The sequence below is a fragment of the Drosophila willistoni genome, unplaced genomic scaffold (assembly GCF_018902025.1).
Source record: "Drosophila willistoni isolate 14030-0811.24 unplaced genomic scaffold, UCI_dwil_1.1 Seg164, whole genome shotgun sequence".
NCBI lineage: Eukaryota > Metazoa > Arthropoda > Insecta > Diptera > Drosophilidae > Drosophila > Drosophila willistoni.
The window spans coordinates 136,641-208,729 of record NW_025814124.1 but is presented as its reverse complement, the minus strand read 5'-3'; the positions used below and the strand labels follow the sequence as shown (position 1 = coordinate 208,729).

Sequence of the window (72,089 nt, the reverse complement as noted above, 5' to 3'; positions counted from 1 at the left end):
TGATATTGTGGAGCTTGCTGCGATCAGAAAGCTTTATGTGTGCTTGCAAGCTTTGTGAAATTTTCTTGAGCTTTTTTTTTTTTTTAGAAGCTCGCTTTGATCGTGGCGAGCTTTACAACTGTGCTTATGTTGTTTGTGCAATTTTGAGTGCACATGGTTGACATGTGCTCTTGTTAGGGTATGTTGGGGTATATACGGCTGATTGGAATTTTATATTTAATTGTATATGTATATATTTGTTTTTTTTTCGTTTTTGTGTAGTTTTCATTTTAGTGTATATTTGAAAATATGTGATTTTTTGTTTTTGTTTTCTCTTTTCTAGGGTATTTTTTTTTTTGCAATGATAGACTTATTGAAAAAAAAATTGTATAGACAATATATTAAATTTATTTAGATATATATGTATTTTTTTTTCGTTAATATTTACACATATGTATATTTAAATTGATTTATGATGGCAGCGCAAAGATCGCCTCTTGCCACAAAGGTGCCTAGATATATTAGCACACTTTTTTATTAAATTGATTTTTTTTGATTTATTTTTCTTCTGTTGTTGCTGGTCGGTTCTGCTGCTGTTGGTTGTGCCGCTTTGCATCTTTTTGTTGTTGCTGCTGTTCCTCAAGTCGGCATATCCTAATCCAAATTTGCCATGCCTCTGCCCATGGTGGTGGTGGGTCGCTGTTTACTTGGGCCAGCAGGGCCGCTCGCTGCCTTCTAAGTCTGACGAGAAGGCCACCTCGCCGCTTTATTTGGGTAATGGTCCTGGTCATCGGTATGTGAGTCCTTTATCACTTTGCCTATGTATGGCAAGGTTTTTTTTTTTCTTATTGCCTTTTTGTTTGTTGCCAATGTTAGGCAGGATCGCCATGAAACAGGCGAAGGCAAGGTTTGACTTGAAGTGATTTATTGGGGCCGCAAGCCCGGTATTTATAGGAGAACGTTTACATTGGTCTTATGGCTAGTGTCCTTAACGGTACTTAAAGCTAGACATTATGCTTAAGTTCTAATTACTTATAATCTATCCCTAAAAGTATGTGCCCTAATCTTATCCCTAAAAGTATACTACAAAGCTCCTACGTTCGGTGGTAACGAACGGCCACCACGAACGAATCTAACGGCATCGCTTTCCAAACGTCATTTTATTGTTAAGTCTCAATTAGTTAATAAACTTATATTAATTATCTACCTAAACGTACGTGTCTGGCATTTCTATTGTTCCTATATGCCGCACTCCCCGCCGAAGCCTTCCTGACAGCTTCTCCATCTACAATCTAGGTGTGGCAATTTTCAGACGTGGGATGGTGTCCAATTTAGAATTTGGATAGTGTGCAAAAAGGAACTGATATTTCTCATAAGTGGAAGTGTGTGAAGACAAAGGTAACCCGCAATTTTCCGCGGTAGAATAGCGTGGCATGAGAAACTCGCAAAGTGTAATAGTGTGTGTTCTGCGCATAAACGAACTCGTGGAAACGAGAACGAAAGACGAATAAGCAAAACGAAAAATCAACGAACATACAAGTGTGAAAGAGACAACAATAATGCCGCAGAAAAAGTACGTTTCAAAGAAAGCTTTGCAGCAAAAATGTAGACAAGCTGGATTGTCAACGTCAGGAAATCGAGAACAATTACAGAGAAAACTAACCGCGATCTGACGACGAAAACGCCAGTGCGGAAAATCAATCAATGGCTAAAAAGATAAACGAATTAGAAAAAACGATTAGAGTATTGCAGGAGCGTTCATTCCAACCTGCAATGATTTCGTCACCAATTGTGCTTAGTGACGTAAACGTATAAGAAGAAACGTGCTTGTGACAAACGAACAAACAGACGTAACGTATTTGCCAAACGAAAACACTGCTACGTCTCAGCAGTACGGTAATGTTGCTACGTTTCAGCAACTCGGTAACACTGCTACGTCTCAGCAGTATGATAATGTTGCTACGTTTCAGCAACTCGGTAACACTGCTACGTCTCAGCAGTATGATAATGTTGCTACGTTTCCGCAACTCGGTAACACTGCTACGTCTCAGCAGTATGGTAATGTAGCTACGTTTCAGCAACTCGGTAACACTGCTACGTCTCAGCAGTATGGTAAGGTTGCTACGTTTCAGCAACTCGGTAACACTGCTAGGTCTCAGCAGTACGGTAATGTTGCTACGTTTCAGCAACTCAGCAACACTGCTACGTCTCAGCAGTACGATCATGTCGATACTTCGTAACAACTCGGTTATGCAGCTGCGTCTCAGCAGCACGCTTACTTTTCTACGTCTCAGCAACCCAATTACATTGTTACATCGCAACACGGCTATATGGTTACGCCTCGCCAACACGTACCCTTCGCTCCGACTCATCAAAGTGGTAACATTGCTACGATCCAGCACTACAATAACGTTGTTACATCACAGCAAGATAATTATGTTCCAACGTCACGGAATTACGTAAGCAAAAGTAGGTCAAATGTAAATGTAGGTCAGTATTCGGAAAGTTCTCAAGATTTCAAGCTCGTTACTGGGTGGATGCAACGGATGAAATATTTCAAACATGGCCAGAATTTGTTTCAAATTTCTATACGACTTCCCATGTATCAGCAACGCAGCTGATGTTCATTTAAAAATGCTAAAAATCAAACGGGAAACAACGGAATCACCACAAGATTATTTTTATAAAATGCTAGCTATTGGTAAAAAGGGTGAGTTAGCTGATTCAGCAATTGTAACACATATTATAAACGGCATCAACGATTACGATCTTAAGAGAAAGATATCTAACCATTATACCTCATGTAACGAACTTTTACGAGATATACATGCCTATGCGGCTCATAACGAAATCAAATATAATCCACATAGCTTTCAAAATAAACGTGAGCCCAACGGTAATACGCAGAAGTCAAGTCAATCCGTAATAAAACGGATATCCAAAGAAAAGATAGAGTCGTCAATCAAATGCTTTAATTGTCAAAAGATGGGACATTATTCCTCAGATTGTCCTATTCCACAGCGTAAGCCTCGATGTACTCATTGTAATCGTACTAATCACGACTCTACCAACTGCCGTGAAAAATTTCAAAACGTTTCGAAAGTAAATAAAATTGACTCAAACATCAACTCAGATATTTGTAAATTTATTTCAGTTGACGGAAACGAAACAAACGCATTCGTCGATCCAGGTAGTACACGTACTCTGATTCGAAAATCATTTGCCGAAAACGTAGGCGTTTTGCAACGATGTGCAACACACTGAACGGATTTGGAGGAGGAAAATTCTTCTGTAACCAAAAACTAAATGCGAAAATCGTTGTCGACAAAATAGGTCACGAAGTCAAAATCCTTATAGTGGAAAATGACTTAATATCTGGATGGCAACCAACTAATTATTCACGGAAACAAATGTTTTATCGAAAACATACGCCAAATAGAAACGGCTCGAAATCGAGAAGATACCTAAAACGAAGAATTGGAAAAGGCCTTAATAGATAATGCTGCTTGTTTCGCGCAGAAAACCAACGAATTAGGTAAAGGCTCAATATCGAAAATGGAAATCACTTTAACATCAAACGTCCCATGTTATACAAAACCATACCGAACACCGTTTGCGCTCAGACCTATTGTTACGAATACCATATCTGAGCTACTGGAAAACGATATAATTCGTCCTTCGGATTCGCCGTACGCCTCGGGAATCGTCATCGTAGATAAAAAGAATGGAGAACATCGTCTTTGCGTCAACTATCGTCGCCTTAACAGTATTACGGTCAAAATTCCATTTCCTTTGCCAAACATGGAAGATCAGTTCGCTCAACTAGCTGGAAACGTCTATTTTACGCAACTTGATCTACGTATGGGATACCATCAAATCGAGATAAGTGAATCTTCCAAACAGTACACGGCGTTTGTTACAGCTGACGGGCATTACGAATACAACAGAATGTCTTTTGGACTCATTAACGCTCCGGCAGTCTTTCAGTCGGTAATGAACCAAATCATAAAACGTATGGAATCAGGTGAGGTCCTCGCATATTTAGATGACGTAATAATCCCAAGTAAGACCTTCGAATCTGGTATGCAACGAATTAAGAAGTTTTTCTCAATCTTACAAGACAGTGGCTTAACCCTACGATACGACAAATGCAAGTTTCTGCAATCCGAAATTACGTTCTTGGGCCACATAGTCAATAAAGATGGAATAAAACCTGGCGAATGTAAAGTAAGCGCAATTAAAAATTTTAAAGTACCTACAAACGTAAGAGAAGTAAGAAGATTCCTTGGTCTCACAGGTTTCTTCAGAAAATTTATTGAAAATTATTCATTAATATCACGTCCTTTAACAGAACTGCTACGCAAAACGGAGGCGAATACATTTAGTTGGGGAGAAGCCCTGCAACATGCATTTATTGAACTAATCGAAAAACTATGAAGCGAACCTGTTCTCAATCTATACGATTTTTCGGCTAAACACGAAGTACACACCGATGCTTGTGCTTTAGGCCTAGCAGGAGTTTTACTGCAGTTACATAATGACAAAGATTGGATTATTTTAGTCGACACTGTACCAACGCTAAGAGTTAATACCACAGTTACGCATTGGAAACACTTGCAGTAGTAGAAACACTCCAAAGGTTCAGAGTCTACCTTTTGGGAAAATCATTCCGTCTGGTGACCGATTGCTCAGCTATTGCCAAGGTTAGAACGAATAAAGAACTCATTCCACAGGTGGCGCGCTGTTGGATTAAAATAATGGATTACGACTGTGAATTTATTCACCTAGATGGTAGCAAAATGGCTCATGTAGATGCGTTGAGCCGTGCTCCAAATTTACCCCCGGAAGGATCACTAGATGAATTTGTTAGAACCATAATTTCAGAAATCGACGACTGGTTGTTAACAACGCAACTACAGGACAAAATACTTGCCGAAATAATCGCAGTACTGAAGGGAAAGCGTCATAGTGATCAACTGATTGATTATGTCAATTGGAAAACACTATTCTCTTCGTTGTGCCAAAGGCAGTAAGATGGCGCATTGTTAAAAGTTGCCATGATGATGTCGGACACTTCGGTCTTGATAAAACCATTGAGAGGAGTCAAAAACGATTTTGGTTTCGAAAGATGAGGAAATACGTGAAGGACTATATATTTCCACATGCGTCCAATGCTGCTACTATAAGTCTAAAGGAGGAAAGCCTGAAGGTTGCATGCATTACAACGATTTTGAACCGGTTCCTTTTCGTCGACTTCACGCGGATCATTTGTGTCCTTTTATTCGAAGCAAACGAGGAAATACTCATATACTGGCTATATCTGATTCATTCAGTAAATTTCTAACCGTAAAAGCAGTTAAAAGTACAAAATCATTACCTGTTCTATCAACGCTAAACGAAATTTCTAGTTACTATGGCTTGCCAAACTTTATTATAACAGACCGTGGAACAGCGCTTACGTCAAAATTATTTGAAGATTACTCTAAGCAAAACCATATCCAACACGTTAAGAATGCTGTACGAACACCCCGTGCAAATGGTCAAGTGGAACGCGTTAATCAAACAATTCTCAACTATATACGAACGATGAACGAAAATCCAAAGGATTGGGATCTGACTCTTCATAACCTTCAATGGACCGTCAACTCGCAGAAAAACAGCACCACTGGATTCAGTCCAATGGATCTCGTATTTAATTTCAACGCTATTGATGTCGTGCAGAACAACCTTACTGCAGCGATACACGCAGACCTGGATAAGCCATATTTCAACGAAACCGTCACCGAAATTCGAAGTCAAGCCGCAGCCAATATCGCATCAGAAAGAGCTAAATGGAAGAAACGTTTTGACGCCAAACACGCTAACCCCTTTGTTTATTCCACAGGTGATCTTGTAGTAGTGGAAAACGAACCAGCCGCGATAGGTGAATCGCGTAAACTAGAACCACGATACCGAGGTCCTTACCAAGTGGCCAAAATCCTTGGAAACGATCGTTATTTAATCAAAGATGTCCCCGGCATACAGGTTACAGGACGTAAATACTGTTCTGTATATTCCTCGGATAAGATGAAACCCTGGTGTTCAAATATTCCCGAATTGGATGTATCTGACGACGCAGATACTCGAATCGAGGGCGATTCGAATGCAGGATTGGCCGAGCTGTCACCAGACAGTTCATTAACATACTGATTTAGCCCTGGGCAAGCGACGTTATGCTCTACCCCTGGTGTTATCGATAAGTATCAAAGAGTTGGTAACGAAACGTTGACGAGAAAGGGTGCGAACGAATAAGCTCCTACGATCGGTGGTAACGAACGGCCACCACGAACGAATCCAACGGCATCGCTTTCCAAACGTCATTTTATTGTTAAGTCTCAATTAGTTAATAAACTTATATTAATTATCTACCTAAACGTACGTGTCTGGCATTTCTATTGTTCCTATATGCCGCACTCCCCGCCGAAGCCTTTCTGACAGCTTCTCCATCTACAATCTTCTATTGGGTAAAGTGATTTGCAACCGACATTCTCAGAAGTGGGTTTTAGGTGTGACACATGTGTATATGCATCCATGTATATACATATTCCTCTTTTTTTTTTTTTTTCTGGAAATATTGTAAGTTAAATTATGATTTTTTTTTTTTTTTTTTGCGGCGATTATCAACATATGATTTCAGCCTACACTTTTTAACTTTTTCACTAAGATAATTTTAATTTCACTTATGATTGACGTTTAGTTATCAACAATTGATTCTGTAGGCCAATCTTCATGTGTGTAACATGTACCTGTATGTATATATGTATGTAAATACTGTAAGGTAAATATTTTTTTTTTTTTTTTTTTTTTTTGATGTGTGATTGGTTTTGCCATGTAAACGATTATCAACAATTGATTCCGTTCCAATTACCAATGCACTTAAGACATAGTCCTCAATGTGAACATAAGTAGGTCTATTCCTGACCCGGCTGCGCCAATTACCATCGGGAGCTAGATGGTTTGAATGAGGGTGTGTGAGATGTGTGTGTATTTAGTTTTTCCCCGAGTAACTCAAACGTCTGTTCGATTCAGATGTTAAAACAGAAGTGTCTTTTTATTCATAATGTTTTTGGATTCTCTACCTTTTGTCTATCTTTGTGTGTCTGTTACAATCGAATTAATGAATGTGTGTATGTATGTTTTATGTATCATATGTATGTATGTTTTATGTATGTATGTTTTATGTATCATATGTATGTATGTTTTATGTATGTATGTTTTATGTATCAAATGTACATATGCTTTATGTATGTATGTTTTATGTATGTATGTTTTATGTATCATATGTATGTATGTTTTATGTATGTATGTTTTATGTATTTATGTTTTATGTATGTTTTGTGTATGTATGTTTTGTGTATGTATGATCATCATATATAAATTATCAATCGTTCTGGGAACAGAAACGAGTCGATGCCACGTCTTCTTTCCTGGGTCTCGTTCCCCAGGACCAGGGTGTTGGGTTGGTAACTCGAGCATCTCCGCTGCCATCCTCGAACCTATATATGTCGCCAAAAGAACCGAAAGCACTAGCCGAACTGTTTAAATAATTTGGATGTAGATAAATTTGGTTTTGATGAATTACGAAAAAATTTTGCGTGTAAAAGGGGTTGGCATACATTATATTAACCGGGAAGTCCATAATGTGTAAAAGCCGTAGAAAATAAAAAAAAAAAAATGTATGCCTTTTTTGAATCTGTGTTTTTTTGTACAACTAGTGAAACCTACACGAACTGAATCCTATTGAATACTAAAAACGAATTGACTAACTACCCTGAACGCAGGTACTACATTGAAAAATCTGAGTGACTTTTAAAATCTTTGATATTGTGATACACTAGAAAAATATGAAATTTAAAAATAAAGTAAAAGGGTGTTTGCCTTTAAACATTACAACAAAATGTATTAATATATCAATTTGAAAAGTTCTTTTGGTAAGCAATAAATATATTTGTTCACTTTCATCCATTTTGCATGAATTATGTAAACTTTCCTTTACATAAATTGACTATATTTTCTCTGTACTTAAAAACTAAAAAACAACAAAAACCAAAATCCTCTCTTATTTGCCATTTTGCGCGTTAGTGCCTACTTATGCAAGTTCGCTTTAGCGCAAAGTGGAAAAGTTGAGTGGAAAATTGATTCATAATTTTTGTGCATTTTCCCTGTAATCAGCAAAGTTTTCAGTATAAAATGAGCTGAATATAAATAATCGATAAGGTTAATAATTTCATAAGTAGAGATAAGACTGCTTGCAAAAAGCATCAGAAAATTTAACAAAAGGAATCACTTTTCACAACAAAACAGAAATTGTATGGAGTAATCACAAAAGTTGGTTATATATATCGAATTTAAGTCATATCTATATAATTTACAACAAAAGTGAATGTTTGGAAGTAATTTTAACTCAGCTTCTTTCTTTAGTCCCTGATATAATGAAATTTTTGAAAAAGCTTTTTTAAGTGATATGTAGTATACTTTTAGGGATAAGATTAGGGCACATACTTTTAGGGATAGATTATAAGTAATTAGAACTTAAGCATAATGTCTAGCTTTAAGTACCGTTAAGGACACTAGCCATAAGACCAATGTAAACGTTCCCCTATAAATACCGGGCTTGCGGCCCCAATAAATCACTTCAAGTCAAACCTTGCCTTCGCCTGTTTCATGGCGATCCTGCCTAACATTGGCAACAAACAAAAAGGCAATAAAAAAAAAAAAAAAAATCCTTGCCATACATAGGCAAAGTGATAAAAGGACTCACATACCGATGACCAGGACCATTACCCAAATAAAGCGGCGAGGTGGCCTTCTCGTCAGACTTAGAAGGCAGCGAGCGGCCCTGCTGGCCCAAGTAAACAGCGACCCACCACCACCATGGGCAGAGGCATGCCAAATTTGGATTAGGATATGCCGACTTGAGGAACAGCAGCAACAACAAAAAGAGGCAAAGCAGCACAACCAACAGCAGCAGAACCGACCAGCAACAACAGCAGAAAAATAAATCAAAAAAATCAATTTAATAAAAAAGTGTGCTAATATATCTAGGCACCTTTGTGGCAAGAGGCGATCTTTGCGCTGCCATCATAAATCAATTTAAATATACATATGTGTAAATATTAACGAAAAAAAAAAATACATATATATCTAAATAAATTTAATATATTGTCTATACAATTTTTTTTTCAATAAGTCTATCATTGCCAAAAAAAAAAAAAAAAAAAAATACCCTAGAAAAGAGAAAACAAAAACAAAAAATCACATATTTTCAAATATACACTAAAATGAAAACTACACAAAAACGAAAAAAAACAAATATATACATAAATAATAAATTCCAATCAGCCGTATATACCCCAACATACCCTAACAAAGAGCACATGTCAACCATGTGCACTCAAAATTGCACAAACAACATAAGCACAGTTGTAAAGCTCGCCACGATCAAAGCGAGCTTCTAAAAAAAAAAAAAAAAGCTCAAGAAAAATTTCACAAAGCTTGCAAGCACACATAAAGCTTTCTGATCGCAGCAAGCTCCACAATATCAAAACTGCCCAATAACGAAGTCTAAATACCCTATAAGAAAAATTACAAAAATTTTTTGGAAATAATTAAATATTAGAAAATAGAATTATAAACAATTTGAAAAAAAAAAAACAATAACAAAAAAAATATAGGAGAATCAGAAAATGAAATAATTAAAAGAACAAAATTATTTTAACGTAATTTCAATGGACCAGAACATAGAAATATTGAAAGAAAAATTTCAGAAAGCATACAAGTGCCTAAATAAAACAATTTATATACACCCTCAAACCATAAACAAGCACCTTGAAACTATCTTTGACAGTTATAATAGAATAAAGAGTAGCAGTACAGACATATGCAATGAATCTAGCAGTAAAAGCTTTACTGAGCTAATATATAGTTTAAATAAACAACTAATAAGTATAGCAACAAAACATAATATAAAATTCACAATACCGGTAGATTCGAATCTAGAAGCAACTTTTGAACCTCTAATAGCAAAAGACACAGAAGAACCAGCTGTAAAAGATAACCCAGGAGACATTCAAGATACATCAGGTGTAAAAGATAACCCAGAAAACATTCAAGATAATACAAAACCAAAGATGGTGCAAACAAAGATTGAATTTCTTAATACAGCCTCTAAGCTGATTCAAGAGTATGATGGTGGAGTAGAAACAATTCAAAGTTTCATAGATTCACTGGAATTAATCAACGAAATAAAAGCAGAAAATGAAGAAACAGCTATTAAAGTCATAAAAACAAAACTAAAAGGGGACGTTAGATTACTAGTTACTAATGAAAACACTATAAATGGTATAATCCAAACATTAAAGAAAGAAATTAAGGGTGAAACAGTTCAGGTAGCAGAGGCAAGATTAATGAATTTAAAACAAAATGGCAAGAACGCAAATTCATTTATGTCAGAAATAGAAAATCTTACTAAATCATTGAAACGCGCATTCATAACAGACAACGTAAACCCTGAAACAGCAAAGAAATATGCCACTCAAACAGCAGTGAAATCAATCATAAAGAACTGCGATAACGAAAAGGTCAGAACAATAATAGAAGCAGGCAATTTTACTGAAATGAATGATGTTATAGCTAAATTTGTAAATACATCTACAAATATAGAACAAGATCACAGCGTGTTTTATACTAAAAGAAACAATTACACAAATAAGAACTCGTACAATAATAATAGAAATTATAATAATAATTACCAAAATAGAAACCCAAATGATAATACTAACTATAACAATACTAGGAATTACAATAACTATAGTAATAATTATAATCGAAGAAATTATAACAATAGATATACCAAAACTAATTATCCTCCTAAAACACAACAAAATAATAATGTTAGATTTACAAATATAGAAGAAAATTCGGAAAACTCCGAAAGTCCTCTGGTGTAAAAAATCGAACAAATAAAATATATAATTTAAATTGCAACCTTAATAGCTACATAACTTTAAACTTTGACGATGTAGGGACAATAAAATTACTATTAGACACAGGAGCTGATGTATCACTAATAAAACAAGAAATATTAAGAAAAGACAATACAGTTAACATACAAAAACGGACAAAACTTAGTGGAATAGGCAAAGACGTCCTATTTACAATAGGCGAAACCAAACTAAAGGTCAGCAACCTCTCAACGGTACACACCTTCCAAGTAATAGAAAATGATTTCCCCATCCCATGTGACGGAATCTTGGGGCTTGACTTTATAAAAAAATTCAATTGCACACTCAATTATTCCACCAACAAATTGATAATAGATCCATATAAATCAAGATATAAAATTATAATCAATATAGGGATCAGTCAAAACACACATGTATTCCATATCCCATCTAGAACAGAAAAAATTGTACGCATTACAATATCCTCAAACGACAATAACATCTTTATCCCTAATCAAGAATTACACCCGGGGGTATTCGTCGCAAACACTATTGCTTCCAAGACTAACCCATATGTCCGCATATTAAATACTAACAACACAGACGTGCAAATTGCAAATATAAACCTATTAAATGAAAAACTGTCCGATTATGAAATCTTAAAAATAGACAAACAACATGATTCAAAACATAAATCCACAATAATGAACAAACTAGCACCCCATTTTCCCGATTTCGTAAAAGAACCTCTACATAAATTATGCTCAGAATTTAATGATGTATTCGCAATAGAATCTGAACAAATATCGTCCAACAATTTCTATAAACAAAAATTAAGACTCAAAGACACAACACCAGTCTACACCAAAAACTACAGGATAGCACACAGTCAAAAAACCGAAATCAATAAACAAGTGGACAAATTGATCAATGATGATATTATTGAACCATCAATGTCTGAGTTCAATAGTCCGATTTTATTGGTTCCTAAAAAAGCGCTACCTGGCAGTAAAGAAAAACGGTGGAGATTGGTAGTTGACTATAGAAAAATTAACAAACAACTAGTAGCGGATACATTCCCACTACCCAGAATGGACGATATCCTTGACCAGCTAGGACGCGCTAAATACTTCTCTTGTTTAGACTTAATGTCAGGATTTCATCAAGTAGAATTAGAAGAAAAATCTCGGGACATAACATCATTTTCCACAGATAAGGGCTCATTCAGATTCAAGCGATTACCATACGGATTAAAAATTGCACCAAACTCTTTTCAAAGAATGATGTCCCTTGCATTCACGGGTCTATCACCATCTCAAACATTCCTTTATATGGATGATCTAATTGTAATTGGTTGCTCTGAAAGTCACATGATCAGAAACTTAAGGGATGTTTTTGAAACTTGCCGAAAATATAACCTAAAATTGCACCCAGACAAATGCTCCTTTTTCAGACATGAAGTTACTTTTCTAGGACACAAATGCACAAATAAAGGAATTTTACCAGACGAAAGCAAGTTCAAAACGATTCAAGATTACCCGACTCCCAAAAATGGCGACGAAGCCAAAAGATTTGTAGCATTCTGTAATTACTACCGTAGATTCATTCCAAACTTTGCATACCATGCACAATTTATCAATAGATTATCTAGGAAAAATGTAGAATTTATCTGGGATGCAAACTGTCAAGCAGCTTTTGAATACTTAAGAAACAAATTATTAAGCCCACAAATACTTCAATATCCAGATTTTAATAAAAAATTCTGTATCACAACTGATGCAAGCAAGATCGCATGTGGAGCCGTCCTCAGCCAAGAATTTGATGGACTCCAATTACCCATATCATATGCATCTAAAGCATTTACAAAAGGCGAAAGCAATAAGTCAACAATAGAGCAAGAATTAACAGCAATACATTGGGCAATTCAATATTTCAAACCATACATATACGGGAAAAAATTCCTAATCAGAACTGACCATCAGCCATTAACATACCTATTTTCTCTAAAAAACCCATCGTCAAAGCTTACTAGAATAAGGCTAGATTTAGAAGAGTTCGATTTTACTATAGAATACATCAGGGGACAAGAAAATTTCGCAGCGGATGCTCTCTCCAGAATTGAATTTGAAAATATAAAAAACATAGAAACTAATAAAATACTTAAAGTAGCAACAAGATCAGAAACAAAAAAATTAGTACATAAGGAAAACAAAATTAACAATAGCAGAATAGAAACACCAAGAATATATGAAATAATAAATCCTAGCGAAGCCAAAAAATACGCGCAAATTAAATTCAAAAAGAGCAAATGTTTTATTACCAAAAATAAAGAAAAATTACTCTCCTTCAACATAGGCGATTTGATCATTAGTGGAAGAATAGATCTAGATCGATTCCTTCCAAGGCTTGAAAAAGAAGCCGGTGCTCAAAAAATCTATAAACTGAAGATAGACATGTCAGAAAAACTATTAAGGTCACTTACACCTAATGAACTAAAACAAAAAGGAAAAGACACATTAAAACATTTAGAAATAGCAGTTCTACCCCAAGTAAAAGTTATAACAAATAAAGAAGAAATAAGAAATACATTAAATAAATATCATAATGACCCAATAGAGGGAGGTCACTGCGGGGTAAACAGAACACTAGGAAAAATAAAAAGAGATTTCTTTTGGAAAAATATGTCTCGGGATGTTGCAACATACATCAAAAATTGCGAAAAGTGCAAACTAGCCAAAGTAACCAGACACAACCACTCCCCATTGGTCATAACACCAACCCCTGCAACCACTTTTGACACAATAATAATAGATACAATTGGACCATTACCAAAAACAATGAACGGTAATGAATACGCAGTTACTATTATCTGCGATCTGTCCAAATATCTCATATCAATACCAATACCAAACAAAAGTGCAAAAGTGGTTGCAAAGGCAATATTCGAAAAATTCATTTTAATTTACGGTTCAGTGAAAACAATTCTAACAGACATGGGAACAGAATATATGAATTCAATACTAATAGAACTTTGCAAAAATTTTAACATAACTAAAATTAATTCCACGGCGCACCATCATCAAACTCTTGGAACAGTAGAAAGAAGCCATAGAACTTTCAATGAATACATCAGGTCATATATATCCATAAAAAAAGACGATTGGGATGAATATCTAGCATACTTCACATATTGCTTTAACACCACTCCATCCACCGTACATGGTTATGCACCTTTTGAACTAGTCTTTGCAAAACATCCTAAAACTGTCCCATTCTCGTCTGAAACGGTAGAACCCATTTACAACATTGATGATTTCAATAAAGAAATAAAATTTAAATTACAAATAGCACAAAATAGAGCGAAACTGCTTATCGAAAAATTTAAAGCATTACAAAAAGAAACATATGATAAAAACACAAAAAAAGTATCGCTAACTGAAGGACAAGAAATACTTTTAAAAAATGATACAGGACATAAATTAGATAACAAATACACAGGCAAATATACAATACAGAGCATAGGTCCTAACAATAATATAGTAATAGCGGATGATAAAAACAAAAAGCAAACAGTACATTTAGATAGAATAAAAATAACATAAAAAGGATGTTAGAAAAATATAAATTTTTCTTTTTAAAAAAAGGAGGTGTAGTATACTTTTAGGGATAAGATTAGGGCACATACTTTTAGGGATAGATTATAAGTAATTAGAACTTAAGCATAATGTCTAGCTTTAAGTACCGTTAAGGACACTAGCCATAAGACCAATGTAAACGTTCCCCTATAAATACCGGGCTTGCGGCCCCAATAAATCACTTCAAGTCAAACCTTGCCTTCGCCTGTTTCAGATATAAACAAAATTGTGAGGGGTTTTACTTAGATTCATTCAACACTCTGTAAATAAGAGCTGTCAGCATATTTCTCTTTTTCTTTTTATACCCTTGCAAAAAGGGTATATTAATTTTGGTCAAAAGTGTGCAACGCATAGAAGGAAGCATCTCCGACCATATAAAGTATATATATTCTTGATCAGCACGACGAGACGAGTTCAAATAAGCCATGGCCGTCCGTCCGTCCGTCCGTCTGGATCAACGCAAACTCCTCCTAGACCGTTGAAGCAACAGAGCTGAAATTTTGCATGTGGGCTTGTATATACTGCAGGCGTTGTATATCTCGGATTCAGTCGGATCGGATCACTATATCGTATAGCTCCCATACAAACGTTAAAGTCACGAACCGTGATTTTTCTTAATAACTTCCTTATTTTCTGAGCTATTGTCATGATTGGTGAGTTAATTACACATATAAACGACTATGCCAAATTTGATTAAGATAGAGTGACTATATCATATAGCTCCCATAGGAACGAACTTTCGAAAACAGTGACTTTTGTCAATAACTTCGTTACTTTTGACGCGATTGCTTTCAAATTAAACATTTGTTAGTTTAATATATCTGTTAATGGCTGTGCCGAATTTGATACAGATCGGGTTACTATATCACATAGCTCCCATAGGAACGATCGGTGGAAAACAGTGACTTTGATCAATATTAGTTTTTTCCTATGCTAAGACTATAGGCCGTTCTTTCTCAAAGTTTAGACTTTTTAGATAAAACGTTTGTCCACTTTGATGGCTATAGGTAAGAAAAGAGTTACCAAAAATGTTGCAAGGGTATACAAACCTTGACGCGGTCGAAGTTAGCCCCGGCCCTCTGGTTTTAAATTTAATCATATTATGAAGATGACCATGGTTGATGGAAAAGTGTGTAACTATGCATAAAATTCTATTACATGGAGCTAGCATAATTGAAAATGCATTGTTGCCAATTGGACAACTATCCGAAGAAGCAGCAGAAGCGCGCAACAAACATTTCCGATCATACCGTCTAAACTTTGCAAGAAAGTTTAAAAGGGAAGAATGCAATCGCGACATCTATCAAAGGTTGTTATTAACTTCCGACCCACTCATAAGCTGTATGAAATCAACAAAAAAATATAAAAGAAGCTAACATCGAATATGCCGAAGTTTATATACCCTTGCAGTCCTAGGTAATAATAATTTTACATGTTTGTTTTCTGCAACTCAATTCATCAATATACAAACAAAACAATTTTACTCTCTATTTTACAATTTGTTCTTCTTCCCTCATTCCCAAAGCAAAGCAACGCACGCATACACATACACTTTATGTAGCGTTGCGTCTTTGTGTGTATGCATGCATACATGCATGTACTCTGTTGATGACGAAAGACGTAGTAGACAGCAAGCAGCGCTGCCGGCAGAGCTGGGAGCAGAGCCGATTATTATATTGACTGTAACATGTGTTACATTTATCCGATCACATTCAAATTTTGGGATCTGGGGTTTTATATTTAATATTATCACATATGTAAATTTCATAGCATACTCCAATTTTTATAAAAATGTTTCTTCGAGTACTTCTAGAGCTATATGATATAGTGGTCCGATCCTGATGGTTTTCATACTTTATTTTTCCCGGGTAATAAAAAACCCCGAAAACAAATTTCAGCCCGATAGCTCTTAAGACGGCTGAGTAAAACGCATACGCACAGACGGACGGACGGACGGACGGACGGACGGACGGACATGGCTATATCAACTCAGCTTCTCATGCTGATCAAGAATATATATACTTTATGGGGTCGGAAACGTCTCCTTCTGTGCGTTACAAACATCTGACCAATTTTATACTAACCTCAGCAAGGGTATAAAAAATCACATGAACCATTTTTAAGGGAAACCATAAATATGCTCATTCCTGCTGAGCCAAATGATAGTGCTGAGCATCACGATTTGGACTCGGAAGCAGAATAAACATATTCGTTTTTTTTAAATAATATTATGTAACTCTGAATTTAAAAATAATAATATCTAATAGATAAAGCCAACTTTTGTAATGTTTCATTTAAAGTTAACCCATATTCAATAGAAAACCTTGCTATTTTAGTATTAAGGTAAAAAAAATTAATGTATTTTAATAGGAAACTAATGTATTTTTATAGGAAATAATAATATTTAATTATTATTTCCATTTAAAGTGTATTTTATTGAAAAAATGTTTTTGGCCGCCTAATTTTGCAAAATCTACCTATGTGCGACGTCTGTGGCTCGGACAATTAGGCGACATTGTCAACGGCGACAATTTGGTACTGAAGGGATATTATAACATCAATTTAATAACGACTAAATTGAAATCCAATACAAAATGTGTTTAAATGGAAATCATAAACTAATTAAACATGATAAGTCGTTTTATTTCCTATCAATATGGATTTCACATAAATTTTATATAACTACGCATACATACATACATATGTCTGTACCCTTCAGTACCAAATTGTCGCCGTTGACAATGTCGCCCAATTGTCCGAGCCACAGACGTCGGCAGAGAAAAATTCTGCCAGCGTTTTAGTTAGCCGACGGCAGTGAAGAAATATTAGTAATTTCTAATTCTGCCAGCGTTTTAGTTAGCCGACGGCAGTGAAGAAATATTAGTGATTTCTAATTGATTTTTGATATAAATAAAGGTAAGTGCTATTTAAATATTAACTATATTATACACAAATAGTGAATAGTAATTTTGTTGGCAAAGTATTAAATTAAATTAGAAATAATTGACTTCAAGAACAGCATTACGTCCAAAATTCATTAAAGCTAGTAAGTACACAGCTGTTGTATGAAAAGCACAAAATTTTAATTCTTTTTTATATTTGCAGACCTCTCAAGTAGCTGGAGACAACTCCCTCTTGTGAAGAGCCACAACCTGGATAAGAAACACAAAAAGTTGAGCCCTGGAACCTATCTAAAGGCTTTGAACATTTTTTCGGTAAGTACATTAATTACTGAATAACGTTAGTTTTGATAAAATTCATTTCATTTCTAATATCTTAAATTTTTTTATTCCAGAAGCAGTTTAAAACACTTTCCCGGGGCAGACTCCGGAAGTTGGGCTTCAGAATGCAATGGCCTGAGCTTAAAATATGGACAACAAAACAAAAAATTGAAAATTGAAGCAGCAGCTATTAAATAAGCTTAATAAAAAATAAGTAAAATAAAATAAGTTCAATTATTTTATGTTTTTTTATGTATTTTGAATTGTCCTTCTAGTCCATAGCACAAAATGGCGATACACTCTAGCGATAATGTCGCTTTCGTCCCTAGGATAATCTAGCGATATTGTCGTTCTCGTCTCTAGGACAAACATTGGAAAATGTCCCTCTGGTCCCTCTGACAAACTAGCGATAGTGTCCCTCCAGTCGCCGGCGACCAGAGCGAAAAATTTCACAGTACCGCCGACTAGAGGGACAAAAGTGACAAAGCGGCGACACAATGCTTGTTTGTCCCGGCGTTCGGCAAGACATTTGGACATTTGTCTTGGCGACTGGAGCGACAACTGTCGCTAGGTTGTCGTTCCGGTCTTTAAAGCAAGGACATGCAACGTTAAATGTCGCCGCATTTTTAATGGGAGTGTCGCCAGTTTGTCCCCGGGGACAAGCGGCATGTCCCCGGGGAATCCCCGGCGATTCCCCGGCGACCGGTACTGAAGGGATACACATGTATGTGCATTTTAAAAGAAAATATAATTAATAGGCATATATTCTGAGTATTACTGATTTATATATAAACTAATGAATAAGTTTGCTTTGTTTGCTCAGATGTTTTGTATATTATATATATTCCTGATCAGCGTAAGAAGCTGAGACGATAAAATTATGACAGCCAACTATTAGTAGTGAAATGAAATGAAATATGTTATTTTAGTTTTTTATTTTTTTGGTGTTTATAATTTGTTTAAAGGGAGTAAAAATATCTCCTTTCTCTCATTATACCCTTGCAGAGGGTATTATAAAATTGGTCAGATGTTTGTAACGCACAGAAGGAGACGTTTCCGACCCCATAAAGTATATATATTCTTGATCAGCATGAGAAGCTGAGTCGATATAGCCATGTCCGTCCGTCCGTCAGGTCGTCCGTCTGTGCGTATGCGTTTTACTCAGCCGTCTTAAGAGCTATCGAGCTGAAAATTTTTTTCGGGGTTTTTTATTACCCGGGAAAAATAAAGTATGAAATTCATAAGGATCGGAACACTATATCATATAGCTCTAGAAGAACTAGAAGAAACATTTTCATAAAAATCGGAGTATGCTATGAAATTTACATATGTGATAATATTGGATATAAAACCCCAGATCCCAAAATTTGAATGTGATCGGATAAATATAACACACACGAGGATCCGGGTTCGAATCCACGGCTAGTGTATGGATGTAGTTTTCGTCTAAGCCGAAGGCCTTAGTTGCCAGTGCTTGTATAATATAGTTAGGTTGATAGTTTACAACTATATCCTATACTTTAATACAGTACAATACAATAACAATAACTGTATGTGTATGCGTGCGTTGCTTTGGTTTGGGAATAAGGGAAGAAGAAGAACAAATTGTAAAATAGAGAGTAAAATTGTTTTGTTTGTATATTGATGAATTGAGTTTCAGAAAACAAATTTTGAACATGTAAAATTATTATTACCAAGCACTGCAAGGGTATATAAACTTCGGCATAGCCGATGTAAGCTTCTTTGATATTTTTATACCATACACCCATTGGGTGAAATGGTATATTAAAGTCGCCAAAATGTATGTAGTCTCGTGTAGTATGTATAGTGATCAGTTTATTTCAAATTTTTGCCACGCCCCTTTCCGCCCCCGCAATTTAAAAAAAGTGTTTATCTCAAAAACTTTTCCAGCTAGAGCCACCATATTTGGTATGTATATTCGCTTAGTAAATGCACACATTTTGTATGTATGAAAACTTTGCCACGCCCTTTTCCGCCCCCGTAATTTCAAAAACTTGATTATCTCCCGTATGTATTACCTTATGCAACCAAATTTGGCACACTTAAATTTAATACTAGTATCTAGCAAAATACCAAATTTGAAATCGGACAGAAAACAGTCGAGTTATGCATATAAACGTTTTTCCATAAGGCCGGAGTTGGACGTTGGCTGGTGGGGGCGCTAGGGTGCTCGTATGATTGAGTGAGCGAGATACTAAGATATGCTTGTAAGAAGCATGTGAAAATGCATTTGTTTAATAAAGTTGAAATATTTGCTTTACTGGTGTATGGTATACCTAAGTCGGCGAGACGACTTACTTACTTCATTTCAAATGCTTTTGATCGAATTGGCTGTAATTCAGATATTTGCTTCTTGAAATATAGTTAGTAACTTTTCAAATGTTTTTAGTCATATTGCTAATATTGTCATTTTCCAAACACTTTTCCCCAACCTTAAAAAAATTCCTTCTATAATTTTCATTTTGAATATATGTATGTATGTATGTGCTTACCTTTTTAGTAGTTGGCAATTTCCACTCACCTTTCACTATTTACTTGGAGACTTGAAGAATAACCTCAAGAATCGTATTATTTTTATGTTGGATCGTTTCAGCTCATTAAAGTTGATATACCCGAATTATCGCTTAATATTAAAGAAAAAACAAATAAATGTATATATGTGACATAAACCCAAAATCTGATATTTAAGCAAACTATTAGAACAATTTTATAATCTTCTTCTCCGCTCTAATAGCGCTAATGACGCTTCTTTATTTGCTGTAGGTTGCCGTACCACAAATTTTCAGCGTTGCCCATAATTTCTCATAAGCTGCCACTGATGGGCAGCACTTACACTTTAGACTTGCACTTTGCACATTATTAAGGAATTAAACAAGTTTTTTTTTTACAAGTTTAATTTTTGTTTTTATAAATTTACAATATCTAATAACTAATTTGTATATATTTCCTAATTGAAATGAATAAAACAGGTGGTATGTCCTTTATTTAATAAACTTTTTTAACATTTAAGTGAATACATATGTGTATACAGTAAATGTATGTTTACATATGTATGTATGTATGTGAATGTATTTGTCTGGCGTGGCAGACAGCGTGGCGTCGCTCAGCAACTTAACACATGTTTTGCGATTTCTTCTTTTTTATACCATACACCCATAGGGTGAAATGGTATATTAAAGTCGCCAAAATGTATGTAACAGGCAGAAGGAAGCATCTCCGACCCCACAAAGTATATATATTCTTGATCAGGATCAAAAACCGAGTCGATCTAGCCATGTCCGCCTGTCCGTCCGTCCGTCCGTATGAACACCTAGATCTCGGAGACTATAAGAGCTAGAGCCACCAAATTTGGTATGCAGTCTCGTGTAGTATGTACGCTTATCGAGTTTGTTTCAAATTTTTGCCACGCCCCCTTCCGCCCCCAGAATTTACATAAAACTGTTTTTCTTAAAAAGTATAGCAGATAGAAACATCAAATTTGGTTTATATACTCGATTAGTTAGCGCGCAGAAAATAATTGTTCCAACTTTTTGCCACGCCCCCTTCCGCCCCCGGAATTTACATAACTCTGATTTTCTTAAAAATATGAAAGCTACCGACATTAAATTTGGTATGTAAGTTAGCTTAATAGACGCGCAGATATTGACTATTTAAAAATTTTGCCACGCCCATTTCCGCCCCCGAAAATTAATCAAAACTGATTTTCTCGAAAACTAACAAAGCTAAACTCACCAAATTTAGTATGTATATTGGCTTAGTATGCGCGCAGAATACATATATTTTAATATGTTGCCACGCCCACCTCCGCCTCCATAATTTAGAAAAAACCGATTAGCTTTGCAATTTTTTGACCATTGCGATCAAATTTGGCAGACTAATAAATCTTATCTATTTCTATCAAACTACCAAATTTGAACGTATTTTGCTACTCGATCCATAAGGGCAGAATTGGCCGTTGGCTAGTGGCGGCGCTAGAGTGCTTGTGTGTTTGTAGAGTGAGCGAGATAGCAAATGGTATGAGGCATGTTAAAACAATTTAGTAGACATACATTTGGTTTTCGAAATTTTAAATATTTGTTTCACCTGGTGTATGGTATACCCAAGTCGGCGAGACGACTTACTTACTTCATTTTTTATTACAGCTCAACCCAAGGTAATGTAAAATATGTATGTAAGTATTTAGCCACATTTAAAATTCACACATTAACTTCTTACAGCAAAGACGTCAAACTGGGACACTTCAGAATGGAAAAGCTGCCGGTAAGTAAAACTTACCTTGAGGTGTCTTAAATAAATGTATTTATTCCTTTATTTATTTTAGCAGATTTAGTTCCCCAACCACCACAAACGTCTGAATCAACTCCAAACTTGACACCACAAGGAAAAAATGTATGTAACTAAATTGTCCAATTAAAAGACTTCAAATTCTTTAAATTGTTTTTTCAGATTTCTTCAACGGCTCGCAGTGCTTGGGGTAAATGTTTCTTAATCTTGAAATAAATTTGTTGTACACAAAATAATCCGATATAATTATGTTTTGTAGAAATGAATTTTGACGTATTTGGTCCAATAGTCGAAAAAAATGGATTTACTCGCAACCTTAAGGCGGATAGGATTATATGTGGTTTTCCACGTAATCGACAATTGGTATTTCTTGTTCAATTTGGCGAAATCGAGGAAGTTGTGACCCAACCTGATATGAAAAAATATGCACCAGAGCAATCCCTCCGCCCCTTTCCACAACTACAATATGTATTTGATATTGAGAAGCTTACAACGGTTTTGTATTTCCTCCAGTAGAGCACATCCATCGAATAAAGGAATCAAGTTGAAGTAGGGGATGAGAGGAACAGTATACCTTCCAATTGGCTACCATGTTGATATCGTATCGATTTCGTGGCAGTAGTAAACAAGCTGCCACAATTTCCCTCTATTGAAAATGGCAACGAATTGCGGTTCTGTCTGCCACAACTGATAAATAAAAATAGAAATATGCTGATAGCTCTTATTTACAGAGTGTTGAATGAATCTAAGTAAAACCCCTCACAATTTTTTTTATATCACTTAAAAAAGCTTTTTCAAAAATTTCATTATTTTAGGGACTAAAGAAAGAAGCTGAGTTAAAATTACTTCCATACATTCACTTTTATTGTAAATTATATAGATATGACTTAAATTCGATATATATAACCAACTTTTGTGATTACTCCATACAATTTCTGTTTTGTTGTGAAAAGTGATTCCTTTTGTTAAATTTTCTGATGCTTTTTGCAAGCAGTCTTATCTCTACTTATGAAATTATTAACCGTATCGATTATTTATATTCAGCTCATTTTATACTGAAAACTTTGCTGATTACAGGGAAAATGCACAAAAATTATGAATCAATTTTCCTCTCAACTTTTCCACTTTGCGCTAAAGCGAACTTGCATAAGTAGCCACTAACGCGCAAAATGGCAAATAAGAGAGGATTTTTGTTTTTGTTGTTTTTTAGTTTTTAAGTACAGAGAAAATATAGTCAATTTATGTAAAGGAAAGTTTACATAATTCATGCAAAATGGATGAAAGTGAACAAATATATATATTGCTTACCAAAAGAACTTTTCAAATTGATATATTAATACATTTTGTTGTAAATTTTTAAAGGCAAACATCCTTTTACTTTATTTTTAAATTTCATATTTTTCTAGTGTATCACAATATCTAAGATTTTAAATGTCACTCAGATTTTTCAATGTAGTACCTGCATTCAGGGTAGTTAGTCAATTCGTTTTTAGTATTCAATAGGATTCAGTTCGTGTAGGTTTCACTAGTTGTACAAAAAAACACAGATTTAAAAAAGGCATACATTTTTTTTTTTTTTTTTATTTTCTACGTCTTTTACACATCATGGACTTCCCGGTTAATATAATGTATGCTAACCCCTTTTACACGCAAAATTTTTTCGTTATTCATCAAAACCAAATTTATCTACATCGAAATTGTTTAAACAGTTCGGCTAGTGCTTTTGGTTCTTTTGGCGACATATATAGGTTCAAGGATGGCAGCGGAGATGCGCGTGGTCCATTGTTATTGGGCAGAAGCAGCTACTGTGGATTCCGCAGAGTTCAAGGTCAAGGGCTAGACCAGAACGAAACTGAAGAAGGTGGCGTTGGTGGACATCGTGACGTGGGTAGACGCCACAGTGTGACCACAATGGCAACGGCCACAACCATGTCGGCATCTTCAACCATGATATTGAGCTCGAGGTCAAGTCGTTTCGGGTTAGCCGAAATGAACAGAAATGTGGTTCAGCCATCGATGGATATTGGTGAACAGCAACAACAACAATATCATCGACAACAGACTGGCATATCCATGAGCTTCAGTATGTTATTGGCTAGGAGTTTGACAGCGCAACCGACACGTATGAATCCAAATATATTACCGTCCGTTGATGGTGTCCCGTTCATCAGCAGGGCATCGCCCCATGCCATAAAGCCCAGATGATAACCAACTTCTTGAAGGATCTGGATGTTCCAACGCTAAACTGGCCCCCCCAAAGTCCAGATCTAAATATTATAGAAAACGTCTGGTCTCTTTTGAAGCGCAAGAGAAAAGAAGCGTTAAACAAAACCAGAGAAGAAACGATTTCTGAGCTCTCTTCCTTATGGGAAGAGATATCTCCAGAAATCCTTCAAAATTAATTGAAGCTATACATTTTACTAAATATAAGCTAGTTAAATTAATTTTGTTAAGCCTAAAATATGTTTTTTAAGTATGACAGAGCTTGTCAAAATACTTATGCCATACTCTAAAATATTAAATGAATTATAATTTTGTTAAGTTTGTTTCAAAAAAATTTTGTTTTTTTTAAGTTTGTATTAACCATACACAATACGGAAAATTAAAAATTAAAAGTTAAACAACAAAATGCGCAACTTTAGTTTACACAAAAAAAAAACTGAATACAACCACAACACGACAACAAAATATACAATTTTTATAAAATAAAATAAAATATAAAAAAACCAGAGGGCCGGGGCTAACTTCCACCGCGTCAAAGTTTGTATACCCTTGCAACTTTTTTGGTTACTCTTTCCTTACCTATAGCCATCAAAATGGAAAAACCTTATTTCTAAAAATGCTTAAGTTTGCAAAAGAACGGCCTACAATCTTAGCATAGGAAATAACGAAGATATTGATCAAAGTCACTGTTTTCCACCGATCGTTCCTATGGGAGCTATATGATATAGTCACCCGATCTTTATCAAATTCGGCACAGTCATTAACAGATATATTAAACTAACAAATGTGTAATTTGAAAGCAATCGCGTTAAAAGAAACGAAGTTATTCACAAAAGTCACTGTTTTCGAAAGATCGTTCCTATGGGAGCTATATGATATAGTCACTTGATCTTGATCAAATTTGGCATAGTCGTTTATATGTATAACTAACTCACCAATATTAAATTTCATGACAATAGCTCGGAAAATAACGAAGTTATTAAGAAAAGTCACTGTTTGTGACTTTGCCATTTGTATGGGAGCTATATCATATAGTGATCCGATCCGGCTGAATCCGAGATATACTGCAGTATATACAAGCCTACATGCAAAATTTCAGCTCTTTAGCTCTTACGGTCTAGGAGGAGTTTGCGTTGATCCAGACGGACGGACGGACGGACGGACGGACCGACGGACGTACATGGCTATTTGAACTCGTCTAGTCGTGCTGATCAAGAATATATATACTTTATATGGTCGGAGATGCTTCCCTCTATGCGTTGCACACTTTTGACCAAAATTAATATACCCTTTTTGCAAGGGTATAAAAAACTATATATGTATATATATATATGGAATCGACCAAAAAAACAATGTCTATTCTAACGGTTAGTACAACCAATAATAAGCAGAGGAAGGTTAAGCAAATGTTTCCAAAACGTTTCTTGCGGAGCAGTGTTGCGATTAGAAACCGATTGACAGCATTTCGAACCTATGGATTTATGAAAACCAGCCATACCGGAACTCCATATCCAAGATGTGCCGATCCCCTTGATTCCGGAATATTGGCGGCACGTCTGGCAGTTGCCAGCAAATTATAATCAAAAGTAAAATCATCGGATGATGACGGTGAAGAAATTGAATCGATATCTGATACGAACAATGAATGCAGTAATTATTTGATTTGGCAGAATTCACAATTTGCAAGGGTCGCAAATTAGGCGATTCTTTTCATCATTCCGATGTTGATATCGATGTCTTGTTGGCAAATAGCCGTCAACGTTTGGGCGGCTCAGCTGGTAATTATTCCAACTTTACCCTTACCTCAAATAAATCGCAATCGTTACGTCATTTTAAAGAGATGGAAACCTTTTGTTTGGCTCGAAATATTCGCCTTAACCAAGGCCTTAAATTTGGTATGGCCAAAAAGTTTAAACAATCCAAGTTTGACTTGGTCGAGTTTCATTTATAAATATATATACACATCAATACATAACTTCATACACACAAGAAACAAGTTAATGTAAACGAAAAAGTATACAAAAAAAAGAAACAAAATAAAATATTGCTTTAAAAATTGATGATTGAGCATGACTTCTTTATTCCCTAGACTTTGCATGTGTGTCCCAAGTATGAGATGGACTTTTTTTCTAGAATTTCTGTGTCAAAAAGTACTTATTCTATATCCCTTTACTCCCTCCTTTTGTTTGTATAACATCTGTGGTCGAAATATGTAAGGAAAAAAACAATAACATCAACATAAACGCCTTTTCGTTTTTCCGCCTTTTTGTCCTTTTTTTAGCCAGGACAATTCGCAGACATTTCTTTTTCTAATATCTACTCAACTTCACTCATATACACACACACACCCAAGCATATATATACGCATACAAACATATACACACATAGACGAAGTATTCTGCGACAGTTCATTGTACTCTTCTGTTTTTATACTCTTGCAAAAGAGAGTTTATTAATTTTGGGGTGGAAGAATCTTCATCTTTATATAGTTTTCTTATTTTTCATAACTCTCTTCTGGTCTATACAGTTTTAATGACTCTAATATATATAGCCCATAGAGAGGTGCCGGATTTAATGAATGCCGCTTTGTTTGTTATATATTTAAGCTACATATGTGTGCATTTAGTTCTAGTGTTACAAAAATAAAGGAACGATATAAGTTTCTAATTTTAATCAAATAAGCAGGTAATAATTTACAAATTTATTGGTCACTGCCAAAATCTGATGTCCTGTTCTTTTGCTTTAAGTAATATTGAATTTCGTTTGAAAATAGTTTTAGGTAAATATCATAAGCAACACTAAAACGCCTAACTTGATTCTCAAGATCTTTATACTTTATTATAATGACTTCAAGAAGTTGGCTTTAATTTTAGTCATCAGATGGAAATTAAATCGTGTGGTTACTTATACTCTTAACTTTTGATAATTTATTCACTAATGCATTTATATGTCCCTAATTTTTAGCATAACCCAGTTCAACTTTAAACCAAGCCCAGTGATATACCTACAACTGATCTGAGCTAAGCCTTGTAGACAATCTTCTAGTTTACATTTATAATTGACATTCTGCAGAAATTTCAATCGGTATTGTTCCTGAATGGAAAACCACCATGATCATTTGGCGCTTTACCTCTTGGACGATAGTCAACACTTCAGGCGAGAAAATGAGTCATGCTCTTAACCAACTTTTTAGGCCTAAACCTTTTGGTAAAGCAATAAAAAGTTTAGAATAACTATAAAATGGCCTGATGGCAACTTATTTTGTTATTTAAACGAATCATAAAAAAAAAACAATATAAGTATTGTGAAAATAGTTAAAATATAGTTTAGTCGGTGCCTTTTAATTTTACCATTTCTAGTTAAGGAAACTCGCGACTTTTGCTTTTTGTTGTATGCACTTTTCCACACACATTGAAACAATAGTTTTGAGGGAGCCCTGTGAAATGTTGAAATGTTTGGCCATAAATTATATGACTATATGGCCCAGCAATGGTGTTAGTGGAGAGTTAAGATATGAGGCTTAGATTTCCATCACATGATGACTAGCCGGCGAGGCTGTAAATGTGTGTGTATATATGTGTGTTGTTATTCTGCATAAAACTGTCATATTGCAAATGACACGCCAGAGAGTTGTCCCTCCATTTCTCTATTTCGCTGCATTAGAACCGAAAAATGTTTCGCCACAAACCACCACCGCTGCTGCTGCACTGACAGCTGCTCGTGTTTTTTGGTCATCACACTAGCGCCATTTTCAGCTTTTGTGTGGTCATAATTCACCAGAATTAATTGTCGCATTCGAGTTGAATCTGTTTGTGTGTGTGTATCCATTTTAATAGAGAGCACAATAAAAAGTGCCAATCCCTTCAGTCTCTGGGGTGCTATCTTAATATTGAATGTGTTGGCAGTTTTCACAAAAGTCCTTAAAGCAGAGATTTGGCTAGAAGAACTTCAAATAGCAAATTATGCAAAACATAATAATAAAATTTCATAAAAAATGTCCAACTTGAGGGTAGGGGGAAGAGAATTTCCTTGATTGTCTCAATGTGAAAACATTTTATGCTAATTTCGAGTTAAAAGGGAGAGAGAGAGTGAGAGTCTTGTAGCGATTTGGTTCTAGGGTCTGCAGCAATTGTTTTGGGTTAGGCAACAAGAAATTAGTTTGGCATATCAAAAAAGGTTCTTTCACAATCTTTATCAGGTATTTGCTTATACAGCTGCATTCTTTTTTAGTTGAGGACTAATTTTATCACATTTTGCCTTTTCTTTAAGCCAACGGCAGTGTCAGTTCTTTTCGGGCCCTCTTTCACTTTTGGATTGTTGTTGCTATTTATAGGAAATGACTTTTAAAATAGGCAAATAAGTACTTTGTAAGTAAATTATTTTTTTTTTTTTTGTTTAAGGGAGGCGCCAGCCTGTTGGGTGCTGATAAGTAGGCAAATAAGTACTTTGTAAGTAAATTCTTTTTTTTTTTTTTGGTTTAAGGGAGGCGCCAGCCTGTGGTGGGCGTAACTGACTTGCCGCCCATTTGGCAGACACTCGTAAAAATAAGACAAGAGACTAGCGAATTTGGTCTCTTTTACTCAATATTCTTCTATCTCTCTCCCACTCTCATTCTGTCTCTGTGATAACGATGCCATTCAAATGCAAAACATAAAAGGCGGCAAAAAGTTGAAAAACTTTTGTTTTGTTTTATTTATTATACGGATATGGTTGCTGTTGTTGTTGTTGTTGCAGTTGTTTTGGGTTATAAAATGAAACGAGACAAAACTTTGGCCCCATTTTGAAAGTTGCACAAGCTATGCAGACAAAGACACGCCCTCAACGATTCCGACAATTGGTTTAGAAATGGGCAAGAAACGGGAGTTAAATATGTACAGTGGTAAATGTGTAATATAATTAGGCATAACAGTTTAGCCACTTTGCATAGTGAAATCTTGGGTATAAGCCGGTTCATGTTTATTTTTAGTTCCATATCATATCTTCAACGATAAAACTAGTTGCGAATTACAACTAAATGAAGCCAAAAACAGATTGGCAAAGCTTACAACTATTTTTGTTTTCATTTTGTAACTACAGTCGTAATTTTTGACTGGCTAATACTTAGGGTTTAATGAAAATTTAAATAACATAGAAATAATTTGTATAATGGAAAGCGCCTATGGAATGCGGACGGAAACAATAAAAAACTCCGTCTCACACACACACACAGTCACATACAAACACACACACACACAGTGTGCCCTGCATAAAAAACTGCTTATTACGTCGTATAGTGAGTAGAGATTACGGTCTTTGTTGGTGGCAACGGCAACGGCGGCATCTGTGGCAGCCCATGGGGCGGATGCTTCAACAACAATTGAAATAAATGAATTTACTAAAGCAAAAAAAAAACGTATATAAAAAGGATTGTGGCATAAAATTCAATGATAAAGGTTTTTATATATTCTTAAATATTGTATACATATTCATTTAAGATTCAGTCGTAAATTGCAATTCGAAAATGCCAACTGAAGCGATTTCTTCAACATTTATGATGCCACAAAATGTTAACTGAGAATCAATAACAAATTCATTTGCTTAACCACCCGAAGCGAGGCTTGCGACTGAGCTTTAATTAAGTTTCTGTCTGGGCCAGCAAAATGTCAGAAAAGTGCGTAAAAACGGAACCTTGGACACACTCATTCACACACACACACACACACACACCCTCAGCGGGGTGGCATACACTTAAAACTAAGCCAATTTTGTTTGGCCTCACACAAACTAGGCGGGAGAATGGCGGGAGGGGAGAAAAAAAAACTGGCAGCTATTTAAAACTCAATTAAACACGGTAAAGCCAAGTTAAGGGTACCTTTCATAGCCCTAGTATCCTTTCCGTTCTCTTGGACACAGCTGTTCTTTATGTACCCCACACCCATACATCTACACACAAACAAACACACACACACTCTCCTCAATGGGGGATACATTGGTGTATTTTAAATATTTTAATACTGCCGGCAGTTTCTTTTCGGTTTTGTTTGGTCTTTTAGTTTGATCTCATTTGGAAAAGGTCGAAAGGCCTAACATTATTTGATTGCCACTTCAATCCACTTTCACTCTTTGTCTCTTTGGCTCACAATTGTCAATTCCCTTCCACACACACGCACACACACACTCCGGATACGCACGTGTGTTTCAACTGAACCTTTTTGTTCTTTCCTCTGTATTCTTTATGTTTTCATTTTTGCATATAAGGCTTTTGTTTATTTGAACTTTCGGCAAAAGTGATCCGCATAGTGACCATGCATAATTAGATTGAAATTTTTGGGTCAAATTGTTTGTACTTTGTAAATTGATTTCACTTATTTGTTTTGGACACAAAATGTTATTGTATCTAATATTGAATGCTGTTAGCTATAAGTACTTGAATTCCTGTAGAAATAAGCTTCAGCTTCAAGCCAATGTTAATAAGGTAAAAATTTTGTTACGAAATATTTAATCGAAGCATGAAATTTGTCTATATATTATGAAGTTCGTTTTAAGCTTATGACTTTAATGAATAGGTGAACTCAATATTATAAGGGTTTCTAGTCTAAGACCCACCTAAAAGGGGCACTTTTCATATAAAAACTATATGTATTTCTTTGCCAATAGTAACTTTTAAATAACATTTTCCTGTCGTTTTGACTTTTTTTTAACAACTTGTTAAGTACTTAAATGACACTTGAAATCAGAACTCTACTTCTATAATCTGAAAATCTTTTCTGTCTATTGAACTAATTATAACCAGAGGGCCGGGGCTAACTTCGACCGCGTCAAAGTTTGTATACCCTTGCAACTTTTTTGGTAACTCTTTCCTTACCTATAGCCATCAAAGCGGAAAAACGTTTAAGCTAAAAAGGCAAATGTTTGCGAAAGAACGGCCAACAATCTTAGCATAGGAAAAAAGTAAGATATTGATCAAAGTCACTGTTTTCCACCGATCGTTATTATGGAAGCTATATGATACAGTTACCCGATCCTTATCAAATTTGGCACAGCCATTAACAGATATATTAAACTAACAAATGTTTAATTTGAAAGCAATCGCGTCAAAAGTGACGAAGTTATTGACAAAAGTCACTGTTTTCGAAAGATCGTTCCTATGGGAGCTATATGATATAGTCACCCGATTTTGATCAAATTTGGCACAATCGTTTATATGTGCAATTAACTTACCAAAATTAAATTTCATGACAATAGCTCAGAAAATAACGAAGTTATTAAGAAAAGTCACAGTTCGTGACTTTGCCTCTCGTATGGGAGCTATATGATATAGTGATCCGATCCGGCTGAATCCGAGATATACAACGCCTGCAGTATATACAAGCCTACATACAAAATTTCAGCTCTGTAGCGCTTACGGTCTAGGAGGAGTTTGCGTTGATCCAGACGGAAGGACAGACGGACAGACGGACGGACGGACGGACGGACATGGCTATATGAACTCGTCTCGTCATGCTGATCAAGAATATATATACTTTATATGGTCGGAAATGCTTTCTTCTATGCGTTGCACACTTCTGACCAAAATTAATATACCCTTTTTGCAAGGGTATAAAAATCCAACTACATTAAATGTTTTTTTTGTTATGTTCATAAGATGCTTAAAAAATGTACTAAGTTCAATTCAAAGAATTAATCTAAGCCGTGAGGTATTCGTAAGTTCGCAGAATCATTTCCAATGTGTCTGCCCAGAGTCATGTCTCGTACAGAAGGTCCTTTATTGTTGTCTTCCATACTTACATTGCTTGAACGAAAATAATTGGCCTCTCTCTCCTGTGTGTGTGCTCAGTGGGGGATTTATTTTGAACACATTTATATGTTGTAGGTACTTATTGATTTTCGGATGCATTCATGTCCATTTTATCAATGGCCAATCATTTGTCAAGCGCACCTGTTCAATGTATCGTTATTTTTGTCTCCTCTTTTTTGGTTCAATTCTTTCTCTATTTATGATCTCAGTTACATTTTTGCAACTCTTTGGGTTCCTCTGTCCCCGTCCCGGATTTCGAGTGCGTGTGTGTATGTGTGTTGTGTTGTTTATGTTTGCAGCACAGACATTTGCATACCAAGATATGAGAAGGAATGTCGTTTGCATAATAATTTAACGCATTACCTTCATCCAAACCCTTTAACCGAATAGTTAAGCATAAGAAAAACAGATGGAGATGAGGTTGAGTTGCTTTACCCAAAAGGATTTACGCTTCTTGAGTTCGCTAACGAGGCTAATTTCTATGAGGTCAAGTTGTTGCACCCACATCCACGACAGTGCTGCTCTCTGCTATAGTTATTAAGCATACGACACGTATGCCAAGTGGCTTAAACGTTTTGAACACTTAAAAATGCTTTGTGGTTAATTAGTCCATGATGTGACAGAGATAGGACCTAGAAACAGGACAGACTCGTGTGTTAGCCAAATGTTTGTCAACTTTAATTGATTTGATAAGTTAACCAACTTTCCAAAAAATTTACATATTCTGTCTCATATCTTTATCGAGAAAGTCCTGCAAGCTGTAAATTGAGCTGAGGGTTAACGAGCCCCATAAAATCTTTGTCCTCAAGTTGCAAGCACTCGTTGCGGCAAGTTCCATAAGCGTGTTGCAAGTGAAAACTTCCAATTGTTGTTTGATGTGGGTTGCGTCGTCGTGTGGTGCATTGTGCAAGAAGTTTTCCCCAATTTCGCCTTGTACGTTTTATTTATTTTTTAAATTAAAAAAAAGGAAAAGTGGCTTTCATTCATTTAATTAATATAAAAACGAAGGTAAATAAATTATTTTAAGTAAGCTTCATTTGTCAAAGAATAAAATAATGAGAATAAATCTGTTATTCTGCTGCCAAACGCTAAACATTATTTCACATTCAAAGGAAAACTAGGTGATTTACAATGTCTCAGTCAGAGGCGACTGGTAAATAAAACGAACAACTGCATAGGAACCAAAGGAGTTCAGCAGAAATTGTATAAAATCTATGTGTGCAAGGATTGGCATTAAGACACTAAGCTCACATCTCAGTCTCACATGGCTCGGTCTCAGCGGGTGCAGCGGGAGATGGAAAGCGACTAGAAAAAAAAAGCAGTAGCGGAAGTTATGCCATAAACGACTTGAGTAAGTTAAGTGAATTGCTGTTGCACCAGCAGCAGCAGCAGCATCCGTGGCAACAAGAGAAATACTTATACTCTTAACTTTTGATAATTTATTCACTAATGCATTTATATGTCCCTAATTTTTAGCATAACCCAGTTCAACTTTAAACCAAGCCCAGTGATATACCTACAACTGATCTGAGCTAAGCCTTGTAGACAATCTTCTAGTTTACATTTATTATTGACATTCTGCAGAAATTTCAATCGGTATTGTTCCAGAATGGAAAACCACCATGATCATTTGGCGCTTTACCTCTTGGACGATAGTCAACACTTCAGGCGAGAAAATGAGTCATGCTCTTAACCAACTTTTTAGGCCTAAACCTTTTGGTAAAGCAATAAAAAGTTTAGAATAACTATACAATGGCCTGATGGCAACTTTATTTTGTTATTTAAACGAATCATAAAACCAGAGGGCCGGGGCTAACTTCGACCGCCGTCAGTTTGTATACGCCTTGCAATTTTGGTAACTTTTCTATGTAAAGTGCTTCCTACAAGTTTATATTAAAAAACTAACTAAAAGGCTCTGCCGAAGAACGAGCCTACAATCTTAGCATAGGAAAAACGAAGATATTGATCAAAGTCACTGTTTCCACCGATCGTTCCTATGGAGCTATATGATATAGTACCCGATCTTTATCAAATTCGGCACAGTCATTAACAGATATATTAACTAACAAAATGTTTAATTTGAAGCAATCGCAAAGTGACAAAGTTATTGACAAAGTCCGTTCCTATGGGAGCTATATGATATAGCACCCGATCTTGATCAAATTTGGCATAGTCGTTTATATGTGTAATTAACTCACAATATTAAATTTCATGACAATAGCTCAGAAAATAACGAATTTATTAAGAAGTCACTGTTCGTGACTTTGCCATTTGTATGGGAGCTATATGATATAGTGATCCGATCCGGCTGAATCCGAGATATACAACGCCTGCAGTATATACAAGCCTACATGCAAAAATTTCAGCTCTGTAGCTCCACGGTCTAGGAGGAGTTTGCGTTGATCCAGACGATAGACGGACACAGACGGACGGACGGACGGAACGGACGGACGGACGGACGACGGACATGGATTGAACTCGTCTCGTCTGCTGATCAGAATATATATATACTCTATATGGTCGGAAATGCTTCCTTCTATGCGCTTGCAACACTCTACCAAAATTAATAACCCGTTTTGGCAAGGTATAAACATATAGTATTGTGAATAGTTAGAAATATAGTTTAGATGTTATTAATTTACATTTCTAGTTAAGGAACTCGCGACTTTTGTATGCACTTTTCCACACACATTGTGAATATAGGCGAAGGCAAGGTTTGACTTGAAGTGATTTATTGGGGCCGCAAGCCCGGTATTTATAGGAGAACGTTTACATTGGTCTTATGGCTAGTGTCCTTAACGGTACTTAAAGCTAGACATTATGCTTAAGTTAATTACTTATAATCTATCCTAAAACCCCCCTAATTTATCCCTAAAAGTATACTACACCTCTTTTTTTTAAAAAGAAAAATTTATATTTTTCTCATATCCTGTTTATATTATTTTTATTCTATCTAAATGTACTGTTTACTTTTTGTTTTTATCATCCGCTATTACTATATTATTGTTAGGACCTATGCTCTGTATTGTATATTTGCCTGTGTATTTGTTATCTAATTTATGTCCTGTATCATTTTTTAAAAGTATTTCTTGTCCTTCAGTTAGCGATACTTTTTTTGTGTTTTTATCATATGTTTCTTTTTGTAATGCTTTAAATTTTTCGATAAGCAGTTTCGCTCTATTTTATTTGTAATTTAAATTTTATATTGAAATCATCAATGTTGTAAATGGGTTCTACCGTTTCAGACGAGAATGGGACAGTTTTAGGATGTTTGCAAAGACTAGTTCAAAAGGCATAACCATGTACGGTGGATGAGTGGTGTTAAAGCAATATGTGAGGTATGCTAGATATTCATCCCAATCGTCTTTTTTAATGGATATATATGACCTGATGTACTCATTGAAAGTTCTATGGCTTCTTTCTATTGTTCCAAGAGTTTGATGATGGCGCGCCGTGGAGTTAATTTTAGTTATGCTAAAATTTTTGAAAAGTTCTATTAGTATTGAATTCATAATTCTGTTCCCATGTCTGTTAGAATTGTGTGTAGAACCATTCAAACGGCCCAAACGCAATTTTTGATGTATGTTGCAACATCCCGAGACATATTTTCCAAAAGAAATCTCTTTTTATTTTTCCTAGTGTTCTGTTTACCCCGCAGTGACCTCCCTCTTGGGTCATTATGATATTTATTTAATGTATTTCTTATTTCTTCTTTATTTGTTATTACTTTTACTTGAGGTAGAACTGCTATTTCTAAATGTTTTTATGTGTCTTTTCCTTTTTTTTAGTTCATTAGGTGTAAGTGACCTAAATAGTTTTTCTGACATGTCTATCTTCAGTTTATAGATTCTTTGAGCACCGGCTTCTTTTTCAAGCCTTGGAAGGAATCGATCTAGATCTATTCTTCCACTAATGATCAAATCGCCTATGTTGAAGGAGAGTAATTTTTCTTTATTTTTGTAATAAACATTTGCATTTTTTGAATTTAATTTGCGCGTATTTTTTGGCTTCGTTAGGACTTATTATTTCATATATTCTTGGTGTTTCTATTTTGTTATTGTTAATTTGGTTTTCCTTATTTGTTAATTTTTTGTTTCTGATCTTGTTGCCACTTTAAGTATTTTATTAGTTTCTATGTTTTTTTATATTTTCAAATTCAATTCTGGAGAGAGCATCCGCTGCGAAATTTTCTTGTTCCCTGATGTATTCTATAGTAAAATCGAACTCTTCTAAATCTAGCCTTATTCTAGTAAGCTTTGACGATGGGTTTTTTAGAGAAAATAGGTATGTTAATGGCTGATGGGAATTTTTTCCGTATATGTATGGTTTGAAATATTGAATTGCCCAATGTATTGCGTTAATTCTTGCTTGATTGTTGACTTATTGCTTTCGCCTTTTGTAAATGCCTTAGATGCGTATGATATGGGTAATTGTAGTCCATCAAATTCTTGGCTGAGGACGGCTCCACATGCGATCTTGTTGCATCAGTTGTGATACAGAATTTTTTATAAAATATGGATATTGGAGTATTTGTGGGCTTAATAATTTGTTTTTTAAGTATTCAAAAGCTGCTTGACAGTTTGCATCCAGTTAAATTCTAAATTTTTCCTAGATAATCTATTGATAAATTGTGCATGGTATGCAAAGTTTGGAATGAATCTACGGTAGTAATTACAGAATGCTACAAATCTTTTGGCTTCGTCGCCATTCTTGGGAGTCGGGAATTCCTTTCCTTCCTTTATTTGTGCATTTGTGTCCTAGAAAAGTAACTTCATGTCTGAAGAAAGAGCATTTGTCAGGGTGCAATTTAAGTTATATTTTCGGCAAGTTTCAAAAACATCCCTTAAGTTTCTGATCATATGACTTTCAGAGCACCCGATTACAATTAGATCATCCATATAAAGGAATGTTTGGGATGGTGATAGACCCGTGAATGCAAAGGCATCATTCTTTGAAACGAGTTTGGTGCAATTTTTAATCCGTATGGTAATGCTTGAATCTGAATGAGCCCTTATCTGTGGAAAATGATGTTATGTCCCGAGATTTTTCTTCTAATTCTTGATGAAATCCTGACATTAAGTATAAACAAGAGAAGTATTTAGCGCGTCCTAGCTGGTCAAGGATATCGTCCATTCTGGTAGTGGAATGTATCCGCTACTAGTTGTTTGTTAATTTTTCTATAATCAACTACCAATCTCCACCGTTTTTCCTTGCTGCCAGGTAGCTACTTTTTAGGAACCAATAAAATCGGACTATTGAACTCAGACATTGATGGTTCAATAATATCATCATTGATCAATTTGTCCACTTGTTTATTGATTTCGTTTTTTTGACTGTGTGCTATCCTGTAGTTTTTGGTGTAGACTGGTGTTGTGTCTTTGAGTCTTAATTTTTGTTTATAGAAATTGTTGGACGATATTTGTTCAGATTCTATTGCGAATACATCATCAAATTCTGAGCATAATTTAGTAGAGGTTCTTTCATGAAGTCGGGAAAATGGGGTGCTAGTTTGTTCAATATTGTAGATTTATGTTTTGAATCATGTTGTTTGTCTATTTTTAAGATTTCATAATCGGACAGTTTTTCATTTAATAGGTTTATATTTGTAATTTGCACGTCTGTGTTGTTAGTATTTAATATGCGGACATATGGGTTAGTCTTAGAAGCAATAGTGTTTGCGACGAATACCCCCCAATACATGTGTGTTTTGACTCATCTCTATATTGATTATAATTTTATATCTTGATTTATATGGATCTATTATCAATTTGTTGGTGGAATATTGAGTGAGCAATTGAATTTTTTTATAAAGTCAAGCCCCAAGATTCCGTCACATGGGATGGGGAAATCATTTTCTATTACTTGGAAGGTGTGTACCGTTGAGAGGTTGCTGATCTTTAGTTTGGTTTCGCCTATTGTAAATAGGACGTCATTGCTATTCCACTAAGTTTTGTCCGTCTTTGTATGTTAACTGTATTGTCTTTTCTTAATATTTCTTGTTTTATTAGTGATACATCAGCTCCTGTGTTTAATAGTAATTTTATTGTCCCTACATCGTCAAAGTTTAAAGTTATGTAGCTATTAAGGTTGCAATTTAAATTATATATTTTATTTGTTCGATTTTTCACACCAGAGGACTTTCTGAGTTTTCCGAATTTTCTTCTACATTTGTAAATCTGACAAATGTTATTATTTTGTTGTGTTTTAGGAGGATAATTAGTTTTTGGTATTTCTATTGTTATAATTTCTTCGATTATAATTATTACTATAGTTATTGTAATTCCTAGTATTGTTATATTTAGTATTATCATTTGGGTTTCTATTTTGGTAATTATTATTATAATTTCTATTATTATTGTACGAGTTCCTATTTGTGTAATTGTTTCTTTTAGTAAAAAAACACGCTGTGATCTTGTTCTATATTTGTAGATGTATTTACAAATTTAGCTATAACATCTTTCATTTCAGTAAAATTGCCTGCTTCTATTATTGTTCTGACCTTTTCGTTATCGCAGTTCTTTATGATTGATTTCACTGCTGTTTGAGTTGCATATTTCTTTGCTGTTTCAGGGTTTACGTTGTCTGTTATGAATGCGCGTTTCAATGATTTAGTAAGATTTTCTATTTCTGACATAAATAAACTTTTTTTAAATTCATTAATCTTGCCTCTGCTACCTGAACTGTTTCACCCTTAATTTCTTTCTTTAATGTTTGGATTATACCATTTATAGTGTTTTCATTAGTAACTAGTAGTCTAACGTCCCCTTTTAGTTTTGTTTTTATGACTTTAATAGCTGTTTCTTCATGTTCTGCTTTTATTTCATTGATTAATTCCAGTGAATCTATGAAACTTTGAATTGTTTCTACTCCACCATCATACTCCTGAATCAGCTTAGAACTGTTTAAGAAATTCAATCTTTGTTTGCACCATCTTTGGTTTTGTATTATCATGAATGTTTTCTGGGTTATCTTTTACTATCTTGAATTATACATATCTGAATGTCTTCTGTCACTGGGTTATCTTTTACAGCTGGTTCTTCTGTGTCTTTTGCTACTAGAGGTTCAAAATTAATTGGTATGTGAATTTTATTATTATGTTTTGTTGCACTTATTATTTTTCTTTTCTGAATTTTTCTTTGATTCATTTATTTTACTGTCTTTATTCTATTTAATTGTCAAATTTTTTTATTTATTTTTTTTTTTTTCTCTTAATATTTAATTTTTGATTCTTCTATTTTTTTTCTTTGTTATTTTTTTTCAAATTGTTTAAAATTCTATTTTCTAACATTTAATTGTTTCCAAAAAAATGTTGTAATTTCTTATAGGGTATTTAGACTTCGTTATTGGGCAGTTTTGATCTTGTGGAGCTTGCTGATCAGAAAGCTTTATGTGTGCTTGCAAGCTTTGTGAAATTTACTTGAGCTTTTTTTTTTAGAAGCTCGCTTTGATCGTGGCGAGCTTTACAACTGTGCTTATGTTGTTTGTGCAATTTTGAGTGCACATGGTTGACATGGGCTCTTTGTTAGGGTATGTTGGGGTATATGCGGCTGATTGGAATTTAATATTTAATTGTATAAATATATGTTTTTTTTTTTTCTTTTGTGTATTTTTCAATTATGCATATGTATATGTATATATGTGTATATATGTATTTTTTTCTTTTTTTTCTAGGGTATTTTTGGCAATGATAGACTTATTCAAATCGGACAATATATTAGTTTTTTTTCATTTTATTTTTTCTCTATTTTGTTAGTAATTATTTAATTAATTAATTATTTACATTATTATTTATAAAATTATATACATGCCTACATATAATAGCACACTTTTTTGTTTTTTGTTAAATTTTTTATGTTGTTTCTGCATCTGCTGCTGTTGCTGCTCGCTGCATCTGGCTCTGTTGCTGTTGTTGCCTCGCCTGTTTGGTCCTCTGGTGCACTTTTCCTCTCTCTCCTCCTTCTAGCAAGCTCTGCTCTTGCTGCTGGTTGCCTGGCACGGTACTATTCTATGCTTAGCGGCCGTGGGCCGTCCAGTGGGCACTCCTCCAATGCCTTTTGGAGCGCTTCCTTTGTATCCTTTGGCATTTGTTAATGTGGTCTGTCCGATTTTTTTTCACTTTGCCTTTTTTTTCTTATGGCAAGGATTTTTTTTATTATTGCCTTTTTATTTATTGCCAATGTTAGGCAGGATCGCCATAAAATAGGCGAAGGCAAGGTTTGACTTGAAGTGATTTATTGGGGCCGCAAGCCGGTATTTATAGGAGAACGTTTACATTGGTCTTATGGCTAGTGTCCTTAACGGTACTTAAAGCTAGACATTATGCTTAAGTTCTAATTACTTATAATCTATCCCTAAAAGTATGTGCCTAATCTTATCCCTAAAAGTATACTACAATTGAAAACAATAGTTTGAGGGAGCCCAGCAATGGTGTTAGTGGAGAGTTAAGATATGAGGCTTAGATTTCCATCACATGATGACTAGCCGGCGAGGCTGTAAATGTGTGTGTATATATATGTGTGTTGTTATTCTGCATGAAACTGTCATATTGCAAATGACACGCCAGGGAGTTGTCCCTCCATTTCTCTATTTCGCTGCATTAGAACCGAAAAATGTTTCGCCACAAACCACCAAAAGATGGTAGGTCCTAGATATGTCCTGTCCTTTCGTTTCCGCTGCTGCTGCACTGACAGCTGCTCGTGTTTTTTGGTCATCACATTAGCGCCATTTTCAGCTTTTGTGTGGTCATAATTCACCAGAATTAATTGTCGCATTCGAGTTGAATCTGTTTGTGTGTGTGTATCCTTTAGTTAGCCATTTTAATAGAGAGCACAATAAAAAGTGCCAATCCCTTCAGTCTCTGGGTGCTGTCTTAATATTGAATGTGTTGGCAGTTTTCACAAAAGTCCTTAAAGCAGAGTTTTGGCTAGAAGAACTTCAAATAGCAAACATAATAATAAAATTTCATAAAAAATGTCCAACTTGAGGGTAGGGGGAAGAGAATTTCCTTGATTGTCTCAATGTGAAAACATTTTATGCTAATTTCGAGTTAAAAGGGAGAGAGAGAGTGAGAGTCTTGTAGCGATTTGGGTCTAGGGCCTGCAGCAATTTTTGGGTTAGGCAACAAGAAATTAGTTTGGCATATCAAAAAAGGGTTCTTTCACCATCTTTATCAGGTATTTGTTTATACAGCTGCATCTTTTTTTAGTTGAGGACTAATTTTATTACATTTTGCCTTTGCTTTAAGCCAACGGCAATGTCAGTTCTTTTTCGGCTAGAAAGTAAATTCTTTTTTTTTTTTTGGTTTAAGGGGCGCCAGCCTGTTGGGTGCGGATGTGGTGGGCGTAACTGACTTGCCGCCCATTTGGCAGACACTCGTAAAAATAAGTCAAGAGACTAGCGAATTTGTCTCTTTTACTCAATATTCTTTCTATCTCTCTCACTCTCATTCTGTCTCTGTGATAACGATGCCATTCAAATGCTAAACAAAAAAGGCGGCAAAAAGTTGAAAAACTTTTGTTTTGTTTTATTTATTATACGTATTTGGTTGCTGTTGTTTGTTGTTGTTGCAGTTGTTTTGGGTTATAAAATGAAACGAATGTAGACAAAACTTTGGCCCCATTTTGAAAGTTGCACAAGCTATGCAGACAGAGACACGCCCTCAGCGATTCCGACAATTGGGTTAGAAATGGGCAAGAAATGGGTTAAATATGTACAGTGGTAAATGTCTAATATAATTAGGCATAACAGTTTAGCCACTTTGCATAGTGAAAGTATGTATAGTGAGTAGAGATTACGGTCTTTGTTGGCGGCAACGGCAACGGCAACGGCGGCATCTGTGGCAGCTCATGGGGGCGATGCTTCAACAACAATTGAAATAAATGAATTTACTAAAGCAAAAAAAAACGTATATAAAAAGGATTGTGGCATAAAATTCAATGATAAAGGCTTTTATATATTCTTAAATATTGTATACATATTCATTTAAGATTCAATCGTAAATTGCAATTCGAAAATGCCAATTGAAGCGATTTCTTCAACATTTATGATGCCACAAAATGTTAACTGAGAATCAGAAACAAATTCATTTGCTTAACCACCGAAGCGAACTGAGAAGTTTCTGTCTGGGCCAGCAAAATAAGTGCGTAAAACCGGAACCTTGGACACACTCATTCACACACACACACACACACATACACCTCAGCGGGGTGGCATACACTTAAAACTAAGCCAATTTTGTTTGGCCTCACACAAACTAGGCGGGAGAATGCGGGAGGGGAGAAAAAAAATCTGGCAGCTATTTCAAACTCAATTAAACACGGTAAAGCCAAGTTAAGGGTACCTTTCATTGCCCTAGTATCCTTTCCGTTCTCTTGGACACAGCTGTTCTTTATGTACCCCACACCCATACATCTACACACAAAAGCACACACACACTCTCCTCAATGGGGGATACATTGGTGTATTTTAAATATTTTAATACTGCCGGCAGTTGCTTTTCGGTTTTGTTTGGTCTTTTAGTTTGATCTCATTTGGAAAAGGTCGAAAGGCCTAACATTATTTGATTGCCACTTCAATCCACTTTCACTCTTTGTCTCTTTGGCTCACAATTGTCAATTCCCTTCCACACACGCACACACACACTCCGGATAGGCACGTGTGTTTCAACTGAACCTTTTTGTTCTTTCCTCTGTATTCTTTATGTTTTCATTTTTGCATATAAGGCTTTTGTTTATTTGAATTTTCGGCAAAAGTGACCCGCATAGTGACCATGCATAATTAGATTGAAATTTTTGGGTCAAATTGTTTGTACTTTGTAAATTGATTTCACTTATTTGTTTTGGACACAAAATGTTATTGTATCTAATATTGAATGCTGTTAGCTATAAGTACTTGAATTTCTGTAGAAATAAATCTTCAAGCCAATGTTAATAAGGTAAAAATTTTGTTACGAAATATTTAATCGAAGCATGAAATTTGTCTATATATTATGAAGTTCGTTTTAAGCTTATGACTTTAATGAATAGGTGAACTCAATATTATAAGGGTTTCTAGTCTAAGACCCACCTAAAAGGGGCACTTTTCATATAAAAACTATATGTATTTCTTTGCCAATAGTAACTTTTAAATAACATTTTCCTGTCGTTTTGACTTTTTTTTTAACAACTTGTTAAGTACTTAAATGACATTTGAAATCAGAACTCTCCTTCTTTAATCTGAAAATCTTTTCTGTCTATTGAATTAATTATAAAAATCCAACTACATTAAATATATTTTTTTTATGTTCATAAGAGGCTTAAAAAATGTACTAAGTTCAATTCAAAGAATTAAGCCGTGAGGTATTCGTAAGTTCGCAGAATCATTTCCAATTGTAATTCTGATTGTAATTCTAGTCATACTAGGTTAGTTAAACAACCACAAACGTGCCAAAGTACAGTTGTATTATATTTTTTTAGTGCATCTGATTTGGTGAAGCCGCTTCAGATGAACACGATGTTTATTCTTAACAATGAGGAAAAAAGTAAACCAAAACTGTCTTTCGTAATTTAATATCTGCATTTAATGTGCCAAGAAAGTGAAGACATTAGCTTTTTAATGGAAATTTACGTTGTTTATTTAGTGATCGTTACTTTTGGTATACAGAATTTAAAACTAAAGCCTCATACTTCATTCCTATAAAGTCTATTAGAGTTCCCTTTACCTTGCTATTCTCTCTTCGAAAAAAGGTTCTTTATTCATGCTTCAATTCTTCTTTTGTCACATGTATTTAAATGTTTTTATGGTCTTTAGTTAACGACTAATTTTGATTTAACTAGATCAGGGCACTTCTCACATGAGTGCTAATTGAACTGAATTTAAATGAAAGTAAACAAAACGAGAAGCCGCAAGTTTGAAGAAAGAAACACCGACACGTTTACTTTATTGGCGTATGGGTATACCTGTTGATGGTTTACATTTCGAATCAGTTACATCTGGCTATGTGTTGAAAGCAGATACTTTCTGCCCACCAATTCAACAGAGATCACGCGCGTCTATCTCAAACCGATGACCGTATCGGCCAGAGAGAAGGAGACAAATGGAAATGAGCAGTTTGACTATGGTGCCATATATCGTTGGATTATTTATCGTGGCATTGAGATGATATTGGACAATATGGGACTACCCGGACGGAGTTGTTTGCTACGAGTGATTTGTGAACATGCAGCTGTTCCCTTGAGCCATGAAAGCGGTTTACTTGGCGAGATTCTACACATTATATTAACTCCATCGAGTTCGAATGACAAACTAACGCATCGAATGGATGGTGAATATCAAGAGTCTGAACGGCAAACGTGGTGGTGATTGTAATGCAGCCTATGCCAAAAAGTGTTCAAAATCACCCATGGATCTGATTAGTATTATAATGAAAGTGAATAAATGAAAATGAAACCTGATTGATTGTTATACAATGATTTCATTAAGTTTGGTGACAATAAGTGAATGTGATGTGTCCACGTAGCGAATGTTAGTTAGTTAGTTAGTTTTTCTGTGTGTTTAACTAACTAAAGCCTATCTAAAACTTTGTGTAAGACATTTTTTTTTGGGGCGCACAACATAAACTGCAATCACGTACAAGCAGGTGTGACAATTACAAAGTTGATAAACATAATAATTAGTTTTCGCACACGTTGTCAGCATGATCTGCATGCCCAATCAGCATCAGTTGTAATTAAACATACGAAACACCCAAACAAACACACACACACACACACAAAGGGAGAGAGTAACACAAATACGCAACACAATGTATGCATATACGTTGCGTATGCGTGATGTGTGAAATTATTACGAGAGAGCGGTTACTGAGGGGGAAGAGACACAACTGTTTCATTCCTCTGCTTATTCAGTTAAATTTAAATACCAAATATAATTTATATGAATTATATGTATATATATTTGAAGCCATTAATACATGCCACTAATACAAATTTATTTATGTCACCAAACACTTTAACCTTAAAGGTTAATCAGAACACGTAGGAAAACACTCTCTCCCTCTGTCTACATACATAAATGCAACACAAATCCAAATGTCGCTCAATGGTCTTGTGCACGGGACCATTGAGCGACAATTGTCCCTCTAGTCGCCGGGACTAGAGGGACAAAAGCGACAAAGCGGCGACACAATGCTTGTTTGTCCCGGCGTTCGGCAAGACATTTGGACATTTGTCTTGGCGACTGAAGCGACAACTGTCGCTAGGTTGTCGTTCCGGTCTTTGGAATCCCCGACGATTCCCCGGCGACCGGTACTGAAGGGAATGTTGTTGCTTTTGTCGCCAAGACGATGATGATTATGATTATATGATGATAGTGAAAGAATTTGCCACTTGATGCCAATTTCATTGAAATGACAAACCAACCAAGTAACCTATCTACTCTGCCTGGGTGGCCTGCATCTTAAGGATAAAAACAATTGACCAACTTAATAGCATTATGCAAATAATCAGATAGATATTTACATACATATAACATACATGTACTGTATATATGTTAGAGTTGGCTTTGGCATCATCTGCTATTTGTTGCAATAATCTACTTTTGCTTTGAAAATTTACAAATTTTAAAGTCTTTTATTACTTTTTGGCTAAGATTGAGCCCAAGACTTGTTTTGAACTCTTAAGATATGATATATTCAATAGAAATGATTTACACAAAGTTTCGTTGGGTTAACAGTTTGGGTAATTTGAAATATTTTTCATCAAACTTACTAAAGTTTTTGTTTCAATTAACGCCTCGATTTTTATAGATTTTCTCATTTCAACCAAAAACTTTATAGTTTATTTGAGGAAAGTTTATAATGAAATTTTTCGTTCTAATTCTTAATCTACTCTTTATCTTTGGTTTTCTACATTGTATTACCTAAAATATTGGTCAAAAGTTAAAAGAAAAGTAAATATCAAAAACCAAGTACTTTTTGTTTCGTCTTATAGATTTAGTAGCAAAACTACAAATGTTATGAAAATCAACGATTAGTAATCCAAATTAAGAAGAGGTCAGTAGCGGATCTACGGGGGTGAAAAAGGCTAAATTGTTTAATTAATGAAACTATCCCAAGAGTTAATGAATTTTCAATTTTTGAGTACAAGTTTTAAAATACAAACATTAAATATAAAATTTATATATTTAAACTTATTTATTTTGCTAAAAATCATATTAAAATTTAAAATCCAGTTTTGATTAACTTCAAAAAAAGGTCGAAATGTAGACAAACACCAAAAACGAAAGACCCGCCTTATTACACATACTGTAAACCATGTTTTTTGAATATAGTACAATATACTATAACAAAAATATTTGGGCCCGACGGTTAGTTGGTTAAGGCGAAGCCCTTTACACTAATTGTGATGGTGGTATGTCCATAAAAAAGGTGGAATCTGCAGTTGCAAGGTTTGCCGTTCTTTTTTCGCTTCATGTAGTTTGAATTCCCAACTACTTTTAGCGTTGAAGATATGGTATGGCATTTACAATTGTGGATTCTTTAGCGAAGTCTTTTGATGATAGAACTTGGTGGTTTTTGAAATAGCTATACAGACAACCTGCTCACCTTTTGTGCTGCCTATGATTTAAAATCTTACAAATAAATAGTAAGATTGACCTGAAGCCCCGCTCAAACAAAGTTTTTTGATTAATTAAGAAACTTTTATCACATTCATCATATATGCCATGGGCCATTAGAGGTTCAATTCTTTGCTGTTCTTTCAGTGGTTCTTGGTTTACATTTATTGCATTAATTCCTTTTTTTGGACTGATTTCATTTTTTCATCTTTTCTTCATTTTTTTTGCTGATTGTCCCCTCTTTTTTTTCTTGGCTGCGATTATTTCTAGTTCAACAATTTCATGTTGATTTTTGACATTTTGTGCAAACATTTTGTGAGTTTTGTTCTGCGTGTGTGTGAGTGCAATTGTTTGTGTGTGTGTGTGTTTGCAGACATATTATCGACATTTAAATCCCTTATTTTTTGTATGTCCTTTGGGTTTATAAACAAGCAGAGGTCTTACTCTCCATTTCCCTCTCCTCTCTCCTCTCTCTCTACTCTGGCTTGCCTTACTGTTTGGTGCATAAGTTTGCCTAGCACATACATAGGTAAATCCTTTTCAAGTAACTGCCTCTTGAGTTGAGTTAAAGTGATGTGAGAGAGAGAGAGAGAACTGTATGCCACTTTGACCAAAAATACACATCATAATCCCTTTTGTAAGGATTTGGCAATGGCTTTTTCTCTCTTCAATCGGCTCACTCGACAACCGACCCGAACCGAACTCAACGACCTGCATTCAATTATCGTGTGGCGCAGTTTACATTGTCTCAGACTATGCTGCCATCTCGTCTATATGTATGTCCTTCATGGCAAAAACTAATGAAGTGCTGCAATGCCTTGATGCCACTAGAGACCAAGACTTTCCACGTTCAGTTTTCTAGCTCCCAGCTCCTTGTTTCTTGCATAAGCATGTTTTCTGGTTTGCTTCACAGACAAAGCTTAGAACCACTTAAGACAATCCATTCAGCGACAAGGGAGGAGGTGGCAGGGAGTGCCCGAGAAGAAGAGGTTCAAAAAGAAAGTGAAGGGGCTGTGACTCTGAGGTTGGGCAGTTCGTTGCTTTGGCTGTTGAGTTTTTCTGGCCTCACCTGATGATGGTCCCAAATCAACAACAAAAAGGATTAAGTCTAAGACACACCACACACACACACAAACACACACACATACACACACTCAATTCCATGCATAGTTTTACATGTCTAAAGACAAAAATGAATTTATTACACAACCCAAAAACACAAAAAGCTGAGACAATTGCCAATTCCGAAGCAGATGGCAGGCCAGGCAACAGGAGCAGCAAAAGACAAGAAAACAGGAAGAGACGGGTTCAAATAAATTACCGCCATGGGCCAGGCTTATTTCATTAGGATTATTTTGACTAACATTTACAACTTTCTTTCGCTCTCTCTCTCTCTCTTTCTCTCTGCCTAACTCAGACTTCTATATAGTCATATATACGTATTTATATAAGGGAGATTTCTTGATTTCTGGCTGGCTATTATAGATTTTGATTGTTTTAGATTCGGATAGAGGAGCTGCTGGCTTAATGCAGCATTCGGCCAAAAAAGGGGTGTGGGCCAATTTGTTGGTATGGGGGCGGGCTAAGACGCGTAAAACGAAAACGATAAAAAAAAGAAATGCCTGACGGCATTAATTATAATCCGCTTAAAAGTTTTCAACATGTTTTTCCTCAATACACACACCACCAGCCATCCCCCTCCCTCTCCCCTCATTCCCTTTCGTTTTCAAAAATATACCTCTGACTCAGTTTTGAAAGAAAACAAAATGCAACATGGCAAAAAATAAAAGTATAACATATATACTTTTATTTTTTGCCATGTTGCATATATACTTTATTTTTTGCCATGTTGCATACATACATATGTATGTATATCTGAATACAAATTATTCGCATAAATGCATAAGAGAGATCATTGACTTTGAATCGGAACAAAAGGCTTAGCATCCGGCACGCATTCGTTTGACTATCATTAACCCCTGATACCCCAAGAAACACCTGCAACCAAAAACACTTGGAGGAAAAAAACAAAAAACCTGGAACGAAATTAATTTTGTCTTGAATCACCTATCTATGTCGGATTAGTTCAAGATAAAATAAGGGTTTACTTTTTAATTTTGGATAAACAGAGAAGTTTTGAAAATATAAGCTAATTTAGTCTCTTTAAAACTGAAAGCCAATTAATTTGAACTATTTTCTTTTAGTATCAAATATCACTTCGAACTCACTAGTTACACTACACAAGTTAAACTACAACTTGCCAGGAGATTTCCACTAAACAAGACACATTTCTTTCAAAATTCCCATCCATTTTTAACTCTTTCTATTTGTGTGTGGTTAAACCAGTGTTAGAAAATGACACTAAAGAGAAAAAACTCCAGCTATGGTCCTTTTTTCCTGCCAGTTCTTTTGTTTTTCAGGCTTAGTTGCAGCTTCTTCGACCTAGCCTTGAGAGTTGAGAATGATTTTCATATAGTCTTAATATGGTTTTTCATTTTTGCTAAAAGTAAATGCCAAAAAGGATATGCAAGACGGGTGCCAAGAAAAGGTGTGAGTCTTGCGGTGTGTGTGTGTGTGTGTGCTTGAGTCTGTTGTGCAAAGTTCTTAAGTCGTCCTCACAAATACTTTCTACGGGTCTGAGGCATTATAAATTAAAATGCACACATTAAAAATTCCAACTAAAAAGAGTTTGCAATTAAGTAGGACTTAAGTTGAAGTGTAAATAAAAATTTACACACACACGCACACACACACACGCACACATTATGCAGAGTGAAGTCCTTTAAGAAGCTGAGCTGACAAGACATTTGGAAAACTTGTAGCAATTTCCCTAAGACTATTGCTTAATTTCCGGTCACTCTTGCTTTCACATTTTCTTTTTTTTCTTTTCTCGAAATTGGGTGGGGAGAAGGAGTCAGACTAGGCCAGAATGGTCAACCCTTTTTCTTTGGCTGGTCAATTTGAATCAGCTTGTAAATGGAGAAGGGTGGCTTTTCTGGTTATTATCCTCCCTTTCGGCTAATAACCATTTATTTTCAACATTCAATTTAGGCAATGCTGAGAGAGAAGAAAAACCATAGAGCTGGAGAAACGAGGCCAGTGAGATTGTCAGAATTTGATTATTATACCCTGTAATTAGGTGGTAAACGAGAATACCTAAATTACCCTGGGATAGTGAAAACCTTTTTTCATCTGGAGATAGAGTAGGAGAAAATGCTTTATCAATTGATCTCTAAAATATATAATAGTGGATGATGTTTTTCTTCTCAAAATCTCTTAGTTTTTTGCAGTTTTCCATTCATGATATCAACTTTAACTACAAACTAACATTTAGGGACATTTTCCTTTTTTGTTCCCTTCCCTTATGCCTTTGTTTTCTGTGTTTACTATAAAGAATTGCAATTTTCTTTCTTGTTCAAAGTTTTTTTTTGACTTTTCTATAAAAAACTTCTTAACTCCAAAATGTATAAAATAACCTTACCTACTTAAAGAACTTTTAACTGCATTGCAGAAATTTATATAAAAGATCCATTTAAAGCCAAATTCATTCACTTAACAAAGTTAGTTATTACACAAATTCAAAGACATTTGACTTGGCATTAAAAAACACGAGTATCATTAGGTTATCATTCACTTTCATACTTCTTGCAGGGTATATTCAAAGTCGTGTCGACAACTTGCATATCGAATTATTATTATTATTTCCATTGCCTTCAATTCTCAGGTTAATAAATCTTAAGCCGCGTGGCTCGTGGGGAACAAGAAATAATTCTATGTGGAAATCGTTTGTCAGCTTAGAGGTAGAGAGTCAATGTCTGGTGCGAGTTGGTTGGGGTTTGAAGGTTGTGCTCTTAAACGTTATTCCTTATTCCTTTCCTGCTGCTGCTTGGCTTTTGCCTCCTTTTTAAATTCAATTTGTTTTCTCTGGCTGTCTTGATTATTTTTCTACTGATAATGCTAATAAGGATAAGCCTCCGTCTACGTTGTCTGCTGAGTCTCTTGGACCAGAATGTGGATGATAATGATGGGCAACTTAAAGTTTGTGTTTTTGTCTGGGAAGAGAAAGCATTTTATTTTAAATGGTAGCTGATGATGCAACAATTAGTGGTATGCTTCATTGGTTGGCTTTAGGCTCTGCGAGAGTTTTCACCACAAAATCAACACACACACACACACTGACACACACATACACACACTCGGCATAGGCTGTATGGCAGGTGCATTCAATACGCTTTTAAACATTGAATCCTTTTCATATGCATTTCGGGTGAAACTACACCATCCCGATTCCATGCCATTCCATTCGAAACTCACATCCGAAATCATGGTTGCAGGATAATGGATTTAATGAGTTTATTATTTGGTTGCGCCTACACAAAATTCCCATCCATTGTTGTCCTATTCCATAGGCTCAGTCTACATTTTGGCCAGCTATTTATTATTATTATTTTAATCTTGGTGCTGCTTCTTTTTACTTATATAAGTTAAGCACTTCTATCACAACTCATACCATACATAGAAGCCATAGACCCAAGTCCGTCAACACATGCCCATTAACCGCATGCCCATTGGCCGACCCTATTTCATCATCACATGCAATACCCATTGGTCAACCCCACTCAATCGTCACATGCCCATTTGTCGCATGATCGCCAATCTCAAGTAACAGTCCGATCGCTAGGATAAACAATAAGCCTGCACCCCATTTTCCCAGGCCCTAGAAGAATGGTGTCGGGTTCGGTGCATACGCAGAATCACGCCACAAATTTCGGCAATAAACAAAGAATGGTCCTGAACACTTGTGTAAACAAAGAATGGTCCCACGCACTTAAAGTGGACTATTGGACTCAGCAACGCCGCCGCCTGCGACGACGTCGATTACCCAAGCCTTCATCCAACATAATTGAACCATAGCAAATCAGTCTTGAGCCTAAGTACAACCAACCGGTAACTTCGCTTAAACTCCGCCGAATTCGCTCACCAAAGTCAGCATCTTTCAGTTATAATTAAAACATACTGTATTGTAATAAAAGTGACTTTATAAATAAAAATTCATTTTTTTAACCCGTGAGTGAAGGAAGTGTTTAATTGGCGCCCGAGCAGGGACCTGCTAAATACAACGTGATCGTGAGTTAGTGAAAGATACCAGTGATTCGTGACCAAAAAACGCGTTAAAGGCCTTTAGAGTCTGTGAAACAAAAACACTATATCGAACTATACCGAATCAGACAGGGTCATTTTAATCGCTGCGAATTCCTCTAAGACCAGTTCGGAGGAAACCTGAAAACCCAAAAGTGTTTGCCCAGGAGCGTTAGTACCTTCAACGTTGGAAAAGCGAGACCTCCTACAAACCAATCAGTAAAAAGCACCGAGGATGAAGCATTAACGTAAGTTAAGTGAAATAAATTAAAGCAAAGAAAACCAAAATAAAATTTTTATTGTGAAAACACAGTGGGTGAAAAAATTTTGTGAATCAATATCAAGAAGCAAAAAATTTTTTTTTTATATAAAATCCTTAATTAAATTTTTTCCCCACTCGAAAAAGAAAAAGAAAATAATGAAAAATTAAGAAAGAAAATAATAATAAGTAATATTCAAAAAGAAAAAGAAAATAATGAAAAGTTAAGAAAAAATTAATAAGTAATATTAAAAAAAAAAAATAGAGAAAATAATTTTGAAATTTTGAAAAAAATATTTTTATAAAAGATAACCACATAATATTGAAAATTTTGTATAATACCACAAGCCATTTCCATCCAAGATTAGCGGACATACCGCTATATTTCTATCAATCCAAGATTAGCGGACATACCGCTATATTTTTATCATTTTATTAATTTATCAATATAAGCAAAAAATTTAAGTTTCGCGGATTATATTTTTCGTATTCGCGATAACCGTAACACCTTGAATTAACCCTAATTAAAAAAACAATCCATTTCCAAAATGACTAAAGACAACTGGGTTAAAGTTGTCCTTCAGCAGGGTGGTATTCATGCAGCAGGTTCTGAGGTTCCCAGACAGCATCCACCTCAAGTGCATCAACCGCAAATAGAATCGAAGCACTGTCAATTCAGGGACTAGATGTAGCCATCCAGACAATTTTGTCGTCTCAGTTACAGGAAATAGTGAAACAATTAAATCATTCTCAGTCAGGACATATACCCTTTAGGGACCAGACAGCTGGCGTTCAGGATGATTGGCATGAACTAGATAAAGTGCCAGACATCGTAAAGAATCTTGACAAATTCTCAGGTAGCCGTGAAGATTTCTCAACATGGTTTACTACCGCAACACAATTGATGGAATTGTATGCCCCATTCAGGGAACACCCAAATACTATGCAATTCTTATGACCATTCGAGGAAAAATCACAGGCCATGCCAATACATTGTTGAAAGTCTATCGCACCGCATTACATTGGGGCGCAATCTCGCAGTGTTTGTTATCTGAGTACACGGACAGACGAGATTTAAGCACTTTAGAATATCAGCTGTTTACCATGACCCAGAAGGGCATGACTTCTACTTCGCAGTTCACCAACAGATGTCGCTAATACTAGACCAAATCGAAACGATGGGTTATTCTCCCGAGACTATGGAAGCCATGGCTAAACAGGTCAGAGATAGGGCTCTAGATACCTTCATCAGAGGTCTGAACGGAGATCTCTCGGACAGAATGAGCTTAGCTGAACCCAAAGATCTGAGGCATGCATTGCAATTGTGCAATATGTTGGATAATAAGAGGGCTAGAAACATTATCGGCCATCGTGACACTCGTCCCTGTAGGACCAAAACCCCACAGTATGCTAAAATTAACGTGCAACCTCAACGATCGTTCATACCAGCAATTCCACCCAAACCTTACAACAACAACAACAACTATTATAATCAGAAACCCATGCAAAACGTGTTCATTCCACAAAATAGATTAGACCTCAATCTAATAACCCCGTATTTTTCAACGCGCACCACCGCCTCAAGAAGAGCATTACTCCGATATGTCCGATTATCAGGCTGCTTATCAGGGCCAGAAGACCCTTTTTAATTAGTCCCATATTCTGAGGTTCAACAATATCAACAGCAGGAGCAATATTTTACCTCACAAGGAGACAACTCAGAGTTAGTCCCACAGAACAAAGAGGAAACCAGACCACAATCGCAGGAGCCTCAACAACCACAAATCGAGGACACCGTTAATTTTTTAGGTTAAAGTGTTCCTCTTTGCCGTACTTTGTTGTCCGGGACAAAGACGGAACCTCATACAATTTCTTAATAGATACCGGCTCGAACAAGAACTATGTCCAACCAGAAATAGCAAAAAATATCAAAACGAATGAACACAAGTTTTACGCGAACACCGTAAGCGGTCGCATTTTAATAACCAGCCATATCCATTTGGGTTTATTCAACGAACCCAATAAACCAATAACATTCTTCCTATTACCTAATCTGAATCCGTTCCATGGAATTCTAGGTAATGACTCACTAAGAGAGTTAAACGCTATCATTGATGTAGGGAAAGATCTACTATACGTCAACAACTCTCATGTTGTTAAAGTGAAGCAGATGCGAGCCCATCAGGTCCACACCCTGCAATCGATTGGGCCAAGGCCAATACAGTAAATTCACTAATATTATCCTCTACCGAAATAGATTTCATCGAAACAATTAAAGAAGAAAGTTTAACATTTATCAACATTGAAGAATTAATAGAGTTTGCTGAGGTCAGTGTAGCCTCAGATGGTAAATCACTCCTTTATATTGTTTAGCCTTCCCAGAGTAATTAATGAAATTTGTAAACAAATCCTAGCAATACCAATTAAATATCAAAAATTTATAGAAGAAATAGACTATGAAAACATCATGAAATGTAACAAGAAATATTTCGGGTTAACCAATAAGAGTAATTGTAAAATTCATAATGGTAGGACAATTTGTAAACTGGAAGATCTGACTAATTTAGAAAACAGTAAATGTATAGGAGCCTACTTGCAAAGAAGGAATCCCAATGTAAGGTCATCAACAACCAGCACGTAAAATCTCATTCGGAAATAATGCCCGGTACCTTGCTGCTGAACCAATTCCAAGGGGACATCAGCATCAATGGAGAAAAACACCCTAGAAGGCACTTCATAATCCAAGCGGAAAACGCGACAGTCATTATAGAAGACTCCTGGTATATTGTGAAGTTGAAGCCGAGGTTCAACCCGCTGTTAATTACTATCAAATAAGCAGCAGAGAGGTGAAAAGCTATCGCTGGAAATGATCAAGGAGTTACACATCAATAATACTAATAATCTGGAGCGTATCCAAAGAAACAACTTGATTATGTCTTCATCAAACTGGATTCTCTAACCCTTCTAGCAGCTGCAATGATAACATATTGCATCATCAAAAAATACTGCAGCCACGGAACAGGCAACCATGGTCCACCAATGGAAGTCTCAATCGGGCCTGTCCAATATGTTGTTGCGACGAGGACGTCCGCACTTAAAGGGGGAGGAGTTAGCACTTCTATCAACTCATACCATAACATAGAAGCCATAAACCCAAGTCCGTCAACACATGCCCATTAACCGCATGCCCATTGGCCGACCCTATTTCATCATCACATGCAATACCATTGGTCAACCCCACTCAATCGTCACATGCCCATTTGTCGCATGATCGCCAATCTCAAGTAACAGTCCGATCGCTAGGATAAACAATAAGCCTGCACCCCATTTTCCCAGGCCCTAGAAGAATGGTGTCGGGTTCGGTGCATACGCAGAATCACGCCACAAATTTCGGCAATAAACAAAGAATGGTCCTGAACACTTGTGTAAACAAAGAATGGTCCCACGCACTTAAAGTGGACTATTGGACTCAGCCAACGCCGCCGCCTGCGACGACGTCGATTACCCAAGCCTTCATCCAACATAATTGAACCATAGCAATCAGTCTTGAGCCTAAGTACAAACCAACCGGTAACTTCGCTTAAACTCCGCGAATTCGCTCACCAAAGTCAGCATCTTTCAGTTATAATTAAAACATACTGTATTGTAATAAAAGTGACTTTATAAATAAAAATTCATTTTTTTTAACCCGTGAGTGAAGGAAGTGTTTAATTTATATGTTTTTGGGTTTTTTTTTCATGTGTCTCATTTTAACAAATTTTACTGAACACTTAATAAATACCTTAACAAATTCATACACAACTCTTTGATTTTGTTTCCTTCCTTTCCCCAAATTTTGTATTTAAGATTTGACTTTTAACGATATTTGAAAGAGATTTGCTAGGTATCCTTAAAAATATCTTTAAAAATCTAAACTACAAAATTTGGTAAATATTTACCTAAGCAGAGATGTGTGAAAAGTGAAAAAATCGGCTATAGCTAGATTTCAGGGTTGGCAAATGCTATTTTTTATTTGGCGCGTTGTTTGACCGCCCTGCAGCGAAATATTTTACTCTGAATTATAGAATTAGGGAATATTCGGCTGCTCTGGCAGATTCTAGATTCTTAATCAGCAGGACTATAAGTCTCTATATAAGCAACTTATTCATGTATGTTAAGACCAGTCAGATTAGTTATAAAATATTTGATTCTAGTTAGTAATTTTATTAAAATAAATAAAATAAAACCCAGTTTTGATTAAAATAAATCTTTTGTAGAAATTTTCCTTTTTTTTATAAATATATCGGAGAGTTGGGGGATTCAGAGATTCCTGAATCGTTGTTTCCATTATTGGCTTCCATTTGTATCACTAGAATTGAGCAGCGAGTCTCGACGTATGTTCAGGTTGAATTTCAATAGTAAAAGAGACTGATTTCTCTCAACCGCACACTGAGCCACACTCGACGACAGTATATCCTGTCATCGCATTTCCAGTGTTATACAGTTATTCATCAGTCATGTTTTTCATTACTCAACACAGATCAATTCGCCTTAAACGAAGGCACACAATTCAAATTCTTAGAAATGCCTAATTCAATCTATGACAAATACATATTCTGTACATAATACTTTATGTTACTAATTTATTAGTTTATCGTAAACTTATCATTAATACATTTTGAAGAGGTTAAATGAAAAGAAAGGTTTTTATATAAAAAGAGATATATTTTTATTAAATATAAACCATTAAAAATCTAGATATGTATATTGTCACTTTGAATTTTTAAACATTTTGCAAGATTTTGGAAAAAATATTAACAATGTTTATAACTTATTTAATAAAGACAGAAAACTCTTTTCTGAAAGCTAGACAGATAGGTAATTTGTATGATCAAATTTGTCTGATCCTGTAAACAAGGACTTGCCAAAGAATATGCTTCTATGTAAATTGATTGAATCCCAGCCAATTGGCCTCAATGATGAGCATTCATAGGTCATGTGAAAGCAACTGTCTCACATGGCCAAAACAAAACCATTCTACACATTTCTTAACTTTTTTGCTGTGTATAATATTAAATGTGTGTGCGATTGTATTGTTTTATCTACCTTTTATAATATGTATGGATATATATTGCAATGATTCATTTATTATTATTTTTATTGTGATTATTTAATGAATTACAACTTATCCCTCATTTGTTGGGTGCCTTTTCAAACCAGTTTTTCAACTTTTTTTCCCTACTTACATACACAATTGATGTATTTATTTTTAATGCCAATTCGCCCTCAAATGAGGTTTTCATGGCAATTAAAAGATTTGCATGGCCAACACACACACACACTCACCCACAATAAAAATCGCATATAATTGGGTTGAACTTATTTTTTGTGTGTGTGTTCGTTGGTCAGCCAGTTCTTTTTGACTTATTTCGAATGAGTTTGGGCCAACCAGAATGCCAGAAATTGAAAAGCGCCAATGCCAATCGGCTCGCCAATCCTCTGACCCTATTTCCCCTCTCATATGCTCTGATCTCCCCCTCTCTCTTTCACTCTCTCTCTCTCTTACTCATTTTTGTGCACTGCTTAAAATTTTTATAATTGGAATAATTAATAATACCATTATGTTACTGGGGTTTGGGCTTTAAGCCTATTTTCCTACTATAGAAAAATACTACATATAAATCCCCTGGTCTACGTATGTATATAATACTTATTTACTTACTTTAATAATAACGCTAATCCAATACATATATAAAAACCCTATTGTTTAACCGATAACCTGTATGATGTAGCGATTAAGCTACTTCGATATCAACGCGTGATATCGATGACTTTTAAAAGAGACAACGCTGATACCTTCTTCCGTTCTGAAAAGCTGGCAGCGACCAGACGTGCGTTTGCGAAAAACATTAATTATTAAGCCATCCATTGTGAATTAATATAAAAGCTGAGAAAACAATAAACATTTATAACTCTTACAATCTCAGAAGTGGTTCTTACTCGCCATGAACGAAGTTAACTTTAATTTGTGTTCCGTAGTGCTTTTAAAGCAGTGGCTACAGAGTCTCGGTCTGCCAACAACGGGCACTAGAGCCGAAATTTGGGCCCGTCTGCTTGAAATTCCTCTAGAGTCTCAGCAAGCTGAAAACGTTGAGCAGGAGGGAAATCGTGATAGCTCAACATGTGGATGCCGAGTTACCGCATGAGGAGGAGACTGAAGCTGTCGAACAACAAATCAGCGCTCAGCCAGAACAAATGAAAGCATTAAACGATGAAGCTGCAACATTGGTACAGTTACGTGAAGAACTCAATGCTACCAGAATCATGCTACAGAAGTTGTGTCTCGAGGTCTCAGATCGATTGCCTTGACAGCATTAATGACGTCAACATCCACAGTGGCAACGCTGTAAAAGATACCAACTGCAGTGGCAACGCTGGAAATATCAACGACCACATTGGCACCACCAATATAGTAGTGTTGAACAGCGATCAACCAAATGATAAACAAGTTATTGGATTCACCAGCAGCAGCTCTGTCGCTAGCAACGGAAGTCGCTGTGGATTATAATGGGGACACTAGTGTTCGCACTTGGATTTCTCAGATGCAAAATATTTCGCAAATATATAACTTGTATGTTGTATGCATGCGGATGCTGTTTATCGCTAAACTAACCTGGCTGATGACATCAACATCGATATGGAGGAACTGTTGGAGTGCATCATTGACGGGATATCATCCAAAGTTTGCGCGATCAAGCACGTATCCAGTGTTTTTCGGATCCAAGGCAAATCCTTCAGGCGTTTTCATCAGTGCGGCTACCGGAGTTAAAGAAACATCCTATTCCAACACAATCGGGCAGAGAGTCTTATAACAGCGTCAATAAGGATGTGCGTCATCTAGCAGTTGATTGCCGTAAACCGAAAAGGGAGCAGGATCTTGCTACGCTTGTGGTGCTTTTGGACATTTTGTTGCCCAATGTCCGGAGAGGAAGAGTGCGACTGGCAACCAATATGTAAGAATATTCAATATATATTTTGTCAAAATTCTAGATCTCCATTAATTCACCTAACACTGGAGCCAGTATTGAAAGAATATTTCGGTTTAAATCAAAGCCAATTAAACATATTTGGAAACCTTATGTTGTGTATTGAAAGGATCAATAAAATGTTATTTTTATTTAAATGTAGTAGCAAATGAGTCTATGAGTCACGATGTCGTTCTTGGAAGAGACTTTTTAACGGCATGTAATTTGAAATTTAATCTAAACGCACTGAAATTGGTTACAGTACAAAAGTGGAGACTTAAAACAGAGAAGATACAAATAATTCTAACTTAAACTATAGTAAACAGTTAGATGAAACAGTCAGTAAACAATTAGATGAAACAGTTAGTAAACAAGTAGATAAAATAGTAAGTAAACAGTTAGATGAAACAGTTAGTATAGAATTAAATAAAACAGATAGTACAGAGTTAGAGGAAAACCAGATGGCCGGGGCTAACTTCGACCGCGTCAAAGTTTGTATACCCTTGCAACTTTTTTGGTAACTCTTTCCTTACCTATAGCCATCAAAATAGAAAACGTTTTATCTAAAAAGGCTAATCTTTGCGAAAGAACGGCCTACAATCTTAGCATAGGAAATAACGAAGATATTGATCAAAGTCACTGTTTCCACCGATCGTTCCTATGGGAGCTATATGATCACCCGATTTTATCAAATTCAGCACAGTCATTAACAGATATATTAAACTAACAAATGTTAATTTGAAAGCAATCGCGTCAAAAGTAACGAAGTTATTGACAAAAGTCACTGTTTTCGAAAGATCGTTCCTATGGGAGCTATATGATATGTCACCCGATCTCATCAAATTTGGTAGTCGTTTATATGTGTAATTACTCACCATATTAAATTTCACGACAATAGCTCAGAAATAACGAAGTTATTAAGAAAAGTCACTGTTCGTGACTTTGACATTTGTATGGAGCTATATGATATAGTGATCGAATCCGAGATATACAACGCCTGCAGTATATACAAGCTACATGAAATTTCATCTCTGTAGCTCTAACGGTCCGTTGATCCACGGACGGACGGACATGGCTATTCGAACTCCTCTCGTCGTGCTGATCATGGTCGGAGATGAATGCGTAAATTTTGACCAAGGTCAGTCTGATAGGACGTTAAATGAGCAGAGACACGAAATACTTACTATTCAATCAAATAAAAAATTATCGAGGAAGAGTTAGAAAAAGTCGTCAATGACTTTATCAAATATTAATTACACTGAAGACACAATTGATGATTATAATTGGGACGAAAACTGAATTATGATACCAAATGTAAACTAAGACAAAAATTAAAGTTTATTCCTTAAATGCGACATTTCCAGAAGAGCCAATGACTAGATGTGAAATCAAATTAAATTTAGAAAAATCGAAACCCTTTAGTTGTTCTCCAGACGCCTTTCATATACAGAAAAAGATCAATTGCAAATATATTAGATGATTACTTAAAAAAAGGAATTATACAGCCGAGTGAGTCGGAGTACGCGTCACCAATCGTTTTAGTAAAAAAGAAAACAGGAGATATTCGCTTGTGTATTGACTTTAGAAAACTAAATAAAGTTTTAATTAAAGACAATTATCCATTACCACTGATAATGACCTACTTGACAAATTAGTAAATAAAACGGTGTTCACAAAATTAGATCTTAAAAATGGATACTTTCATGTGTATGTAAGCAAGGAATCTATTAAGTACACTTCGTTTGTCACTCAGTTAGGGCAATACGAATTTTTAAGAATGCCCATGGGATTAAAAAATTCGCCAGCTGTGTTTCAACGCTTTATAAATAAGATATTTTGTGATATGATTAAAGAAACAAGTTAGTTTGTGTATATGGACGATATCATGGTCGCCAGCAAGGATATAAATGAACACTTAAAAAACTCTAAAGGAAGTTTTTATAAGATTAGCTAAGAATAAATTAGAGCTACGTTTGGACAAATGTGAATTTATGAAGTCCTGTGTCAAATATTTAGGTTATCAAATATCAAGTGAAGGTATAAAAACAGATGATAAAGGAATGGAAGCGATAAAAAATTTTCCAATACCTGAAAAGGCACAGGCTGTTCAAAGTTTTCTTGGGTTATGCTCGTACTTTCGTAGATTTATTAAAGATTTTTCTATTTTAGCGAAACCGTTATATGATCTTTTTTGTGTTTCAAGAAAAAGAATTAAATTGTTTTTTTACTGCTCAAAGAAAAACTTATGAATGCACCGGTGTTGGCAATTTACGATTACAAGGTTGAGGTTGAATTGCATTGCGATGCCAGTGCGTTAGGATTCGGAGCAGTGTTACTTCAGAAAAAATCAGACAAATTGTTGCATCCTATATCCTATTTTTCAAAACGAACAACCGGAGCAGAAGAAAAGTATCACAGCTTTGAGTTAGAAACTCTTGCAATCATTTATGCCTTACGCAGATTTCGTATTTACCTTCAAGGTAAACGCTTTAAGATTATGACAGATTGTAATTCTTTAACACTGACATTAAACAAAGTTGAACTTAACCCTAGAATTGCTAGATGGGCGTTAGAGCTTCAAAACTATGATTATGAGATTTATAGGCCGGAAACAAAATTGCAGCATGTAGATGCTTTGAGCAGATGTACAATGTTATGGTAGTTGAAACAACAAGTTTTGAAGATAACTAATAATTTGCCAATCAAAGGATCCTAAATTCAAAACTTAAGGAAATTATTAGAGAAGTCTGAACACAAATTGTATGAGATGAGAAACGGAGTGATTTATAGAAAAGCAAATGATGGTAGACTTCTCTTTTATGTTCCAGAAAATATGGAAGAGCATGTGTTGTATAGGTATCACAATGAAATAGGACATATAGGGAGAGACAAAATGATTGATTTAATTAATAAAAGTTACTGGTTCGCAAACCTCAAAGACAAATGTACTAGTCATATTGAAAACTGTCTTAAATGCATTGCCTATTTTCCAAGATCTGGAAAAGAACAAGGTTTCTTGCATTGTGTACCATTTGAATTGATTCACATTGATCATTATGGGCCAGTGAGTGCTGGTAGAGCAAAAAAGCATATATTCGTGGTTGTAGATGGGTTTACGAAATTCGTACGATTATATACGACGAAAACAACCAGTACTAAAGAAGTTTTGTCAAGTCTTAAAGATTATTTTAGAACATATAGTAAACCAAAGTGTATTATTTCTGATAGAGGTAGTTGTTTTACTTCAAGTGAGTTCGAGCAGTTTATAGAAAACTATACCATTAAACATATTAAAATCGCGACCGGATCTCCCCAAGCAAACGAACAGGTAGAAAGAATTAACAGAAGTCTAGGCCCGATGATTGCAAAATTAGTTGAACCTGAGAAAGGATTGCATTGGGATTTAGTGGTAGAAACAGGTGGAGTATGCAATGAACAATACACAGCATCGAAGTGTAAAACAATTGTCAAGTATTATGTTGTTTGGAACGTCAAAAGGGGGCGAAGTAGATGAATTAAAAGAGAAACTAGAATTGATAAATCAAGACACCAAGCAGAAGAGTTTAACAGAAATCAGGAATGAGGCAATTGAGGCTCAAAATAATGCTCAGTCCTACAACAAAACTTATTATGATAAAAGCAAACGAAACCAAAAGAATTTAAGCAAGGAGACTATGTTATAGTAAAAAATTTTGATAGCACAGTTGGTACGTCAAGGAAACTAATTCCAAAGAATAAAGGACCTTACGTATAGAAAAAATTTTAAAAAATGATAGATTTTTACTTAAAGATGTGGAAGGTTTTCAAGTATCTCGTAACCCATATCAGGGCGTGTGGAGCATTCAGAATAAGACACTGGATCAAAAATGAAGATCAAATTTAAGATGTGAAGAAAAATATAAAAATATTAAATGTATTACTATGTTACGTAATAATTAGAAAAATATACATATGTATCAATATATAGAAATAAGTTAAGATTACGTGATCAGGAGATCCAAATGTCAGAATGGCCGAGTTGTAGTAGGCTACATATAAATCCCCTGGTCTACGTATGTACAATTTATAAGCCTGAACCCCCTGAAAGCTTCCACTTTTGAATGCGGGACATATTGCAATCGCCTTAAGTTTGGCAAAAAATATTAGAATTGGCCTGTCCAAAAGTAGAGACACGTGCTATGGACTGATGAAAGTAAAGTTGTCATGTATGAGGGAAATGGGAGTATACGTCTGGCGTTAACTCCAAGAAGACTGTTAAACATGGCGAATCCAGTGTCATGATATGTGCGGTCTAATATAGTGCGTAAAGTCGTCTATGGATCAGCATGTTTATGTAATTACCTTGGAGACGGTGATGCTACCAGGGCTGAGGATAATATGCCACTTATACGGGTCTTTCAACAGGACAACGACCCAAAGCACATCAGTAAGAAAGCCAGGCAGTGGTTCTCAGAGATTTCTCTAAATGTAATAGAGTGTTCGGCACGGTCACCAGGCCTAACCTCTATTAAAAATCTGTGGTCTGACATTATAAAAGCAGTTGCTGTTGCAAAACCAACAAAAATTAGACGTTTTGGGAGGAGTCCTGGAAGAAATACGAGTCAAACGCTGTCAAGACCTGGTTAACTCAATGCTAAGACGTTGTGTAGCGGATTTTGACACTAAGGGCAACGGAACGAAGTGTTGAGTTTTTAATTTATTAATATTTTTAATAGCTAATCATAACATATTAATGAATTTTGTTTTTTTCTTTTTTTTTTTCATTTTAACTAAATATTTAAAAAGAAATCCCTGAAAAACTTTGAATACGTTGGATATTATTAAAATTTTTTTTTGTTTTCATTAGTAGTAAATATTGAAACATTCAAAAACGTATTCACATGTTCCTTGAGTCTTAAATTGAAGCCAAGAATCCTTTGAACACATAACCTCAGCAAGTGGTGCTATTTTTAAGTTCGCAGCTGTATATAAACTTTACTTACTTTAATAATAACGCTAATCCAATACATATATAAAAGAACCCTATTCTATAACCGATAACCTGTATTATGTAGCGATTAAGCTACATCGATATCAACGCTGTGATATCGATGACTTTCAAAAGAGACAACGCTGATACCTTCTTCCGTTCTGAAAAGCTGACAGCGACCAGACGTGCGTTTGAGAAAAACATTAATTACTAAGCCATCCATTGTAAATTAATATAAACTGAGAAAACAATAAACATTTATAAATCTTACAATATATAAACATTTTGGGGTGGGGTAGCAAAAAAAATATGTTTTAATTGCTTATTTAAATATCTATCTACATATTTTGGAATACGATTTGCACTTGTGATTTGAGTTAAACCGATTAGTAAACTGATTTTTCCTCTAAAATGCACATTTTTCGAAAAATTCATCATCTTAATTTATAATAATATCTAAACCCAAACCTTTTGTTTCATTTTGCAGCCAAATCACTTCCATTGCATTGTGTGTGGAATCTGTGCATTCCTGCACGCCTCCCTGACCATTGACAGTCGCCAGCCCTGGAAAGGCGACCCAATATTGAAACAGACAGTTATGTGATTATAGCCGCTGCCACGCCCTGAGTGAAATAGTTCAGAAAGCCCTACAACGTTTGGGTTACTCCAAGAGAGGTGCCAATACGGCAAGAGGTGGGTACCAACTGAAATGAGACATTATCGAGATTTATTCATAAGGTAAAATTTTCTTCTTAGGCTCTCTTATTATCAAACATTGGAAACCCATACCATTGGAACAGATCTCGGATAATCCGGCTATATAAGTTAGTGATATACTGGGTGAGCTTACCTCGGTGATCACTTTGCGTATTGTCATCCTTAGGGCTAAGACCTCGCCACTGGGTGAGATCGAGGTGCCTTTACAAAAACATAAATATAATATAGACGTAAAATAGAGTAATTAACTTCTGCCTTCACATTTTCTTTTTTGATATAAATCAACGTATGCATATTTTCTCTTGGAAAACCACTTTCAGTACACAATGGCGTGCGTATAGCTGGTATTACCTTAAGAGTACAAGTTAATAATAGTTAATAATAATAATTTGCATCTACAATAATTTCAACATACATAAAAAATGTTTCCAATTACAAATCATCAAAAGACCTATAACGCTATTAGACAAAAAAAATTATTGAAAAAGAAAAAAAAATAAAAACCCAAAACTAGTTTCGGGCGGGGTGAACCAAAGTTTCGTCGATTTTAGGCAGGACCTCTACCCCTTACACCGTCGAGCTGCTTATTGTACACTCGGCGTTTTACTTATAAGTCACCAAAGCTATACTTTAACTGGTTCGACTCCGCTGCGAGGAATTTAAATTAAATTTCAAATTTTTATACCCTTGCAAAAAGGGTATATTAATTTTAATCAGAAGTGTGCAACGCATAGAAGGAAGCATTTCTGACCATATAAAGTATGTATATTCTTGATCAGCACGACGAGACGAGTTCAAATAGCCATGTCCGTCCGTCCGTCCGTCTGGATCAACGCAAACTCCTAAGAGCTACAGAGCTGAAATTTTGCATGTAGGCTTGTATATACTGCAGGCGTTGTATATCTCGGATTCAGCCGGATCGGATCACTATATCATATAGCTCCCATACAAATGCAAAGTCACGAACAGTGACTTTTCTTAATAACTTCGTTATTTTCTGAGCTATTGTCAAATATTAATATTGGTGAGTTAATTACACATATAAACGACTGTGCCAAATTTGATCGCAATATCATATAGCTCCCATAGGAACGGAAAACAGTGACTTTTGTCAATAACTTCGTTACCGCGATTGCTTTCAAATTAAACATTTGTTAGAATATATCTGTTAATGACTGTGCTGAATTTGATAAAGATCGGGTGACATAGATGTCTCCCATACGGGTGGAAAACCATGATCAATGTTTTTTCCTATGCTACCCTTTCGCAGCTTGAGCGTTTCCATTTGATGGCTATTGGTAAGGAAAAGTTACCATGTTGCAAGGTTTGACAAGTTAGCCAAAGGGTTCCCGCTGCGGGCTATCTAGGATTAGAAAAAAAAAATTATTTTCTTTATAATTTTTTTATTTTTTATCGTACTATTGTACACGAGCGGCCCATGCTGATCGCCTAATTTCTAAAGGAAGCCGAGCCGGAGCAGTATAACTCCAACGCCCACCAGGGGAAATACCTGGTCAGGCCGAGGGAAATGGACGCGAGGAACTATGAGTAGACTGCTGCTACATTCGCCTTCCATGGTGAATTGCCTGCTATCCGAAGAATCTCGGGACGCCATGAGCCCAGACGGAGGCCAACGACTGTGCCCACTGGCATACACCGGATGCAATTCTGATCGAGGGCCAGCGGCAGTCTTAGCTACAGCCAAGTGCTCACGATGGTGACAGCAAGCACGGACGACAAACTGCTTCAAGTCCGCAAGCTCGTCTCCAGAGTTCGACGCACTGCAACGACGCGCTGCTTCTGGAGCTCGGAAAGACCCAACAACGGACATTAAGTCACTCGGAGAGAATATTACCAAGGTACTAGGCGACAAGGTAGGAGTAAGGGCTCTCCAACAGCAAAGGGCCATAGCGATCTATAACTTAGATGCAGCGGCGACGCGGGAGGAGTTACTTACTGCGATAGCCTCACAGGCTAAGGTCGACGAAAATGCGGTCTCAGTTAAGAGTCTACGGCCGGGCCCCGCAACTGCCAGACGGCAATAGTAAGGGCTCCCGAGGCGGTAATTAAGAGGCTCACAGATCTGGTTTTGTGACGATAGGCTGGGGAAAATGCCCATTAAAGAACTCGAAGAACGGCCACTGAGGTGCTTTAAGTGTCTTACCGTCGGTCATATAGCCGCGAGATGCACAAGCTTGGAGACAGGTCACGCTGCTGCTTTAAATGCGGAAAGCAGGCCATATAGTAGAATTGTCCTTCAAAGGATGCCAACTGCTTCCCATGTGCTGGACAAGGCCTGAGTCCAAGAAACCACCTAGCGGGCAGCCGCCTATGCACAGCGAGGGCGACTCGAGGACTCCAAAGCTGCCCCAATGACCTAGTCAGTACTGAAGATCCTGCAGCTGAACCTAAACCACTGCATCGCGGCCCAGGACCTACTGCACCAGACGATCAGAGAGCAGTCAATCGACATAGCTCTTCTAAGCGAGCCCTACTCTACAGAGTGTCATCTAAGTGGGTGACTGACGCCGACAGGAGATCCGCAATATGGTCTTGTGGGACTTCAAACCAGCTGCTGGACACAAGGTCCTTTCATCACTTCAGCAGAGCCAAGGTGAACGATCTGGTAGTGTATAGCTGCTACTTGCCACTTAGTTTACCAATTGCTCGCTTCGGGGAGGTCTTGGAGGTCCGTGTTATCCGTGATGTAAACCTTGAAGTCCTGTAACTTAATAGCAGTCAGTCACTCTTGTTGTTACTACCACGTTCCGCCGGCCGCCAGTCTGCATCGCAAGTGAAAAATCAAATCAATATATTTTTCCCGGCCCCGCGTCGGTCTCTTGGTCGGAGGGGTTTCTTTCCGCATCACCCAACTTTTTCCTCCGCATCTGTGTTAGTGGGGTGCCAGGCACTTTTTAATAAATTTTTTCAACCACGCTGTAAGTAAAACACACAATTGGTGCGATACGTCTATATATATTTATGTTTTTGTAAAGGCATACAAAATGAATCCATCAAAAATCTTCAAAAGACATAAATTAGACAAAAATAATTATTCAAAAAGAAAAAAAAAAAAAAAAACAAACTTACTAGTTTCGGGCGGGGTTGAACCAGAGTTTCGTCGATTTTAGGCAGGACCTTACTCCGTCGAGCTGCTTCTTGTACACTCGGCGTTTTACTTATAAGTCACCAAAGCTATAACTTTAAAGCCGATTTATTAGGAAAATATAGAATAGTGCGTCGAAATATTCACACAGCTTCAAATGACGGGGTATTCTACAACATATCCAAAATTCATCCAAATCGGTGATTCGCATACCTGAAGTTCCCCTGTAAGCCGGGCTTTTCGGTCACCTCCCACCAGACTAACAACATAGCAGCGCACCAGCCCAAGCATTGGTGACGTAGGTGGTGGCCTACCAGGCAGCGGTGCTGCCTTTCATCGCCTGGTACCTGGCTCGAAGCCGCTGAGTGGAGCGAAGAAATTTAAAACCGATTTGGAGAATTTTTTATTTTTTCTTTCGGACAAGGGCCTCCAAGTACCTGGTTCGACTCCGCTGCGAGGAATTAAAATTAAATTTCAAATTTTTATACCTTGCAAAAGGGTATATTAATTTTGGTCAGAAGTGTGCAACGCATAGAAGGAAGCATTTCTGACCATATAAAGTATATATATTCTTGATCAGCACGACGAGACGAGTTCAAATAGCCATGTCCGTCCGTCGTCCGTCCGTCCGTCTGGATCAACGCAAACTCCTCCTAGACCGAAGAGCTACAGAGCTGAAATTTTGCATGTAGGCTTGTATATACTGCAAGCGTTGTATATCTCGGATTCAGCCGGATCGGATCACTATATCATATAGCTCCCATACAAATGACAAAGTCACGAACAGTGACTTTTCTTAATAACTTCGTTATTTTCTGAGCTATTGTCATAAATTTTAATATTGGTGAGTTAATTACACATATAAACGACTGTGCCAAATTTGATCGAGATCGGGTGACAATATCATATAGCTCCCATAGGAACGATCTTTCGAAAACAGTGACTTTTGTCAATAACTTCGTTACTTTTGACGCGATTGCTTTCAAATTAAACATTTGTTAGTTTAATATATCTGTTAATGACTGTGCTGAATTTGATAAAGATCGGGTACTATATCATGTAGCTCCCATACGAACGATCGGTGGAAAACAGTGACTTTGATCAATATCTTAGTTTTTTCCTATGCTAAGATTGTAGGCCGTTCTTTCGCAACATTAACTTTTTTAGCTTGAGCGGTTTTCCATTTTGATGGCTATTGGTAAGGAAAGAGTTACCATAAAGTTGCAAGGTATACAAACTTTGATGCGGTCGAAGTTAGCCCCGGCCCTCTGGTTTTTTTGAAATTATTCAATAAAGTGGCATTTCTGGCACGGTAGGGGTTCAAATCCGCTGCGGGCTATCTAGGATTAGAAAAAAAAATTATTTTCTTTTATAATTTTTTTTATTTTTATCCTACTATTGTACACCGAGCGGCCCATATTCCCGCTGATCGCCTAATTTTCTAAAGGAAGCCGAGCCGGAGCAGTATAACTCCCAACGCCCACCAGGGGAAATACCTGGTCGTCAGGCGAGGGAAATGGACGGCGAGGAACTAATGGTTTGGGCGTAGTAGATTGCTGCTACATTCGCCTCCAATCCATGGCGAATTGCCACGAGCGGCTGCTAGCCAGCAAGAGGACACTCCGAAGAATCTCGGGACGCCATGAGCCCAGACGGAGAAGCAGTTAATGCCAACGACTGTGCCCCACCGAAAAGGTCAAAATTGCAGCCTGTCTGCAAAGAACTCACGGAAATGGGCGTACTGTTGGAGGAGATCTCGGAGAGGATCAAGCCCGAGAAGGAAGGAGGCAAGCGGGGAATCACCAACGCCATTCGTGAAAAGGTGGAGAGGCTGAAAGTGCTGCAGGTGGAAGTCAGCTCCCGGCACAGCGGTCACCCGACCGAGTCAATTTCATTGGAGGCATGTTCCAATTGCTCGAAGGCGCCACCTGAGCGTGTCAGTCGTGGGCAGCAGACCGACGAAATGTCCCACATGACCATGCTTTCCCCCACACAGACTTCACCATTGTCAAAGCGAGAAGGCAAGACACCAGGCCCGTCTGAACCAGCTGGTAATAAACTCCGACACCCGAGTGCTCACGCATCTAGGCTACGTTCTAAAAAACGGCACCTGGTGGAACCCAGCAGCAGCAGCAGGAGTACTCCTCAAGGCGATAAAACCGCACATCACAACAGCGGATCATGGGACATCCGAGGACAACCAAGGCTGGAAAACAGTCGCCCACCAAAGCCGACGTGGTGGCTCCTCGATGCAGGCCAAACCCAGAATCAGGCATAAACCGGATGCAATTCTGATCGAGGCCAGTGGCAGTCTTAAGCTACAGCCAAGTTCTCACGATGGTGACCAGGAGCACGGACGACAAACTGCTTCAAGTCGCGAGCTCGTCTCCAGAGTTCGACGCACAAACGACGACGCACTGACGAGCTGCTTTTGGAGCTTCGGAAAGACCCAACAACGGACATTAAGTCACTCGGAGAGAATATTACCAAGTACTAGGCGACAAGTAGGAGTAAGGGCTCTCCTTAGATGCAGCGCGTCGGCGGGAGGAGTTACTTACTGCGATAGCCTCAGGCTAAGGCTAAGGTCCACGAAAATGCGGTCTCAGTTAAGAGTCTACGGCCGGCCTGCGCAACTACCAGACGGCAATAGTAAGGGCTCCCGAGGCGGTAATTAGGAGGCTCACAGATCTGGTTTTGTGACGATAGGCTGGGAAAATGCCCCATTAAAGAACTCGAAGAACGGCCACTGAGGTGCTTTAAGTGTCTTACCGTCGGTCATATAGCCGCGAGATGCACAAGCTTGGAGGACAGGTCACGCTGCTGCTTTAAATGCGGAGAAGCAGGCCATATAGTAGCAATTGTCCTTCAAAGGATGCCAACTGCTTCCCATGTGCTGGACAAGGCCTGAGTCCAAGAAACCACCTAGCGGGCAGCCGCCTATGCACAGCGAGGGGCGACTCGAGGACTCCAAAGCTGCCCCAATGACCTAGTCAGTACTGAAGATCCTGCAGCTGAACCTAAACCACTGCATCGCGGCCCAGGACCTACTGCACCAGACGATCAGAGAGCAGTCAATCGACATAGCTCTTCTAAGCGAGCCCTACTCTACAGGAGAGTATATCTAAGTGGGTGACTGACGCCGACAGGAGATCCGCAATATGGTCTTGTGGGACTTCAAACCAGCTGCTGGACACAAGGTCCTTTCATCACTTCAGCGGAGCCAAGGTGAACGATCTGGTAGTGTATAGCTGCTACTTCCCACTAGTTTACCAATTGCTCGCTTCGGGGAGGTCTTGGAGGTCCGTTATCCGTGATCGTAAACCTTGAAGTCCTGTAACTTAATAGTTTGTTAGTGAGCAGTCTCACTCTTGTTGTTACTCACGTTCCGCCGGCCGCCAGTCTGCATCGCAAGTGAAAAATCAAATCAAATCTTTTTCCCGGCGTCGGTCTCTTGGTGGTCGGAGGGTGCGGGCGCCTTCTTTCCGCATCACCCAACTTTTTTCCTCCGCATCTGTGTTAGTGGGGTGCCAGTTGCACTTTTTAATAAATTTTTCAACCACGCTGTAAGTAAAACACACAATTGGTGCGATACGTCTATATTATATTTATGTTTTTTGTAAAGGCATACAAAATGAATCCAATCAAAAATCATCACAAAAATAATTATTCAAAAAAAAAAAAAAAAAAAAAACCCAAAACTTACTAGTTTTGGCGGCGTTTTACTTATAAGTCACCAAAGCTATAACTTTAAAGCCGATTTATTAGGAAAAATATAGAATAGTGCGTCGAAATATTTCACACAGCTTCAAATGACGGGGTTTCTACAACATATCCAAAATTCATCCAAATCGGTAATTCGCATACCTGAAGTTCCCCTTGTAAGCCGGGGTTCTCGATCACCTCCCACCAGACTAACAACATAGCAGCGCACCAGCCCAAGCCTTGGTGACGTAGGCGGTGGCCTACCTGGCAGCGGTGCTGCCTATATCGCCGTAGTGAGCGAAGAAATTTAAAACCGATTTGGAGAATTTTTTTATTTTTCTTTCGGACAAGGGCCTCCAAGTACCCGGTTCGACTCCGCTGCGAGGAATTAAAATTAAATTTCAAATTTTTTCTTTTTGAAATTTATTCAATAAACTGTCATTTCTGGCACGGTAGGGGTTCAAATCCGCTGCGGGCAA

At 36.5% G+C, this 72,089-nt stretch overlaps 1 long non-coding RNA gene and 1 pseudogene across 2 annotated transcripts; both read left to right on the top strand.

Annotated features, from left to right (window-relative positions):
• Positions 1 to 22,062: 22,062 nt before the first annotated feature.
• Positions 22,063 to 22,219, top strand: LOC124460923. Of its 2 annotated transcripts, none has more exons than XR_006954854.1 (2): positions 22,063 to 22,098; positions 22,160 to 22,219. It is a non-coding gene; the product is annotated as an uncharacterized LOC124460923 (long non-coding RNA). The 2 variants fall into 2 exon arrangements; XR_006954853.1 differs by having other exon boundaries at positions 22,069 to 22,098; positions 22,163 to 22,219.
• A 1,508-nt stretch (positions 22,220 to 23,727) lies between these two features.
• Positions 23,728 to 44,540, top strand: LOC124460927 (annotated as a pseudogene).
• Positions 44,541 to 72,089: the final 27,549 nt, after the last annotated feature.